The 62,578-nt window shown below is 41.9% G+C and overlaps 1 protein-coding gene across 1 annotated transcript; it reads right to left on the minus strand.

The window, feature by feature from the left end:
• Positions 1–11,756: 11,756 nt before the first annotated feature.
• itgb5 (integrin, beta 5) lies at positions 11,757–52,247 on the minus strand. Its single transcript, XM_085373866.1, has 16 exons — positions 51,673–52,247; positions 50,914–50,999; positions 50,552–50,759; positions 50,183–50,432; positions 49,369–49,537; positions 47,167–47,328; positions 46,258–46,353; positions 46,067–46,156; positions 43,862–43,996; positions 36,562–36,736; positions 34,826–35,080; positions 16,911–17,133; positions 15,754–15,854; positions 13,402–13,521; positions 12,595–12,761; positions 11,757–12,417 (listed from the first exon to the last, which is right to left on the minus strand). The coding sequence occupies exons 1-16, from the start codon at positions 51,749–51,751 to the stop codon at positions 12,322–12,324; spliced, it is 2,412 nt and encodes an 803-aa protein (XP_085229992.1). The 5' UTR covers positions 51,752–52,247; the 3' UTR covers positions 11,757–12,321.
• Between the last annotated feature and the right edge of the window lie 10,331 nt (positions 52,248–62,578).

Raw genomic sequence — 62,578 nt, forward strand, 5'->3', positions numbered from 1 at the left:
CCTACAGAAACTTCTAGTTCTTTGTATTTCCCTTGTTTTCTCCAGTGACCAATTTTGGCTTTCCTGTGCCATAGGCCATCTCTCTTGGATGAAAAACTCAGTTCTGAAATATCTACCAGCTCACTCCCCATTTCCCCCAACCTGACATGTTTTCTGTAATAAAACTCTCATCATTGCCTCTTTCGGAGATTTCCCTATCCCATCAGAACGCTCAGTTACAGACTGCAGATAAGTCAGCTGGCTTTACAGTCCTCTCCCATCTTCATGTGAGGGGATTCTTTTGAGTCCAAAAGGAAAACTTCTTTAGAAAGAGGATGGTCTTGTTTTGAAAGTTTTGAGCTGCACTTTTTCACTTTCAGCAAGATGAGGTCTGGAAAGCAGATGATAGGGTGCAAAGAGAGGAACTGTGCTACTGTATGAGGAAGTCAGGAGTGGCAGAGAAGCATGTTAATATGGTGCAGGACATGTATGAGGACAGTGTTGAGGTGTAGGAGTAACAGATGGTTTTATGGTGGGAGTGAGATTACATCAGAAATTGGCTTCAAGCTCCTTGTTTGCCGTGTGATGAACAGGTTGACTGATGATGTTACGCAGGAGTCTCTGAACTGTGATGTTTGCAGATGACATTGTGATCTGTAGTGTACTGTAGTGAGACCTGCTATGATGCATGGTTTAGAGACGTGGACAGGAATTTAAAAGATCTTCATTGGGAGTGACCAGGCTGGACAGGATTAGAAATGAGGACATCAAAGAGACAGTTCAGCCTGAGAAGTTTGGAGACAAAGTTAAAGACAAGGCTGAGATGTTTGGACATGTGCAGAGGAGGCTTAGTGGATATATTGGACAGAGGATGTTAAATATGGAGCAGCCAGGCAGGAGGAAAAGAGAAAAATCTCAGAGGAGGTTCATGGATGCAACGAAGGAGGCATGCAGAGGATAGGCGTAACAGAAGAGGATGCTAGAGACAAGATGAGATAGAGGCAGACTATCCACTGTGGCAACACCTAAAGACAGCAGCCGAAAGAAGTAGAAGTTGATGAAAGGTGGTCTGGAGGCAGGCAGGGGTGGAAGATGTATTTCAGGTTCAGGTTCAGAACAAACAACAGGGTTGATCAAAGTCCTTAACAATCAGCAAAAAAACAGCAAGAGATTAAAAGTTAACAAACAAACAACAAACACACCAACAAACATCAAAGGTCACAGACATAAAACAGGCCTGATGATAGTTAAAACTAATTTGATCCAAAAGCCAAAGTAAAAAAAATGAGTTTTAAAATAATGTATAGACTCAGAAGTGCGAATAGAAGCGGGGAGACTATTCCAGAGTCTAGGTGATGCAATTGCAAAGGCCCGATCACCTCTGGACTTCAGCCAGGATCTAAGTTGTTCTAAGAGCATCTGACAAAATGATCTTAGTGCCCTCCTGGGGTTATACAAGCGGAGGAGTTCAGTCAGGTAACTGCTAAATTAGTGCAAATTAGCCAATGCAAATTAGCTAGAACTGGGGTGATATGATCATACTTTCTAGTATCTGTCAGAAAGCGTGCAGCAGCATTTTGAACTAACTGCAAGCGGTAGAGGGAGGATTGTTGGAGGCCCAGGTATAGAGAGTTACAATAGTCCAGTCTAGAGGTGACAAATGCATGAATAAGTTTTTCAAGTACTTTTAAAGGAATATAGGGCTTCGCCTTTGATATTGTGGTATTATAATATTATTTTATGCCATGTTAGACCCTTAATTAAAGATTGTGAATTATTATGTAGTTTTGGTTTGCATTATTCTCCTGAATTAGAAGAAGCGGATAACTATTGCATTTGTTAAACTGATTTGCATTACATTAGACTGCTGATTTATTGTGAATGAATGATATTGTTTTATGATGCATTATACTGCTGAGTTATAAGAAATACTGTTCGCAGAAAGTCATCGCCTTATTTGTCTGATTGGAAGAGAACAGAACATACTGGAGTTTTCTGCCCCATCTCAGCAGGAGCAGATAAAGAAGGAGCCAAGGTCGTAGCTTAGGCGCTGTGTGAGAGAAAGCATGTGAATGTTTAGGTTTTTATGATAAGGTGGGGGCCACTAGAGGCTATAAGAGTTTGATCAATGCTCCACCATTTCGAGATCTGATGCTGTCTGCGTACGGTGTCCATCTCCCACGCGTGTGATCATTAAAATCATCGTTTGACTCAACCCGGCCGGACCAGTGTTGTTATTGTGGTTTTTCCTCTTGTATCCATCTCCAATATTTGAATCCGTAACAATATCAAACGCAACTGATAAAAGCTAGTTTTTACCACTGAGGACACTTGCTTCTCCAATTTAAGAGAGCTATCCAAAAACACTCCAAGGTTTCTTACCGTGCGAGAGAGATGGCTGGCAAGAGGACCAAGGGTGTCTGTTAACTGACCCAGAGGGGTATGACTATCAAAGACAATTACTTCAGTTTTATTTTCATTCAAAGTGAGAAAGTTTTGTGATAGCCAAACTTTAACATCATGAAGACAATTGAACAAAGGTTGTAGTGGGTCAGAGACATCCAAGGTCAAGGGGAAGTAAATTTGGATGTCGTCGGCATAGCAGTGGAAGGAGATGTTATATTTGTTGAAAATAGAGCCCAAAGGCAGCATATACAGGGAGAACAAAGTAGGACCAAGAACAGACCCCTGAGGCACACCACAGTGGATAGGGGCAGAAGAAGAAAATTACTGGCCCATAGCAACAGAGAAAGTCCTCTCTGAAAATATGATTTAAACCAAGCTCCAGCCTTGATAATAATATCAAGAATTATTATAGAAGAAGGGAAGAATATCATGCGGGGAGTTCGAAATTCTAAGGTGACCAATTATCTCCTTTAAGGTGGAGAAAGACACTGGCTCAAACTGCTGAAAAACAATCTGAACTTGAGAAGCAGGAACTTGGCCAGCCAATGTCGGCAAATATGGAGCCCTTAGGACTAAGATTTTATCAGTGAAATACCTAGGAAGTTATCACAGAGTGCGGGGGACGCATCTCTATGAGTAATGACATCAGGGTTAATCATAGAGTTTAAAAAGGACTCGAGGCTTGGGACTGTTTTTTGTAATTATACCTGACAGGAAGGCAGACTTGGCAGGAGGGAGGGAGAAGTTCCGAGAAGGAGAAGAACTCACCAGGACGAAGACAGGTTTCCGCCAGGAAAAAGTAATCCAACTCCGATGAGAGAAAAAGGTCGTTTAAGACAAAAGTTTTATTTGCCAGTGATCTTGTGTTTAGCAGGGCCATCCGGAGAGGGGTCGCATTATTGCTGGCTGGAACATATCTCAGTTGACGAAGGTTGCTGTGGTTCACACCGCCTCTGGAAGACCGTACCCAACTCTGAACAGGTGGAGCCTCAGCCGGCAGGTCCACGGGAGCATGAGCTCCAACATGGCGAATCCAGCGATGACAGAACAATCTGTGGCTTGAGTGATCCCAGTGAGCATGGGAAGGTGGCAGGGTATCCATGAAAGCACTGCGAGTAGCCACATTATGAAAATTTAGAAAAGCCTTGATTAACACGGAGACCGCCTCGTTTACCCCGTCTCCTAGATCGCTTCTTGTGTGGAGGAGAAAAAGGTAAGCGGCGTAGGCAGTTAGAAAAGTCCGGCAGAAGCAGGGGAAAATTTTCTGAATTCCACTTCAGAGCAGGTGTTTGGTGATGCAAAGGCCTAAGATTCAGAAGAGTTTGATATGTGAAACCCGCGTACACATCAAGACAACACAAAAAAGAACAAATAACAAACAGCAAACAGAAGTTGAAGAGACGCTCCGCCGTGAACACTGGCGCCATCTTGGAAACACTGTGTGTTTCGTAAGTAAACTGTGTATTTGCTTAAGAAGTCCAGTCACTTTTCTTTCCAAGCTCCCTACATTACCATGACCATGACTGAGAACCTTACAGACGATGTACTTGCTTGTTTTACTTAAAGCCAAAAGCCAATTTAGAGATGTTTTCCAATTTGAAGGAAACCCTGCAGGATCACTCTGGTTTGCCTTCTGCCAATCAGCCTCTCTTCTCTGTGCTTTCCATCCCCGTGCTATTCTGTAGTGAGGTGACGTTCTGTATCGAGGCTTCGAAGCTTGTGTCGAGTAATTGAGGGGCGTTTCCGCGATGCGCATATCGAGGCTTGCTTCATTTATGGGAGCTGCCCGGCTGTACCACGTGACTGGTTCATGAAGTGGTTCGAAATTTGCCACGAGATATGACAGCGATATAAACCCCTCAGACTTCATTCAAAATGTGGGTGTTTGATGGAGAGTTGCGGTTAGTGAGAGTTTGGAGACCGTATGGAGGTTTATGAGAGTGAGGAGAGAAAGTCAGGAGAGAATGGAGGCAGCTAAGAAGAGGAGGATGTCCTCCCCTGTGTGGGAACATTTTGATTTTATTCCTCCCAACAAGGTATGTAAATTTCTACAGAAGATGTATTTTCATAATACTGATGGTGCAATAAAACTTATGTTAAGCAGCTTTTACTTTTGTACAAGGTGAAGTGTTTGCTATGTGCCAGGGAGCTGGGATATAACAACAACACCTCATCCATGATTAGGCACTACAGAGCTTTGCATGAGAATAAGGGGAACGCCGATTGTGGAGCAAGACCAGGTGAGCCATCAAATGCCATGATAATATAGCATGCAGTAATGTTACTAAATGATATAACAATATTATACAACTGTAATAAGTTACGTGTGTGATATTTATATTTGTGCTTTGTTTTTGTTGTCTTTCCTCAGGAGAACAATCTCAAATAGATGAAGACCTGGTTAGCATGGTGATTGAGGACTCACAGCCATTTAGCATTGTGGAGGACAAAGGATTTAAAAGATTTGTTAAATCGTTAAATCCTAGCTATGTTCTCCCCACTAAAAAGGTCATAAAAGCAGTGAAAATTTGGTTTTTACAGAATAAAATGTGAACAGGCAGGACTGAGGCTCAAAGCCTCAGTGTGTAGCTGTCCATACCTCAACGTTACTAAAGCACAACCACTGTCCACACCCCAACCACACCTCACCTCACAGTAAATGATCGTTTCCATTTTAAGCATTTCCAAATGATCATTGTCCATACTGCCAGTGTAAATATACACAGTATACTGCCATCACTACAATATAGATGTTTTACACACTCCTTTTGTTGTTGACATTTACAGGCTGTGTGCAAAAGGCCACACTCTTCAAATTCATGCCAACTAATATTTTTACGTCCAGTAGGTGTCCTGCTAGAGCAAATGAAGCTTCAAGACGCTTTGCGCTGGGGTGAACCAAATGGATGAAAAGCTTCAGTGCTTCATGAAGCTTCATCTGCCCATCACTACTATTCTGTCTCTCAGTCCTTCAGACATGTTTGTGGTGAACCGCTTCCTCACCATTTCCATCTCAACCTGGTCACTCACAAAGCCTCCAATCCAAGTCTCCAGCTGTCAGCTGCATGCGTCACTACCACCAGCAGTGCCCAGAATCAGGGGCTCTTCTATTACAACCATCCATTGTTGGGACACCACACTGTTGCTACATCTGACTCTAATCGCCAAACTGATTATTTCTCAAACTTCAGTACATGTTATGTTCTTTCTTTCAAGTAATCTTTCCTTAGGGAAATGCAGCTGGAAAGTTTAATTATATTATGCTGTGCTTTATTGTGGACTGCAGAGAAAAACAACCACAGCTGTAAAATAACTGTAATGAGCTCAAAAGTATTATATTTTCCTTCCTTGAAATGCAGGGAAAATATAAAGCAGCATCAAAAAAAATTACCCACATCCTTCAAATATGTATTTTAAATGACTTGTTAAAGAAGACTTTGACTTAAATGTGAAAACTGTCAAGAACATCTCATCTGCTAACCTTGTGACAGCCACTAGGTCACCTGTGGCCATTTAGGGTTAGGATTTAACAGGTTTCTGCATGTTTTCAACACATGCATGGAAAATATTTTAATATTCAAAATCCAGAATGTAACTGACAGTATTTGAAGTGTAGTCTTCTGAAAAACGGTCTATTTAGCATGAGGACAAAACGTCTTCTTTCTTTTTTTCCCCAACTGTACTAACATGGTTCTACTCACTAGAGGGCAGCAGAAGTCTGGATATTGGGGACTGAACTGCTGTGACTGTACTATGAGCACAGATACACAGGCACTAATAATCTACATACATGTCAACAGCCCACATTTCTGCTGCTCAGTCTTCTATGTGGACCCAACTTTATTATCTTCAGACAGGAATTTCTGTTGTCCTGCTGCAAACAAGTGATTCTTATATGCTGTAGCAAATTCCTTTAGTGGAAACAAGGAGCCATGCCAAAACCACAAAAAATAAAAACAGCCACAGACCATAAACCATACAAAAACTCTTTTGAGAATGAAAGACGGCAATAGACTTAAAGTTTTAGAGAGAGATGCAACGGCACACTGGGCGTACATTCAGCCTGTAATACATTGAATAAATCATTGAGAGGAAGCACAGCTGACAGTGCAGCGTGTGCGTCATACAGTAGATGAGAAGATGGTGTTACCTTTTGTTTTGCCTGTCACAAGCCTCTTGCTAGTTAAACAGTATACTGTAATGTATGAAAAATATGCAGCTTTGCATCAAAAGCTAAATCTCACCTAAGTCTCAGATTGGCTGACAATGACAGTCTTCAGGAGTGGAGGTCAGAGGTCTCTGATATTTTCCCACTTGGTTCACACAGTTTCACTGAAGCACGTGGACAACAACAAAGAAGAGTGCTGACGAGTGAGCTGCTTACTCCCACTCATACGATCTACCACCCACTGAACTGTCTCAGCATCCAGACACAGATCTAAACTAAACTCAGCAGTTTACACAAAACATTTACATTAGAGACAGATTAACGCTCCAAGGAAGGCACACACAACGCACTTGTTCTTTTTTTAGTGTTAAGGGAAAGATACATTTGTGTGTGCAGAAGGAGAAACCTGTGGCATAACTTAGTCTGGGAATCTCTGACAAGGCTAGCTGTTACCAGCATTACTGAGGCATAAAAAAAAAACCCAACTGATTCAAATATCAATGCAATAGCACTTCAGTGTGAACCGTTATTGCCAAAACATCGAGCACTCAAACATTATCAAGAGAATAAATCCAGTCTGGACCATACCTGCATGAAACATTTGGGTCATTAGTCCTTAAATGGGCCACTTTTCAAGACACGGCTGCTTAAAGGAATACTAGAATTAACTATTTGTGGAGTTGTGAGGTGCTCATGGTTGTTTAAGGATGCAGTCTAGCTGATGATGCCTCTAGTAAGATTGTGCCCAACGGATTTACTTTACCAAATTGACCATCCCAGGCTTGCCGTAATGGTCCATTTGATTCACCTTTTGTTTATTTTATTTTCACTTGCTGAATATGGGACAGACTTGGTACATTCACTTTGTATGTCCAGCTTTACTCTTTATTGTAAGTGTGGGATTTTATTCCCCCCGTTTTTCTTTTTTAAATGACTAAGCATACAACATGAAACAAAAGCAGTTACACTTTTCCAGCTGCAGCAGATCTCCAAGCTGTAGGTGTCAGTCTGAGAAGGACAGTGAAATGATGCAGGGCGAGCACAAACACAATGTTTTGTGGCAATAAAGCAGAAGGAAGCTTGTTTTTCATACAGGAAAGATGGCAAAAAAGGAAGTGAAATATTCAACTATGACCTCGGTTAGCTGTCCATTATATCAGTGCATTAAAGCCATATTAAAGCAAATGCTTCCATAAAGGCCTGTCAGAAAATGCTGGACGGTTTAAAAACCACATGGATCCTGCTTCACAAATATAACCAGTGGGATGCGCCAGGGATCACCATACTTAAAAATGATAAAATGTCAGTTTAACAGAACTGGAGTAAATAGACCATCCCCCCGAGCTGTAGTTCATCAGAACATGAAGTCAGACGTCTGTTCAGCAGTAATTAGCCTCCATTATCATCTTCCAGCTGTTAACACTTTATTTTCCCATGTTTACTCTTTTTGTTATCTACACTAAAGTTCCCCCTCCCTCCGTCCTCTGGCAGCCATGCTGAACCTAAGCTCTGTGACTCCACGAGTGTCTCACAGTGCTGGTGCTACAAACGAGGCAGGAGGGCGAGAAGAGACAAACTCAAAACCACCCAGGGTGGGTGTGGAGATTTATGAGCTCACCTTGAGCAGGGCAACACACAGGACAGAGTTTTTCCTTCCCATTCGAAGAAATCTTAACCACAGGCACGAGTAGGCCGGTCAATGTGTGCTGTGTTATCCTGAACCTTTGCAATGTAAGAAAAAAGCTTTTTGTTTGAGGGTCACTGATGGTGGAACTTTCCCCCTTTTAGAAGAACTCAGACCCCGTATCTGTGGCAAACTGGCCGGACTGGATGGAGCTGAGAAAGACTCACCTACATACAGACAACACTGTATCAACACCGACAACACTACACTGTCCTCTGTATTATCGACAAGGATATCAGCCCTTTGTAAAACTCTGTCCCAGGAGCATGGAGGTAATCGTGAAAATATGAGAAAAAAAAAACCTCAAAAGAAAAAAAGTATTTTCTTTTGTTGCATTTTAAGATTTTTTTCTGGTGTGTGTACATACAGCATATCACAGACACTTCTGGGGACGGGGATAAACTGAGGACAATGCAAAAGCAGTGGAGATTAACAGCTTTGTTAAAGGGGTTCCCCTAAAGTACAAAGTGTCTTCAATCCCTTTGTAAAATTTTTAAACACATTTCACTTTATTGTGAGAGACAAAACTGTCATTTATAAGATCTTTTATAATCATTTATCATTAACATAAAAATAACAAATCAAAAAATACTGACTGTTACATGTGAATGTTCACATCTCTGTATGGATTCTGATGTGTGGACATGTAATTAACTCTGCACAAATGTGTAGTGCAACATTTAGTGACATATTAAACAGAGAGAATGAACTAAATTAGCTGCTGTTCTTTAAAAATGAAAAAAAAAAAAAGTTAATTTGAAGCACATGGAATAAACCTAATTACAGAGTCATTATGATAATGTGTGGGAGGAGTTTAACCAAGTGTAAATTACAGCATCAGAGAAGCAGTCCTGTCTGAGCAATTACACATCAAACATGTAAGAGCAGAGTTAGTGGTGCAAACAGATGTTTTACCAAACTTTGAAGTGTGCACACACGCATGTGCGATGTCCTGGAATAGAACTCGGATTCACAACGTTCGTCCTAAAATAGCCTTTGAGAAAATTCAACAATGGACTGAAGCAAACACAAGAGACTGACGGAGTTTTGACAAAAGCAGATTTATTGTTTTGCTGTGTGTGCGTGCAGTGTTACAGGGAGTGCTGCGAGTCCTGTTTTTCCATGTGTAAATGTTCAGGGCTGTACAAAGAGGAGGAGCTGGAAAAGGTAGTGGTGGGAGAACTTCAGTCAGCTGTGCCAAGAAGCACACCCGAGCCAAGTGAAAACTGCAAGGCACTTTTAGCCTCGCATGCCCACATGTAATATTATTAACATTCATCACTCACTCACGCCAACTCCAAGTTCCTGCCACTTACACTTAAGATTGTTACCAAAAAGCCCACAGAGCACCTTCTTCCCCCAGGCTCACCCCTCCCTACACGTCCTGCTTTCCCTCTGACGGTTCAGACAGAGCTTCTTCCTGTGGGAACGACTGCTGATTTATGACCTTGGACACTTTGCTTCCACCCACTCCCACAGCTGGCAGGGCGAATACAGAGTCATATTATAAGCCAGTCATATTATGTGCCCAAATAACATTAACACAGCACCGCACATGTCACAGTCACACTGATCTGTGTCTCCACTGCACGTGAACGTAACCGTTGAGAACGTCATTACCACAGTGCTGGCTATTTCACACAGCGCAGACCCCTAACCCTGTGTTTGGGAGCTGGTTTTAGAGAATCAGAGGCTGGTGATGTTTGAGATTTTCCTTACTGTCAATACATTTAAAAAGACACTGTTGATTATAATTAATGTTTTTTTTCTGCATATATACATTTTATTCAACTCAGCGGCATATTCATAGACTGAAAAATTAAACAAAAGTGAAAGGACCAAACTAGATAATGGGTGAAAAATGTATCCTATTTAACTTATCTATTTGGATTTTGTTAAGGCTTTTCAGTAAAATTATCTCACAATATTTCCAAGAAGATTGTGCTTCATATTTGGTGAATGGAATTCTAGCACTTTATTAGTTCTGTCACTTTGTAACAGTGACATCATCATATTGCTTGTTTTGTCTAAACAGTCAAAAAGATAATTGTGTAAGAAACACTTTATCCAAATTATCTGCAGGAGGTTGGATTTGGCGGCATGGCTCTGGTACCTCCCACCCTCTCGTTGTCATACATGGAAAGCCTAAATAGAAGGACGTTGCAGAAGCAAGATACTGAACCAGGTATGTCTGTGAAGGTTCTCAGTCATCCAGGTCAGTGTAGACTAAGGAGCTTGGAAAGAAAAGCGTCTGGACTTCTTTAAGCTGCTTGAAGAGGTTTAACCTCTCATCAGAGTAGCTTCTTCAGTTCTAAGAGTCCCAGATTTAAGCCCTATGGGAGTGTCCCCCCCAAGAGGGACAATGGACCCCCTAATGATCCTCTACATGAGCCAAGGTGTGAAAACGGGTGTAGGTCACAATCAGCCAAGGTTTCGGGTGAACTCACTGTGAGACCTAGCCCCACCCTTTCATGCGATGTCCTGAGGTCAAATGGCCCAGGATGTGTGTGGGCGTTAAGGCGTCTGGGAAGGGATCTCAAAACTGGATTATAGATGGCAGACAGTTGGTGTCGTAAGCCACCGCCTCTATTCAAAGATGGCCGCTCACAGTGCACATAGATGGCTTCTTTTACTCCTCTTTCAAACCATCTGTCTTCTCTGTCCAAAATGTGACTGGGTACAAATGACATACATGATAAAGAGGAGCTGAGGTGGGTTGCAAAAACAGCTTTTGCAGTGGCAGCAGCAACTCAGATTGGCCAATAAGATACACAGATGGGTATGAACTGATCTGGACTGGCATTACCGTCAGGCGATAGCTGACTGACCTTGACCTGTGACCTCCCAATACTAAGCTTATTAATTTATTAACACTCATTTATTTTACAACATAAAATAAACTGGGCAGGCTAATGGTGACCAGGGGCCAAATCTGGCCACTCAGCCTCCCCGACACAAGATGAGGTTTAATAGTCGTGTTTAAAAATATTAACACTGGGCTTATATCAATAAACATAACCACATTAAATCCAGTCCTGCCTATATTCAAGGAAGTTAATAAATGAACCCATAATATATACTGTATATAAATATACTAAAGAGCCCATGATTGAATACTTGCTGACCCCTGCTGAATGTGTTTTAACGTATAGAATGTAATGCATGTTATTTATTTAGTTGTACATTTAAAGAAAGCTAAATGTTTGGGAATGGTTTTTTTTAGCAGTGTCTTAGAGGTGGTAAGGAGGCCAGAACAGCTCTAGAAACAGACCAAAATGTTGCCAGATTTGTTCTTTTCTTGTTACAGAGCAACACCAGACTGAAACGTCAGTGTTCAGATGCTGAAGGGTGAGTTTGTACCCTGCAACTGAGTGCAACTGGAGCGCACACACACACACACACACACACACACACACACACACACACACACACACACACACACACACACACTTACTTAAGACATTTAAAAAAAACTATGTAAATCTTTCCAAGACTTGACTCAATAACTTCTGTGCAAAATGAAGGTAAGAAAAGTTGCTTAGTAAAAGTTAGTAGTACCAAACATTTTAATAGCCCCGGCCCCCTCAGAAATATGTGCTTTTTAAGAATCATGTGAATTGGAATCATCTGCAGTTCAGAGTCGTGCTGGGTGCGCAGTCTGTGCTAAAAATGCATCTTCAACACCTACAAAAATATACAAAGAGAAGCCAATATCTTGCCTGATCTGTACAGAATGAGCAGTGCTTGTATGTGGCTGGAGTTATGGTTTCCATAAGTTGGTCTATGATGAATAACTGCAGACGAGCTCACTTCTAACCCTAATCACTCTGTATCCCGATCACGACGAGGGTGGTGTTAATTTGTTCGGTGAAGCACAGACACAGGTGGTTTGAATCTCCCGGGTGAAAATAAAACAAAAAAAGGCCACAGACTTCTCTTTGAACACACTAAGTCATTTCTCTTCTGCCATCGCCGTGGGTGTGCACTGTGCAGACGGGTGAGTGTGCTAAGTCCACCATCCACCTCAGGCACGTCTCCTTGATCTACTTGTTGGACCGGTCCCGCCGCGCCCTGTACTGAGGGATCAGTGGAGCCCTCCATTGTAGGACTTACTGTACATGCTGAAATCTGTTTCCACAAAATGTGTAGAGATGGGGTGCTTGTACAGAGGGTTAGAGGCCTGAGGGGGAGAGAGATGAGACTTTTAATACCTGAAGGGCCCATTTTACTTGACTGGCTTGGTTTATCTCACCTACATAGAAGGTGCTGAGGTTTTTCAGCCTCAAACTATGAGCCTCAGTTTATTGCTAGTATACATGATGGGGCTGTAATACTCATGAGTTAGGCTCATCCTTACCATTTCATATCGGGCACGCGAGCGGGCGCTCTGGAAGCGGGCAAACTCACGCCGGTCGTGGATAGTGATGACCAGCTTCCAGGCAGCGAGCAGCAACAGTCCTACCAACAAGATGCTCCCAACCACTGCCACCAGCACCATCAGGGCATCTGGTCCCCTGACGCACTCTGAAGCAGGCACAGGAAACAACATTTAACACAAGCTCACTTAACTTAAGTCACAGCTAAGGCGGCACTGAAAACACAGCAAGAGGGCCAGGGTGTCACTCTGCCCACTTAAAAATAGACGTGTGGACTTCCTGGAGCCAGTGTGTAAATGGAGACAGCGAACTCAGGTAACATGAAACAGTTGACATCCCCCACTGCAGTCAGTCTTTTATTTTGAGTAACAGTAATGTTAACAAATGTTTGTATTGAATATGACCGTTTTAATCCACCTGTACAGCCTGAAAATTTCTAGTTATTTTTGGTCCAATTTGTAAAAACAAATTGGACCAAAAATAATAAATTCGACACCCCTGACTCTGGACATAGAATGACAGTCACTCAGTACTACACTCTTAAGCTTCCTTTGTAGTGACAGGTTCATTGTCTGTAACCACTGAGGGGGAATAATGTGAGGTAAGGTTGGGAGCAATGAACCCAGAATCTTTAAAGATGGTGGTGAAAATCAAGCAGCTGATACCTACGTACAATCCAAAAGCACCTGATCATTACCAGCTGTCAAATTTACCAACAAGTGCTGCTAAAAAACAAAACAAAAAACCCAGGAAAGACAACATTATGTATTGTTGTTTGTAGCACTGACCTGGCTCTTTAAGAGCTGAGAGTATAGATTGTCCGCTGGCGTGCTCAGAATATGTGAACTTCATGACACAATCGTCGTCTGTCTTGTACAAACAAAGCACAGCGCCGGGCTCGTCAGTTTCTAAGCACGACAGAGAGAGATGGGAGGTGGGAGAAAACACAGACACATTTTTCAATAAATGCAAGTTTCTCACTTTCTACTGCTGTTCTAACAAAGCGAGACTTTGATATTATAAAAAACTATTAAGGTTTGGCTTCAGATACTGGAACAAAAGACATCCAAGAGGAATCTCACGCTCAGGGGCAAACGGAACCACTTATGAATGTTTAACACATCGGTCAATGTCTCTGCTGTGAAGTCACAATTTAAAAACAACAACAACAAAAAAGACAGCCTTGACTGAAATGCTGACATTCTGTTTGCCATTGTTTGCATTCGATCATCATTATCTGACCAGATTCAAAACCTCACAAGGGAGGATGAGGTCACTCCGTCCTGGTCCACCCCTCCCATCAGCCCCTGCTCCTCTAGTTCATGCACAAAGTATCTGGAATGTACATGTGGAGACCATTAAGGGCAGTCAGATGGCTGAACTAGTAGAGAATGCTATGAAACACATCAGACCTGGGCCAGGGCCATGCTGGGCCAATATGGAATGCTAATATAATAGTCTCTATGGCTAAACACAGACTCAGGCCATGCAGTGTCACAGTGCCACTTAAAACATTTCACATTTCCCCCGAGTGTTCAGCACCAGGCTGTGAGGAAAAAAAAAAGATGCACTGCCAAACATTTTGGATGGTGTCCCCTGGCTTTTTACAATGAACCACGAGACAGGCAGTGCACTGCAGGTTTGGTTTGTTTAGCGGGTGGATTCTCCCTGTAGAGAAGGTAGGTGTCAGCGGAGGATTGGATTCTAAAATAGACTGAACTCTGAACCAAATGAGGGGTTGTAGACGAGATGGTGTAGCTGCCTGCTGTGTGGAGCTGCGACAGGTCCAGACCGCCGTCTTCCACATAATAACATGAACATGAGGCCAAGCCTGACCGCTGAGCACTGGGTGTACTTTCATTAGCAATCACAGAGGTGTGAAAAAAGAAAGGGTGCAAGCAGCAAAGCCTCAAACAACCACAGAGAGTGGAACAGAGGTGACAGCCATACTAGAAAAGAAACTCAGAGGCTGTAGCACCTGTAGATGCTAACAGGGGATTTCTGTGTTAAGCTACTGGAACCAGAAAGCTCCAAAACCCTGCCACATAATATGATGTAAGCTGACGTGGAAAAGTAACTACACTGTTTTTAAATTTATCAGTAAAAGAATAACGGCTATCGTCCTAGTACAGGAAGAACAATCACAGCCTCGATAAAAGAATTCCCAGTGGTCGGCATATTCCTCGAGGGAGATTGCTGAAACGATCAGAATGCACCTGAGGGAAGTACAAATGTGTCTGTCTCTGAAAATGAAAAAGAGCCAAACCAAAACAACAACAAAGAGTGGGAACCAAACATTTTATTTGTTTCTTATCGAGGCTGCACCACACATGAAACAACACGCACAAGCATGAATGCTGGTAACAAAGTTGGCTACTTTTACAGGTTATTGCATAGAGTCAGAGACTCACAGCACAAATCTAAATCAGCTGTGACATGTCACATGTCCATCCAAAGTACCTGGAACTAAAAACGTTACTTTAGACAATCCCGTAAACACCTGTCAGGACTCGACATGTACTATACTTCATCTGTCCATGCCGAATGCACTCTTGGCTGAAATAAAATACTGTAGGTCCAATCAAACAGTCCAGTCCCCCCATTTGCTAAAATGGTCACTTCTGTTGCCAAAATACAAACTTGAATTTTCCTATAATTTGTTTTTAAAATAGACTGTATATAAAAGATGGCCAACTATTTCACTTTCAGCTAATCAGTTAAGCCGCTTCAAGCTCTGCTGCTTCAGTCGTTTCTGTCTGGTGTATGTATCCTGCTTCTCATGAAAGCTTAAAGGTAGAAGATCACTTCGAGCTGTTCTTCTATGTATTGATATTTAAAATATCGTTTTTCCTGGAATGGAAAAGTCCTTGCGCGTGCATTCAGGCTGTTGAGCATCTGAATGTACTTTATTACATCAGGTGTTAATAGTGCCTCATTAGTGGGAGTCAGACAATTACTTTAGCAAAGTCCCACAGTAACAACAATAAACGGTATGCAGAATGTGAAAAATGAAACTTTTGCAGATGCTACAGATGTGAATACTTTTCTCTGACAGCAAGTTGGTCTCTGTGTTAGCGTGTGTGTGTGTGTGTGTGTGTGTGTGTGTGTGTGTGTGTGTGTGTGTATTTGTGTTTACTCACTGAGAGTCTCCACAGGGATGATGTGATCCTTGCACTGTCGCTGGCAAGTCTCATTGTCCGCAAGCCTTCCAGAATTGAAAAGCCGGCACTCAATGCACTCCCTGAATCAGAGAAGGGCAAAGACACGCTAAACATATGCATACATTTTTATATCTACATTCAGGAGGCAGAGATCACTCAACCCAAAAGCCAATCATATGACATTGTTACTGTGCTGTCGAAAGTGCCCCACTGTGCTCTGCTAAAACACTGGAACTGTCTCTACTACAAACTGCGACTAAACAGCAAGTGAGCCGTGCAGCACACAGAACAAAGAACCTGATGAGTGCATGAACTGTTGCTGGTGCAGGTTACAGGAACCTTTCACAGATGCTTCAAGTTTGTTAAACGCCGCTTTTAAACTTGATTTGGTTCTTAAAAGAAATGGTTTTCTATTCTGAGAGCTCAAAGCGCTTTCTTACTACAAGACACCCATTCACAAAGAGATCGATACAACACTATTCTTATATGCCTCTAAGCATTATGCCCAGCAGGCTCCAGTGGATGGATTAGGCAAAACTTGTTCTATGTATCATGTCAGAAGATGCTTCGACACAGAGGTTGAAAGAAGCAGGGATTGGACCACTGATTGTCCAGTTATAGAAATGTCATCAATTCTCTGGCACAGCAAATGCACAGTGATGCCTTTGACTTCCACTATGGAAGCAAAAATCCTGTTTTTAAATCAGTTCTGACCAGCACTTGCGCTTTTGCACAATAAAAACAACATTAGTTTGTCAACTAAACTTTATCTCTCACAGGAAGCCTGTTGAGAGGAAACTGTAGTTCCATCAAAAGCTCGAGCTGCTACACGGAGTGATCCGAGTTCAAACAGCAGACAAATGGTTTCATGTCTTCAGGTCACAAATGACAAGAGAGTTAGCTTTGAAGGCATGGGAAGAGTTTTCTGATCAGTCTTCAAGTGAGAGAGGTATGTGAGGTCTTGGTTTTAGACTACTTAGAGCTTTTCCTGGAGCTTACAGTTGCAGACAGCCTGAAGGTTTCAATTTTCCACCTTATTTCTCATCTATCAGCGGATATTAGCAACCCAAACAAGCAGGTAAAGCTCCAACTTGGACTGTGTAAACCACAGGTATAAACCGCAGCACGGCACTTACCTCTTTGTGCCGCAGGCATCGGGGCAAGTGGGGCATTTTTCGCAGGTTTCTCCAAAGGCTCCGGGCTCAGTGCACTGACAGCGGCCGCACACACAGCTGCCTCGCCCGCTGCACATCTGCCCGTCATCTGAAATGCAGCCCGATGTCTCCGTCGAGCAGTTGCAGTTGTCGCCAATGTAACCGGCATGGCATTTACACTCCCCACAGTGACACTCACCATGACCTGCCGTGAGAGGAACACACAGCAGGTCAGCAGAGAAACAATGTTACAGCGAGGCAGCTCGGACACTGTATGTGATAAGAGATATTTTTAGCAGATGCTCTGAGTTTGAAACACCTAGGTCACATTCAATTTTGGGCGTCCATACCACCTGAACGCCCAGCAGGGTGATGACAACACCCCATTGGCCTCTTAGAGCTGTGGGGTAAAAGGTTTTCTGGACATAGATCCCTATAATTAGCAACCCTCATAAAAAGCAAAAATTGGAGTTTTATGCGATTCATTTCATGGCTTTGGAAATATATTGAGATGCTTTTGTTGGCAAACTTGAATATCATTGAAGAGTGGATTACTGGCTAAGTCTAAGAACTGAAGGACTTAGATTTAGCTAGAGGAACAAAAACTACACTAGAAGCCGCTGGCTAAACTTCACGTGTGACATGAGATTGAGCAACATATACAGAGTCTAGCTGACAGTTCATAGAGGTGGTTTTGCTTCTCCTTTGCAACAGTGGGAAACTGAAACATCTGGAGTATTGCAGTGTTGATCATGCTCTTCTCCTACCAGCACTGAGCAAACTGCCCTGTTTGTACTGCACTCATTGACTTATCAACACTGGAATGAGTCCGAGAACGGGCTCTAGCTCTTGCTATAACTCTGATTTGGTTTGGTTGTCTAAGAACAGCCTGTGGTAAAGAGAGAGCAGTCAGAGACAAGAAGACTCCTTGATATAAGGAGGACAGCAGCTGCAATCAAAGAAGCCTTACTGACAAGCTGATTTCACACCCGCTGTTCCAAGACCCTCCACAAAGACCAAATTCATGAATCTGCTCCCAGAGAATGATAAGAAAGAGGAAGGACATACTGTAGGCAAACTATACCAATACAGACTTTATCAACAGAAAAGGAATGGACTGGTTCTTATGTAGCACGTTAATCGAGTAGGCTGGTACATTAAACACTTGACTTTTCCAGTCCTCCTATTTCAAAGCCGTTAAAATGGAAAAAACACTGAAGACAGTTATTTGTGGAGACTAAGAAATAACTGGGTCACTAACAAATGAAATCACTGTAGGAGTGGTTCCTACTTCTGTCAAAGGGGCTCTCCTGGCAGTCAAGAAAGACAATCGCAGTATACTGCCAGTCAACATCAGACACAACTAGGAGGAAAAACTGAGCCTCTGATTGCAGCCAGATCCTGAAAGAGGTCACAGAGACTTCTCAAAACCAAGAGGAAACATTTTTTCTAATCATCAAGCAAGTGGTCAGGGTTGTGCAACACACTGTCTGGAATCACAGACATGCAGTAAATTCTTCCTATTCTTGTCTAAACACTTCCTAATTATTCAGTGCATGCTGCAGAACTGTGCATGTTTTTTTCTCTCAAGGTTGAAAACCTGAGACCAGTCAAATGAAATTTGTTTAGAGCACCACTCCTAGCCCTCAGTCACTGGAGGCTACCACGATGAGTGGCATGTGGCTGACTCACAGTACCAACACTGGGAACGTGTCCTTAGATGACTGCGCTGCTTTGTGGGCATTCAGAGGGCACGAACTGGGATCTTTTCCTGACAGTATGGGGAGGATAAAAGAAGTGTAGCTGTGTTCTCATTCAACATGTCCTGGCGAGCTGCTAATAGATCTGCTGTGTGCAAATACTCCTCTAATATTTATGTGAAATATTCATGTCTGTGCTCTTTCCCAGCGCTTATGACTGAGCTTTTGGAATTTCCTGTTGTATACAAATGTTGTTTTCTGCATCACACTGCATGGCTGCAATTTTTTTCTTTAAATAAATAAAGAAAAGAAGAAGATCAGCTATGTGGGGATCTTTTTATAAAAGTCTATGCAACAAGACAAATTCATGCTAGGAGATGTTCATGCTCAACTTAAACAAGCTTAAAATTGGCCAAACTCCAAGTTAAAGATGTCTTTGTTTCGTCATATGTTAGGCACCGCTTCTTTTCCTAGATGCTGACAGTCTTTAAACCACTGCACCAATCGTGAAATGAACTGGCGTGCCGACAGAAGAAAATACCAGCGATCAACACTTCACGAGTCTACAACAGCTAACCGTCACCATATGCCTTGAACCAGATGTTTGGAGCAAGTGCGCATGCTCTTTATCCTGCCATTCCGTCTTGTGATGTAGCTGGTAAGTTGTTTCACTTCTTCTTCTCTGCTGTGAGATTAAGCAGTACTCACAATAAACACAGCTGTAGCGGAGGAGGGAACATGGAAAGTGTTCAGATCCTTCAGAGCTGTGACCTTCCCCTTTAGCTTGCAACTTTTCCATGACGTTTCTCGAGACATTCTGTCAGCCTGGAACAGCAGCCAAGATGAGTTAAAATGAGGAAGAGGAAGGAGTTGTTCTGGAGACATCCAAGACTTTTCATTTCTGACATTAGGCTGCTTTCTGTTTCGTTACCACCATCTCAGGCCGTCAAATACTTATTACTTATACTCCCTCATGTTGCTCGATTCCCATAAGAAGATTAGAGGAAATTCAAAATGGAAAGGAAAAACAAAAAATGGAAAGAATAGTGTTCTAGTCTTCACACTACTGACTATGAATACCACATGAATGAATGAAGCATGAACGCATACTACATATGTCTATATCTTGCTCACTGTAATGCACTAGCCTAAAATCTGCCATACATCTTTATTTTCACAATTTTACCCATCTTTGCAGTCAACTGCTGCAGTAAAATCAGCGAAAGCGTCTGCTTTTCAACATTTCTCAGGTCCAGCTCTAACCAGTGGTTAGTGAAGGCATATTACAAAGGATCTAAGTTTTTTTCTCTTTTTGTGAACTGACAGGAAAGCTGGGGAAGCTGCAGATTGGCACCTGGGCCTTATTTCTGTCTACATCTAGGTGTGTTTTGTCTTCTAACATTCAGTCTCTGACGAATGTGTAGCCCAGCTAGAAAAAAAGAGCAGTGGAAAGTAGTTTTTTTTCATGTATAATGTAAACAATTTAGTCATTTCTTTTTTTCTTTTATGTTTAAAGGAAGATGTGGACCAATAAGATTATCTGTTGTCATTTAACTTGGCCAATCAGCAATGAGCTCCCAGTGACCCTTGCTGTTGACCTTGATCACATGATTTCCTGTGTTGCCATTTTCGTTCCTGTTCATATAATGCCATGTGCCAGAGAAACTAATGTTCCCGAAGTCGAATCGCTAGGAGTTAAAAGCAAGTCTGCTGCAGTTGTTTTTGGTTGTTCAGAGTTTCACCCTGTCAACGGATGACTCGACAGACGGACCCAGTCTGAAGCAAGCCCCATCGAGGAGCAGTGATTCCACAGTTCCAGTTAACTGGATGGCGAGCCAACCCGAAATTGAAAAGGATTTGCCAAGGTTTTATTGAAGCCAAAGTTTCGTTCCCATTGAAGCTTCAGATACCTGCAGGACTACGAACTTTCTTCCTTCATCGGAGTGTGGTAGGACAAACGTTAAACAAACTGAACGGGCCCCAACGATCCATCAGTTACCAGACATTGTCCATTCATACAATTGACTCAGAGAAAGCTGTATGCGCGCACTTTTATTTAGTTTGTTATTTTGGGGGAAATATTTTGTATTTTATTTTATTGTTTTTTCATTACATTGTTGCAGCTGCTGTGTGTCAAATATAATAAATTTGTGAACAGTCTATTGTGGTGTGGTCTCTCCTTATTGGTGTTTATACCTTGGGCTCCTGCCGATCCTAGATCTTCTGCTACTGGCTAGTGGAGTTCGGTCATTCTTAATGATAAGTCGTAAGTCCGGTTACAAATGCATTGGGAGCAACTCAGGCTTCATTATCTTGCCCAATGATACTTTGGTCTCCAAGCTTTGGATTAGTACAGGACGCACTCTACCTCCTGATCCACAGCCATTTAAAAAAAAAAAAAAAAAAAGGAATGTGTTGATTTGTGTTCTATTCTGCAAGACTTGAAACTGGTGATTGAGACTATAAACTCATCAGAAAAGTGTTCACTGAGCTCAGAAATCAAGGGCTGTTCTCCAATATTTCCCATGTTTTCCTATATTTCTATACAACAGTGAGTCACCTCCTTCTGGCCTTTTGCTTCAGCCTCACCAAAGCAAACCAACAACGTAAGTTCATCTTTTATGTAAATGCAAAGTGTTTGAGGTCTGAACAGATCCGCATAGCATGGTAATAACACTGCCATCTAGTATTGTATAGATATACTTGCAGAGTGGTGCAGAGACATAAGCTAATGTAGCATGGCCTAAGACTCACTCGAATTTATACAAAAATGCTATTACAGTTCTTAGTAAAATATTAGACAGGTAAGAAAGAAAAAAAAAAAGCGCACCTATAATTATTCTTTAGAAATCCTCAAAAACAGGAGTATACGATCATCTCACACCACAATACGCTGCATTACATATTCTCATAACACTGGAGCATATAATATGTAGTATAAACATCAGGGGGATATCTTTGGAAGGATTACAAAGGCTGAAAACAAGCAAATAAAATAAATAATTAGTCCCTTCTGTCAGACTGGTGGCTTTTATAGGCATGACAGGATCAAGAGTAGATCCTAACATTGCATGTAGCCTGTGAGGGCCTGTCCATATTATTTTTGCTGTGAGAGAGAGACATCACATTGTAAACGAGCTTAAATAAATATTTGGAGATTATATAAACGGAAATGAGCTTCTGGGGTATTTTTAGAAGGATAATTCTTCCATCATATCATACAGACAACAGGAGCTTTGGGCTTTAAACGGGAGCTCAACTAATGTTTCTCAATAAAAGCATCACAGACAAATAAAAAGTCCACAGAGTGAATTGTTTGGCCATCTGGAGAACTGTTGTGCATGTCTGTGCAAACCAGAGTGTACAAAGAAGGATTTGACACATCAGCCTCTCCCTCCCTCTGCGTGTTTTGTGGGTGGAAAACAGGAGAGAGAGAGAAAACGATGGACTCGACACAGATGTACAATTCATGAGATGGTTGCAGTTGTGGTTCCAGTTGTTTTTGAACAGCTGGACATTATTTCTAGATCTGTGAGCTGGAATTACTCAATACTCTGACACTTTGAACATTTGGCTCAAAATGAAAGCCTTCAAATGATGCCATAAGCTCTGAAGATGAAACCAAACAGTTTATGACAGCAGCAGCAACATCAAGCAGCAATTAGCTGTCCCATTAAGTGGAAAGCATCAGCTTTACATCGAGCCAAGATTCTTTTTCTAGTCTGGAGGTCAACAAACTGAACTCAGTAACCCTCGGCAGGAATGCAGTGAATGTGTGATATGGTGTGGCAGCCTACAGCAGGAGTGGAGGAAGACTGAAACACTCCCTCTGGTTCCCACTGCAGAGAGAGAAACAGTCACTTCCTGCAGCGGTGGCCAAAGAGGAGCCTGTGTCCCAGAGGCTGTGATGTTTGGAAGGAAAACGAAGCCGGCAACCTCCAACGTCTCCAGTTGCAGTCTGAATCTATATTGTGGTCTTGTGCAAAGGCTTCACCAAATATCGGAAATGTTTGTGGTAGAAAGCTATTTTGCCTTGAAAAAGAAAAGTGGAGGTAAAAAGTGTCCTTCTGGAGAGGCTCCATTTCCTGTGGGATATCCTGCAGTACATAATTGGCATAGTTGAGTTCAAATGTTCTAAATAAAGTTGATACAAAAATATGAATGAAAGTAAAGATAGAACCAAAAAATCCACAGTGTGAAACATCTTTTCAAAGCATGTTATCCATTCATGTGCTATAAATCTGCACAGTACAGGATGTCAAAAAAATAGCCTCCTCTGGCACTATTTCTTGACTTTAAATACAGACGTAGACACTTCCTTTTTGTTAAACAACAAAAACAGAAGAAGCATGCTGCTAAAGAGGATATGTACCAGTGAAGCGCTTATTGTTGTGAGATGAGATACTGTCCAAAAAAGACGAACACAGAAAGCCAAAGGAGACAAAAGCTAGTAAGAAATCTTTGTAAAAACAGAACTCATTCATATCCCAGCAACATCTCCACCAGGTAAAGCTGCCACAACCAGTCAACGGAGGGTAATTTGGGCCCAGTTCCCAGTGTCGGCATGCACTCCGCTCACCGCTGAGTTCAGCGCAGTGTTTTAGGATACTGCAGGGGACAGCGCAGAAGAGTTTTAAAAACTGCATGCTGGAGAGAGGAGAAGGTTAATGTTTGACATACCTATTCGTCATTTTTGGAAAAAAAATGGTGACCCACACACGTCCTTTCCTTCAAAAACATCAGTCAAATTCCAGCATTAGGTTTTCCCCATCTTCCCAAATGACCTTCAAATCACCCACGAGCCCACAATTAGATCTGATGGGTGATGATGAGTACTGCCACGAGCAGGTAGTGCCAGTCATTTTTCTTTAATTTCTCCAATCATGACTCAGCCACTCATTCTTAGGTGGAAACCCTGGCAGCGATTCACGGCTGCTCCGCACAGAACTTCCAGTGCTCCTCACTCAGGATCCCCAAAGCTGGATACCAGAATAGTACTGTCCCCAAAGATTCATCCACCTACACTATATCTAGTCGTTACCACGCAGGATCCTACCCCTTTATCCCCAACAGCACCTGATAGGTGACTGTCCAAAAAACACCTGATCCTGCTGGGAGGTGTCAGACCTTGAAGGACTGCTCTGCTAGTTATCTGCCAGTATACTGGCATTGGTATTTTTAATGGCAGATCATTGAAAAATAAAAAATAAAAAGTAAAGAAGACCCTAAAGAAACACCCTTCAAACATGTGTTGATATTGTATAGTTTGCAGACTGGACGCCACTCGAAAACAACAAAACACACATAAAATAAACTGGATATGTAGGATTTTGAATGACCAAATATCAGTCTGGGTGTAGTCCTGTCTTCCACGTTTGATCTAAAGTATTATTTATTCTAAAACCAGAGGACCCACAAAAGTAGTTCTGGGTCAATTTTTTTCGGCTTACAGTGAATACAAAGTACTAAAAGAAATACAATCTATGCATAACAACATTTAAGTTGATAACTATCTTACATGATGCCTGTGGTGGCACTTCTTTTGTTTGACATCATTTGAAGAAGCAAATGACAGAGTGCTCTGTACACTCATTTCAGAGACGAGACAAATCCATCACAGCAAGGCAGCACCTCCCTGACCCTGGGAAGGAACCTCAAAATATGAGTGTACCACTTTAAATGAGTGCTCTGACAGGAGAACAATATCTCTGTAAACCATTCATCTTAATGACACAGTAGGCTGTAGGATAAGATTACTGTTTAGTCACAGGCTCAGACTGGCCTCGGAATGTGTCTTATTTTAAACAGAAGCTGCTCGTGTTGTGAGTTCAAGGTTTCAATGTGCTGAAAGGAATATTCCCAAGGGTTCTTTGACTGTACTCTAAAACGGGCTTACAAGAACACACGGTTATTGTTTAGAGGATGGGCCTGGTAGACGTTTCTCCCCATTTATGGTTCATTGAAACCAAGCCACATCAATTACACGTCAGCAAATGTCGCCCTGCCAGACACAAAATGGCAGTAGTGATGATTTCATGACAGTAACAAAAACTGTAAAGTATCACCAGCAGACAAATCCTCTAAGAGGGTCCTGCGAAACATCTGGAGTGACTGCAGGGAGTCGGTGAGCAGCAAAAGTGCCGACGAGGCTTCAGTTTGTGTCCCCAGTGAGTAGAAATGAAAACATGTTATCACTTATCACTGCTGTCACGGTTTAAACACCCTCAGTGACATTTTTAATCCTCTGTCATGGCTAGGATCTGGGAGACACACTGTTCTCACAAGATAAGAGGAAAAGATCAAACACACCAAGTTACTTCTGTCTATATGTGGAAATTTGGAGCAGGAGGAATGAAATACTTCCAGAGACCAACAAATATTAAAGGCTGAAACTGTCAGTGGGTTCCATGAATTTAAGTCATATGCAGTGACATGAAAGAACTGTTAAACTCAAGAGTACTTGATGATTTATAAGCCTAAACAGTGACAACCTCAGCCTTGTGCAGTGTGACTGCAGCAGCAAAACACAAGAGCAGGTGGGATATGACGTTATTTTTGTGCCACTATTCTGAGCACACGTAAAAAGAATTTACAGGTGAAACTGTTGTATTTTGAGGAGAAATTTATTTTGAGCGAAGAAAAGCTAAATTTGAGTGAACAAAATTAATTTCTGCGTGCAAAATATGTATTTCAGTGTTTGCTATTATCCATACACACACACACACACACACACACACTAGCAGCCCCTCTCACTCAGTTTTTGCGCTTGCCCGCAATGTGTTGCTCGCGCTCTCAACATTTGTGCCCGTGCGCGTTCTACTCTTTCTGTACACCGTTATATTTGTGCCACAAAACCAGCCAAACACAGACTTGGATGCAAAAAAACCATCTGATTGGCTGTTTTGGTCTTCAATCAGCTCGAAATGACGAAATGCAATATCCCAGAATCCATTTCGTTCAAAACTCAAACGAGGCAGTGGCGGAGGAACATAGAGTGGCGGAGTTTGAAATATTACTCTTTATGGGTCACAAAATAAACTTTTAAGATATTTTCATACGAGAATGGTGCTGTGTTAACTTCAAATATCTGCTCGATTTATCAAGACATCACATATTTGCAAAAGTGCTCTAACGTTTTCGGAGATGCCTGTTACCCACCAGCTGGTCACTCGGGTTAAACATAATATATAAGGCTGAACTGACGACAAAAAAAAAAAAAAGACAAAAAAAAAAATCTGCCGGCTACACCACCAGGTAATACAGGAAAAACCATAAAGCCTTTGAACTAAAATAAATGCTGTTGTCACAGTGATGTACACTGTCTTGTTGTTCTTGACGAAATGGATTCTGGGATATTGCATTTCGTCATTTCGAGCTGATTGAAGACCAAAACAGCCAATCAGATTTTTCTTTTTGCATCCAAGTCTGTGATTGGCTGGTTTTGTGGCACAAACATAACGGTGTACAGAAAGAGTTGAACGCGCACGGGCAGAAATGTTGAGAGCGCGAGCAACACATTGTGAGCAAGCGCAAATGCAAAAACTGAGCGAGATGGGCTGCTACTGTGTGTGGATAATAGCAAACACTGAAATACATTTTTTGCACGCAGCAATGAATTTTGTTCACTCAAATTTAGCTTTTCTTTGCTCAAAATACATTTCTCCTCAAAATGCAACACTTGCACCTGCAATTTTTTTTTTAAGTCCGCTCAATTTTTTTTTTACGTGCGCTCAGAATAGTGGCACAAAAATAACGCCATAGTGGGAGACATGAAACTATCCTGAGAGAACAGGCGTCTTCCCGTGGCAGACCAACGCACAGACCGACCAACTGACAGTCTGACTATCCATCCCTGTTTTTCCCCTTGTCTCTCTCTGCTCTCTTCAATATCACCTCACCTCCAACTGGTTGTGACTGCCTGGGTTTTTCCTTCACACTTTCACTAAGTGCTTCCTCACAAGGGATTGTGCAATTCTTTCTAAAATTATAGGGTGAGTGTTATTCAGAACTGTTGCTGTATAAATAAAATTGAATTGAATTCAAGGAACACTTTGTGTGCATACGGAATAAGGATACAAGTACTGCACTTTATCTGGGCAGCATGTCTGCTGCTGGCTTGTCACAATCACTGTGAAAAAGGCAGTTTAAACAATGTTGCTAGCGTATCTTTGTGTGAGTGTTTGAGTGAGCGGGTCAAACAGCTAAAATATGTATGCTATTAAAATGTGCAGGCCAAGACAAGCTCTCTCATGTATGCTGAGCTAAGCAAAGTTCATCAACAGGAATAAACAGAGTATTTGGTCTCTATGAGATGTGGGGGAGTAAAAACCTTAGGAGACCAAACTTCCTCTTTCGTGAGGCTGTTTTAAGAGTTCCAGTAAAAGAAGAATAAAGGTAACGTAAGACATGCAGCCTGTTGCAGAGCTCGCTAAAACTATCAGAGCATGCAGCAATTACAGGTAGCTGGGATTATTATGTGAATAACAGCACACAGATGACAACAATCATTATCAACCATGAAAACAGTCTTTACTTTTCTTCTCCTCAGACTGCAAGTCATAGAATGACTCTGCATCGATCAACATTACTCACACTAAGACACAACATAGACACGGAAAGAAAAAGACAGACCGACTTCTTCTTTTTCTTATTATCAGTCACGTATATGTGGCTCCAGTGTAGGAAGATCATGAGAAAAGGTATACACATCTCTCATCACACACACCTAAAAAATGTGATGCTTTTAAACAGTGAATAAAATACTACATGAACTTTAAAAGTTGGGCCGTTATGCATGAGAAAATGCATTATTTAAAAAACAAAAACAAACCAAAAAAACCCCATTAGCACATTTTAAATTTGATGGTAGCAACATGTCATGTTTGCCACTGTGCAGCATTTAAAAACAACAGCACCCAGGCTCTTCAAAAACTATTTCAAGATTTGAATTCAGCTGATCTTTGCACGGTAGAACTTTAAGCTGGATTTGAAGATAACACAGTAAGTGGTGTGAGTCAGTGCACTGACTTCCATGACAGAATCACGGCTGATTTCACGTATAGTGCCGTATGAGGTTCCGGAGCTCAGGGGAGATTGAGCTCTGTCCTCTCTCCAAAATCTCTGAATCTTGATATCTCATGTACTGTTGGTGATGAGATATTCAGAGTTGTATTTTTATATTGAGGAACATTATTTTGAAATTGTTCCACAACTCGTGAATGTATTTTTTGTAGAATCATTGCATTCTGTTTTTATTTACTTTCACTTGGCATACTCTAGCACTGCCTCCAGCCCTGGAGGTCCTCCTGTCATTCATTTGTCGTGTGTGAGAATACATATCAGCAACAGATCACCTTCTAATCAGCATCAGAAGGCTCCAGTTACTGGAATCTGCCGGACACAAATCTGAATTCAGAAGCTGCTCTGTGGTTATTTTCTCCTCCGCCCAGCACTGTGTGGATGGCACAGCATGCACCCAGCAACAACCAAGCTGATTTCTTGTATTCATCCCACACTCAGCTGTTTAGCTTAACCCTCTGTAGAACCTGGGACCATTTCGTGGCCTTTGCGTTTTTTAATTCCACGCCATTTCCACTGTGTTTAATGGAGTATAGCCAAATTTTCAAACATGTATTTTTTTCCCATTTTATTTTAAAATTTCAGTCTGAGTTTTTTAAGGATATTAACCCAGGGGCTGAAGCAGTGACCTCTAACTGACAAACCACCCAAGAGGCTGAGCTAGCTTTACCCCTGCCAGACTTCAGAGTGAGCCCCAAACACAGCTGGAAAATCTTCCTCTGTGTTTGTGTGTTATTTTCCCACATGATCACTCAAAATGAAAAATAACACAGATCCAGTGCTGTCATACGTAAGAAAATTTTTGCTAGTGACTTTTACTCTGGTTTTATCTGGGGTTTTTTGGACTAGTATTTAACACGTGAAGAGCATATAAATCTGAAAACTGCACTTCAATAAAAGCTTTTTTTTTTTTACCTTTTAGTTAATAACCTTTTAGTTATTGCACACAGATCATTTTGGATATCAACACTTGGTTAAAGGACTTAATCTATAAGTCCATCCTGTAGCTGTGTTCTTCCAGCTACAGCCACAGAGTGTGTGATCCTGTGCATCTGTGTTATAGTAGTTCAGAGCAGAAATCTGAGGTCTTCGTCTGCAGCGGTCAAGTTCAGTCAAGTCTCAAAGAAGAGGGAGGAGTCGTCCGGTGTTTGTTTTACCTCAGAGTGTGAGAAATGAGAGCAGGTTCCCAGGTGCAGGGTATGTAGCTTTGATCAGTCAGACACAGAACAGTTCACAGAGAATTAACTCAAATGTTGGCATAAATTCAGCGCATGATAAAAATGTTGCTCCTAGTCAATAGTCGAATGGATACTAGCATTCCGCTAACACTCAAACTGACATCAAAGTGTCAGAAATATGTACAGTAGCATTACTTTTAATCATTTCTTTGTAGCCATGAGACTGGTGTTGCTTGTGACCCTTTAACTGGTGGTATGGCTGCTGGCCCAGCTTTAATGAACACCAGGCACACTAATTGCAGCATGTTCAAGTACTGACACATAAAACATTAATGAGAAACACAGCCACTGAATTAAACTGTCTTTGCAGGACAGATATTAGTCATCCTCCTGTTATTTTTTTTTCTTTCACGTCCACATTTGCATTCTTATACTCTGCTATAGCTACAGACTAAAACTCTGATTACATGTCCAAAATAATCCTGATTTATCTGGTGGCAGAACTTCAGTTCATCTTTTGTCTGAAACAAAGTGTTTCAATTAGAATCAGCATACTTTATTAATCTCTAAGGAAATTATGTGGGTTACAGTTGCTACAGTATAAATAACAGTAACAGACTAAACTATTTAGCAACACAACATGTTACAAATTTAAGAAATTTAAGAAATAGCACAATTCACTTGTGTCCCTTTAATACCACTGTCACTGCCTATTCAGAAATCAGTTCGTTCTATGCCTTTCACAATAAAAAAGGCATATGCACTGCTGTTGAAATGATGTTGAAAATATGCAAAAGGAATTACGAATTGGACTCTAAATAAAATCTTACAAAATAAAAGATAAAAAAGGGAGAAACATATCTAATATATGGCAGAAATTAAATACATGACTGAATGTATCGGTTTTTCCATTTTAGTAACAAATATAAGTTAATTATCCATGAAAAAACTTATTTAAAAGCCTTCATCATCCATTACATTATGAAGAAACAATATGATGAATGAATACAATGTACTACATATAACATTTATATTATGTTGGTTGCGTTGTTAAAGTCTCACTAAACTTGTTTTTAGGTATTTAGCATATTTAATTCTAGTGTTCCTTTTCTCTATTCTGTATTTAAGCAGAAACATGTGCACAAACAGAGCGAGTGAGAGAGAACAGAACATTTTCTAATACAAAGCTCAGGTCATCAACTTCACCATTAGCTCAGTTACATTAAAGTAAAAGCACCAACCTCTCTGCAAATTGGAAAAGTCCATCTTTCCCCAGTGATTGTGCTCATTTTTTCCCTTTTCTTTGGCAGTTGGAGACTGACTGCAAGTCGTTGCCCAGAGGCTGAGCATGAAACACCCTCAACAACACTTTGATCACAGGGTGATGGCTCAGGTTATCTGATGGCAAGCTACTGCTCTCAAAACAATAGCTGTCAGACTCAGACCGACTGTAATCACTCTCAGACAGATTGATGGAATTTTGCAAATAACTGCCATCTAATTTATGAATGATGACAGATGGCCAACACGTTACAGTCGATCTAAATGATTAGAGAAAATCCAAAATAAATTAATGTGCGTCCAGTTCTTGTGTTTGTCAGGCATTAACGACGTGTGCTGTACAATCTGTACAAAAAAAAAACAGTTCAAAGAAATCATTAAAAGACCAAAATTACCGTGATATCCACGCCCATGATGAGTACACAAACTTCTGATCACAACTGTAGCTGACAGAAGATAAGTCCAATAGTTCGTTTTAGAGCCACAGCTGCATGCTTCTGCTCCACAGATGGTGTTTGAGACAAGCTACTGGTTTTGATGAGCTACTCTGATCCATCACTGATCAGAGGAAAAATATATCATAACAGGATCTGAGGATTTTATCTTTGACACAGCTGACCTGGGACAAGGCTTTTCTTATTACAACAACATGTAATTAGTATCAAATATTTTTGGCCACTGTGCATATTTTAGCAAGGTGTTCCAGGACTGTTAGAGCCGTTTCAACATGTATTTTCTGCAGCTGGGACAACATCAATCACACTTGCAGTCCTATTGTGTCAAACTGGTCTGTTTTCAGCGCAGCACAAAGAAAAGTCAATCTCTTGCTTTTAACCAAACGGCTCTGTGACAAAACAAATAGACCAATTAAGGCTGAAGAGAACTGTTTTCTATATTCAAGCACAGTTCCAGTAATGCTCTGCACGAGAGTGAATAAACACACATGTTTCCGTTTACTCCTTAAGGAGACACAGTCCTCCGAGTGAATACACATGGTGTGTATGCACGCTTTTATTTATGAGGTAAAAGATGGCCTGTCCAAGTCTGGAAAAAAGACCCACGCTATTTCTGGCTCCTGCAGCCTGCTGAGTGCTGAGATCATTATTTAGAACCAGCTGCAGAGTCGGCAGAGGAGATGTGGGTCAGAGGGGCAGGAGGACGACCAAGTCTTCATGAATCCCTGTTACCTTGGAACAGAGGCGGAGCAGCACAGGCGCTCTAGGATGTATAATGATGTCACTGTTCCAGTGGTTTTGACTGCCTCGTGCCACCACAGCACATACACGCCCACACAACACACAATTACAGCTCAACCAAACAGCCGGTCTGCCCAGCAGGTGTGAACTCCAGCTGGATGTACAGTGCAGCCCGATTCTGTGTCCTCACGTTCAGCTGTGAGAGGATTAGCAGCAGCTTTCCAAGAGTGACCAAACCACTGGTATTAACTGAAAACTTTGTTTCACTGGAAAAAAATGGTGGTTAAAAACAGTCCAGAGCATGATTACCATTGATTGTGTCGACACTGGGTCACCAGGCCATATTTCCTATTACATTCCTAAACAAATCGTTAACAATGTTTTATCATTTCCTGGAGTAAACGTGTTCAGATTTAAACTTGGCTCATCTCAAAATCTCACACATGTCCAGCACTACTGCAGTTTTGCTTTTGCAGAGGATGTAATCCAGCTTGACACATTTCTTCTTTAACGAACTGGATTATTTTGTATAAAGATCAAGGAAACATACTGACAGTACAAAGTAACACGGAAGTGCTGACTGCAGGTCTCTGGAGAATCAGCCATCATAATACTAAAGTGGAAGCAGCTCTGTGGGTGTGACTCTTACCCAGGGACGTTTCACTGTCGAGCATGTCTGAGTGAGAGAGAGCTGCCACTTTAACCTGCTGACGAAGCCACTTGACGTGATGTTAGTGGCTTCATCAGCATGGCTGCAATGACAGCAACATTAACACACTTGTCTGGTCAATATTTCAATCCCAACATTCACATGCTGACACAGCCCAACAGCACAACTGTAAAATCAATAATAAGTGATAAAAACTTTACAGCAATATAGTGAATAAGACGCCACAAACACAATCTGGTTGCCTTTGACTGAAGTTAAATACTGATGGTAACCAAGAACACAGGCTGACTATAAGATAGACCGGTCGGGATTATAGCCTCCACACTGCAGAGCAGCAATAATCTAATAAACATCGCAAGTTATATCAACTGAAATCAAACCTCTATCACCACATTCTTCAAACTACATGTCAGATTAACTCGCTGATAGCTCCAGCTCTCTCAAATGTGGATCTAATATGCAAATTTTCTTGCAGCCTCACTTGCAGGAATAACTGTTCCAAATAAATATTTTTTTAATCTTGTACCGGGTCTCACTGAAGCCATTCAACTAATCTTCTCCGAAACAAACCGTTTCAGCTCCCTTCACCCTTCACTGGAGCCAGATTTCTTCTGAATGGCTGTCCCTTACAAACAAAGTTTGTACAGCAAGTGGATGGGTCTTCTGTGCTCACGACCAGAGCTGTGTGTCTAAGAAGACCTTGAAGACCTTCCACTTGTCAGTGACATCACACAGAGGCAAAACGTTCTGAAATTGAGTATTTAAAGCAGTCTGAAGCCTGAGCTTTAGACTCACAGAGATTACTTTTAAATAAACTGACTTCATTATTCAAAATGGTCAAAAACTTTGATATGAGCATCCACAGAAAAAATGAGCTATCAGCCTGATTTTCCCAGGTGTCAGACTGAGCAGCTCACTCTCTGTGATGAATCTCAGTGAAACAAGAGCTGAGGGGCTCAAAGCACCCCTTAGCAGTATTCCAGTGGTCACCTAATGGTGTTATATTAACATTGTTATTATTATTGTAATTCTTGTGTCTTACACAAGGTCCACAATAATTAACTGACACATTTAGAGGAGTGCAAGGAGCAAAGCATGGAGGAGGTATCCTGTTTAGAATCATTAGGACCTCATTACAGTTTAACACAGGGAGAAAGGCAGGAGAGAGGAGGAGAGGGACAGAAGGTAGTGGACTGTTAACATTTAATGACTGCTTATGGACGATCAGTACAAACAAACAGCCATTATGCATCTGTGTATTGAGCGTGTCCAGCCTCGCCACTGACTGAACGAAAGACTTCTGTTTCTACTGACTGTAGACAAATAGAGGCAGGCATTGTGTAACAGGATCGCGCCAAAGCCGGCCCCACTGGCACAAAGCGCTCTCTGTGGTTTCACAGGAACAGCCGTTGGCTTGGGGATGAGCCAGTGGGTCTCCTTCAGCCAGGAGGTCTCACATCAGAACTCAAAGTCTTGGACCGAGTGTTTTGGGAACACAACGGCAGATACACCCTGAGCCAAACCTGGATTTTCATACCAAGTCTTGGTTCTCTCTGGGCATCAGATTACAGCTGGGACAGTCAATGAGAGGACAAGAGATCTTTCTTATATAGTCTGAATACTTAGCTAAGATTTGATTGCAACTAAATGATGTCACAGTGCATTGGTTTCTGGATACCACATTTAACTCTTTACCCCTTGGACACCTACCAGAGGACCACTGGTCCTCTTTTCTAAACTCAGATGTTTCTGTCATATTTCAGGCCTGCGGCCAGAATAAGCATCAGATGTTAGTGAGGGTGATCTCTGTCTACACAGTTTAATAGGGCTTGGAAAAAGCCTGGAACTTATTCTATTTAATGATGTATACAGAGGTTTCAAAACTTCCTATTATGGCTACAGGTGAGATGATCACCAAATGGGAGCAAGAGTAATTTTTCTGGGGTCAAAAGTAACTATATCTGGACAAAAGCATGGTTACCAAATTATCAGCTAAGGATAGCAAGGCTGGTTAGTAGGCTGTAGTCATTAACTGTTAGGTAGGTAGATATAGAAAATTCACATGGCCATCGTAACATCACCAATATCCCCCTTTTTGAATGGTTTGTACCACAAAGTGGTCACCCCAGATAATTACATTAAAAATGCTCCAAAAGGCACCAACACTGGAAATCAATGAGAGGTCCAGGTTCACTCACGTCAATAATGGTGGCCCAAGTTGGGCATTTTAACAAAGTAGTCTACGGTAGTTGACTTGGTTTCCTTTATGTGGCTACTACAGGAACTGCTGTTTTGTTGCACGCATTGGTTTCCTTTTTCCACACCAACAGAAAACATGTACTGAATCTTTTCAACAGACACGCCCCCAGAGGCAGACGGCAAAGAAAACAGGAGATGAACATTAGACCCATTACTTTTGCAGCTGCTCCTTTGATCTAGTTTGGTGAGTAAAGAGAGCAGCTCTGCAGGTGACTGTTTGAGTTTACCCAGAAAAGCTGGGTTGGTTTCAATGCAGTCAGGACAAGGTCAAATTACCAAGACACACCCAGAGCAGGCATGGGACGTGACTCACTATTGTTAATGTGGATTACCCAACCCACAACAAGCATCTCAGATCTAAAGAGTCTTGATGTGTTCCTGTTCAGTGCCCTCTGAGGTGTGGTCTCTCGCCAGCTTTAGCTCAAACTACTCCTTCATGACAAGTACAGAAACTCCACAGAATCACATACAAGAATTACCCTAACATCACCCTGCAAGCACGATCCTCGAAGGAATATGTCGGAGGTCTTCCTACCTGAGCAGAGGATGCCTTTGTGTCGAGCACAGGAGAAGTCGTCGCACTCGCAGAAGCTGCCGTAGATCTTTCCGAACTCCGATTCATAGCACAGGCACTGGTTGCAGCTGCACTCGCCTCGTCCACTGCAGATCTGTTTGCCCTCGGATTCCCGGCAGGCGCTGAGAAACATGTTGCTTGTCTCACCCTCCTGGCATTCACAGCGGGCACCCAGGTAGCCGGGCTCACATTGGCAAGTCCCACAGTTATAAGTACCTGCAAGGAAAAGGTTTCTTTAACTTCACTTTTCCTTCATTTCTGTTACACACACACACACAGTTACAGTCATGACTGCTCATATTAAACATAGTCAGATTCAAATAATGAGGTCAGCATATGTACAACCAAAAGCTAAGATGGCTCCACACACTGAGACTCCGAGTTCTTTTCTACTCTTGCTCTGTATAAGGTCAGTGAGAGCAGAAGTTTTTAATGGTGTACCCCATGGTCATCTCAGGCACACGGCTTTGGCTGTGAGAGCAGAAGCGCCACCGACCTGCTGTTGAAATGCACTGTGTGCGAGGAGCTACTGCTAATCAGAGAAAGGTTAAAATTAAAGGAAAGTTTAAAAGCTAAAACAGCTTGTTTCAGAAAAAGAATGAACAGAACAAGATATCTTAGGTATTACTTATATTAGTGAATGCAAAGCTACTAAAAATATGGAGCTGGAAATGAGCTTAAAGGGTCTACTTTTAAGTTATACTGAGGAATTATTTTGTCACATTTGAATGTTCGCTTAGATTTCCATTGATGTTCTTTGTTAGCTTACAGGCATTAGCATAAAGCAAACAATATATCAGAAACAACCAATTGGTCCCTGTGTTTTAACACCTGACATGCCTGACATCTGGGACCATCTTTACTGGTGTAACTGTCATAACAATAACCAGTTACTCCCAAACATGCTAATGACAACTCACAATGTGTATAAACCAGGCTAGCCAAATCTGGTTTGGCCAAGCTAGCCACTGTAACTGTGTTCTCCAAAATCCTCAACTCACCTTCAGTTGCAAAGATTTGAGACTTCAGGAAGAATTGCTGCATCTAATGGGGACCGTAATAATTGTTTTTAAAATTATTAACAAGCTTTTCAAAAAACTGCTTCATTCTCTGGATTTTCATAGCCCAGTTTGATTGGCTAATGACAGAAGTTAGCACATTCAAATAAACTTTATTTGCCTCATGCTTGTGATTGAAATGTTGAACATTTCTCACCTTCTCACCTATTTTTTGTGTTGTTCTGCAGATTATACGGGTTGGAGCAGGCAGTTCTGTAAGATGTATGCCAGATTAAGTTTGAGAGCCATTTGGATGAATGGCTTTAACCTCCTAACAGTGTTTCAGAAAGCAGCGCAGCAGTGGTTTCTCTGCATTTCGTGTTTTTTAATCTAACTAAAGAAAAGGCAGGACTGAATGTAAAAAGGGGTCATGTCATTTTGGACTGATTCCCACATGTTCCTTCAAGCTTTAGTTTCCTGCAGCACGAATATGTTGGCCTGTACACTTTAGTTTACAGTAAACAACACTATCAGTCAAATTTCCAAGTGGAGTAAGGGGAAGAAAAGATGAGCAGTTATTCTTCTTGGAAGTTCGGGAAAAAAAACAAAAAAAACATGAAAACTCTTACATGATCATAAATGAAGATTATAAATGAAGATTTAAAAGTAGTAAATAAATATGAATTGTTAAAGTTATACCTATGGAGCTGCAGATGACGCTATTGTTTTGTGCATTCCGGCTGCAGCCGCAGTCACACTCGTAATCCACGGCCACTTCCAGGCGGTCTTTAAAGCCCACCGGCTTGATTGTGAATCTGCGGTCAGTCCCACGGGGAGGACAGCTCCTCGCCTCCACACTGACGTTGAACGAGACCTTAAAAAACAGAGTGATGTTCTCAGAAAGGAAAGATACCAATACTGACAAACTGACCTCCTGTTCACTCGCTGGAAGTTCATGTCAGGTTCAAATGGTCAAATGTGCTTTTTTTTTAAAAAGTAGCAGCCTCATGAGGCCTTATTTATCTCTGATATCTCTGCTCAGCTTTTGTTTCCTTACTCCCAAATGACCTGATCCCACCCTGCATCAAACACAGTGAGTTGCCAGCCAGCCAGCACATGACCCCGTGGTGTCATATTTACATCAGTGGGCTTGTTTCACTCCAGAGACTAATTTACATAGCTCAGTTGCAGAGAAACTGGGACAGGAGATCTACACCCATTTGATTGCTCTGAGGAAGGAAGTTATGACAAGAGAAACCAAACCCCAGGCATGCCTTTATCATCAAACATAAGTCTGTTTTTCTGGCACTCTCCTGACAGTCGGCTCAGTGTAAAGTTCAATTTTCTCTGCGATTAAAATTGTCCTGTTGACAAGAGTTTTTTTGGACTTAAATGATCCAGAGACTGTACAAGTGTATGACAGAGTCTCATAAAGAGAAGCACAAAGTGGACAGTGATACGTGTTCCAGTGGTTTGGCTCTGTCCTTGAGTTCTGTGGAGCAGAAATAAAAACAAAAGTTATGAAGTTAAACAGCCAGAGGAGCTTGCAAAGAAAAGAGTCTGGACTTCTTTAGGTTACTTGAAGACGTTTCACCTCTCATCCGAGAAGCTTCTTCAGTTCTAAGGTCAAATGGTGGAGAGTCCCAGATATAAACCTACGTCTTCAAGTAACTTAAAGAAGTCCAGACGCTTTTCTTTGCAAGCTCCTTTGACTACGATGACCTGGATAACTGAGAACCTTCACAGACTTAAACAGCCAGAGTTCAACAGTAATTGGCAGGTGTTCACATCCATATCTGATAAACACACCCTGCTGACTTTTACACTGATAGGCTAAGAGATTAGTGAGTCTGAAGTGCACGCAGCTGGCAAAGAGAGAAGAGGGTTGGAAATTCTTAACTATTTTGTTTTTAAGATGAAAACTGACCAGAGGGGATGCAACATTTTCTGCTTCAAAGCTCTAACTAGAAGCACCTGAAAATTTGATGTCTCGCACAAAGAGAAATGCACCAATCCTTTGCTCTGTCAGGCATGGGGGGAGCAAAGCGGTTGGGAGACTTAGGGAGGCATTCAAGGCATGCTACACCAGCAAGTGCTGTTTGCTTGCAGCAGCTTTGAGCAAACTGTGGTCAAGTGAGATGATGTCACGCTTGATGTTGCCTCGAAAGAATGATTCCTCTTCCTCAAAAGGGACAAATCTGTATCATGATATTAGTATCATGACTCAATAAGTTGGATCATCTCATCCTGAGACCTATCCTGTTGCATATGTGCTAGAGAAACTGAGACATGATGGTGGTGGTTGTTGGTGTTGTTTTGGTGTGAAGGGATGAGGCTTGGGGGGGGGGTACAACCATCTTTAGCAACCACAAATCAAGCAGTCCAGGGCTATGTAAACTTGCAATCAATGTAAAGTTTCTCATCTCGTCTGTATAATAAGCTACAAGCTAATCTTTGGGTTAGCATCTTGCCCAAGGCCTAAAGCTTTAAACATCAACAAATTCCAAATGGATGTGATGAAAAAACAAAACAGACTCTTCATAGAGTTGTTATGAAGGCATAAACCATTTACAGAGGCAACCAATGTATGTGATAACCATACAGTTTTGGTTTTGTTTTGTTTTTTAAATGTACACTTTTTATTATTATTTAGTATTATGTTGCGTTTTAGCGAGCAAATAATTAGTGTAGAAAGAAACAAGTGAAAACAGCTCTTCATATTAGAGGCAGCAAACTAGATTCTGTCCAGAGTTGGCAAACGTTAGTTTTGGTAGTATCATGATGTTGAACGAAAAAGGATGACATTAGTGACATCTGCTACAGATAGCTACATAGCCAGTTCTGTGTGTTCCTTCACTTGTTTATGATGCTTGATAAAAAAGACGATATGACGCAGTACCATTGGGGAATGCACCAGAGGAACGCTTGTCACATTAGTCCAGCATACAGGAAGAGAATACATCACATGTTGCCCAAAAAGCCCCTCTACTCTAACATTAACAAGTTAATGAGGAACACAATTAAATTTACTGTAAATGTGAGTCGCGAGGAGGCCAGTTCACCCAGTCATGTGGCTTGTTAGGAGAACTATGAAGCTGAAATGGAAATGGGCAAAAATGTGAGAGGAAGTCGTAGTAGGGCACTTTAGGAGAGATGGGTGCAGAAAGACCGAGCTCACTGAGAAAACTATGTAGTTGATCGTTTAATCCAATTCAAGGAGAGATGCAGGGAGTCAGAATGGGGAAGTGACAAAATTGTATCCAACAGTTTCACCAAGAATTTCTTCCTGGCAGAAAAACACAGCAGCGTTGCTGTGGATAGCTCTGTTTTGATGATGGAATTCTTATGACTGCCTGAATTCAGTTAAGTGGGATAAAAACAGTGGTTATGGTCAAACAAAACCACACATAACCAGGTTCAAATGCTTCTGCCTCATTTGGAAATAAATCTTTAAAGAACCCGTGGTATGTTAGCACAGACTTTCATTCATATGCATGAGCCCTTTCAGTCCTGCAGTTGTGTGAATGAAACAGTGAAAACCATGCTCCTTTAACTATACTCCAGCTAGCATTTCTCCTGCTGCCAGCTTCGCTCTTTCATGCTGTGCAGTTTCACAGGCCTCCTCATGCCTACTTTTGTGCAAAGTCATTGAGATGCGACGACAAGCTCCGTCACAGACTCACAGGGTCCCAGTGACTGACACCTGGGCACTGCAATGGCCCATTCCCTCAGTAAAGACTGGGAAACGTAGCCCCAAGCAGAATAAGCTGCTACCCTTCATCTCCTTTCACTGCAAAGGACAAAAGACATGAGCAAGCCCCATCACCCAAGAGCTCCCTTACATTCACTGTTTTGAGTTTTTTTTTCCCCTGACACAATGACCCTAAACTGCTCATTCCCATCCCAAAACCTTCCCAGGAAAATAAAGTGGCCAAGAGAAGAGCACAGGGGGTTTTCAGAGAAGCATTCTACCCTGCTGAAGTCTCGCTGTGTGACGCATGTATCAAACTACCCCTCGCTAACATTTTCAAAAGATTCAGATCTCAATTGAGGCCTGTACAGAATACAAAGTGACTGCCACGAAGAGCCCAGTGCAAAACTCAAAACAATTAAGATGTACTGTAACCACCTGTCACCTGAAAAGACCCCCCAACTGCTAAAGGCAAGGCTGTGAAAAACACATAAGTAACACAAAATGTTAAAGTGTAAGTCCATTAAAATTACTCTGTATGTTGTCACCAAACATACAAAAAAAAACTCACCTTGGTTAACTCAGAATAAAAGATGGATGTAAATACTATAATGTCACAAACTGGTTCGTGGACTAACACAATGAAGTATTGAGGTTGGCATAACCAGATAGCTAAGTTTCAGCTAACCCAGAAGGACTGCTCAACAACAACAACAACAATCTTTATTTATAGAGCACATTTAAAAACCAGCGGTATACCAAAGTGCTTAACATAAGAGACAACCTCTCATAGACTATAAAAGGTTAAACATACACCAGCTAAAAAAATGCAAAAAATATAGCAATAAATTACTGGAATTTCAAGCCAGGCCTGCTCATGTCTTTTGTCCTTTGCAGTGAAAGGAGATGAAGGGTAGCAGCTTGAAGTGGATCTGACATTGTACTCTGATACTTGGTGAATAAACTCCTGTGCGACGTGAGAACGTAATCAAACTGTTTAACTGAGGGAAAGTATGATTTTTAGGACCCTTGTGCCTAACATTAGCAAGCTTAATGTAAACTTATAACCAGCTGTTATTGTTGTTTAGCTGGTTCTTGTCAGCTGTCCAGAAACCAACAGTTGCATGTTTAATCTGCAGGTAATCATGACATTGTTGGGAATATATGAGCATGTCTGAGGGCACTGAGCACTCGAGTATAAAAGCTCTATATAAAAACCTTCCCTGCCACTGTATTTAAATATATATAATAATATAAATATATAGGGAAACTGTTTGCAGTTTCCACAAACCAGTGCTCAAAGGCATTGATTTATGAGTATGCATGAGTTTGTTGGAAGATTTAATTACACTCTATTCTTTGTATATTTATCAATATAATATCTTCTTTTTATATTAAATAATCTTAAAATTGCTGAAAGTCTTAACTTTAAGATGAGTTAAGACTGAAAATAAAACTTCTCAATCTTAACAAACTTTTCAGTCTAGTACCTGCTACAGGGCATGCTGCAGCAGGTACTACTAGCAGGTAGGAAGAAAATCCAGAAAGTCCAGTTTGAGTAAGGGACTGGTGAGCTGGGTTTTTGTTTCAGTACTACTGTTGGTCTGAACACAGGATAGAGACGGGGATGAACCATAATGTGTTTCCCACAGCTATATCCACTGTGAACTGAATCCAGTCTCAATTCCAACTCACAGGAAGTCACCCCAAGAGGGTCCCACTGTGCGTTTTCTTGTTTGCTTAGGTGTTGACAGGAATTATTAATATCACTTTGGCCAGAATAGAATACGTTTGCCATAACTTGGCATTGCTGTGTACTCAGATTTATTATTATTTCAGCAAGTAACCGTCAACAATCACCTGATATCACTAACTGAACTGCAGTGCACCTGCTGAAGTTTAAACTAAAGGCAGAGGCCGTAGGTGTTAAGACGTCTGCAGTGGAACCTGAGAAGGAACTACCAGGTAGGACGCAAAGAGTGTGCAGATGCTGCCTCTGGCTGAACGCATTCAGGCAGGAACTCAGTGCAAGTATGACCCATCAAGTATTAAATATGATGATTTTAGGGTGACTGGGTCCTCTATTTTGAAAAGAATTCGATTTTTTAATTGACAAAAAACATAAAAATACAATACTGGCACTTGAAACCTTAACATAACATCCACTATTTTGTTTCAGGCTGAGTACCAAAAACCATTAAGAACCAAAACATGCACACGATCCTAGACAGCCTCCTAGATACTATACCACACACTGGAAATGATATACTTCAACAAACAAACAAACAAACAAATTTGCCAGCAGTGACCTTTTCCAATACATGAACCAAAATGAATGTTTTCCATTCCATCAGAGCTGCATGTTGCTGCACATAATTCGATCCCTGGCAGAAGCAGTCAGGGACTTTTTTTAGGTTGTGTTTAACTTTGTGAACTGTGTCACATTAAGCTGAAGTGTGCTGAAAAGAAGTATACTTTCGTAGATGGCATTTTTAATGTAGTTGTTTGCGGTTTGTCGATTTTATTTTGGAAAATCTTAAATTGGGCTATGACCTACTTTCAACAAAAATAACAGTACTCAGTCATTTTAAGTGGCTCGGGACAGTTAACTACATGCTGTAGCTCAGGAGCGAGAGCAGGTCATCTACTGATCTGGTGGTTCAATCCCTGGCTCCACCTAGTCTGCATGCCAAATATCCTTGCATCCATTGGAGTATGAGAGTGTGTGAATGGGTTAGTTAGAAAGCACTTTGAAAAAAGAAAAGAAAAGCATAGAAGATAGTGCTTGTGTGAATGTGGCGTGCTGTATAAGAATCAGTCCATTTACCTGTCCATGCAGATAAATACCAGTCAAAACTGAACAAAACAAAAAAAATAAGAAATATAAAGTTTATTAACTTTGACCCTAAAATATGTTTTGCAAGCTTTTTCCCCTCTTGAACCTCCATCTTTGCCGTTGCTGAACTCTCCCATTGATTTCAGTTCAGGACTGACTGATGTGTCTCTCTCTATAATACTCTGACACCAGCAACTTTAAATACTTTGAAAATCATTATTTTTTGTGCAATGTCTTACATTCTCAAACACTGTTTCCATCTATCCTGCCTTTTGCTACAAGCTCCACAGATTAGGAATCACGTTTGTGCACAAATATGGACATTCTTGCAGTTTTTTCATGTGGACGATATTAACCTCCCAAGACCCGAACTCTTTCATGGCATGCATTTTTAATTTCTCTTTGCTATTTGGTCTGACTGGGACCAGATGAATGTAAAAATTATCTTTTTACCTGATTTTGCTCTACAAGGGTCTGATATCTACATATGAGGACATTTGTTTAAAATTTCAATAGAACAGTGGCAGTATAATGTCCTCGTAAGAGATATCAGGCCCTTGTAGAGCAAAATTTTGTATTGTAGTCTAGACAACCCAAAATGTGATGTCCACATATGCTGACGCCAGGTCCTAGGAGGTTAAAGTTCATTTGCCATATGATATGCACAATCAATGTCAATAACATCGCTGTTTAAACTCTCCTCCTCCCTACTTTTGTCATTTGCTTTCAAGTAATTTTGGTGCTGTAAACATCACTTTCCCAGCTGAGATAGTAATCGGCACTTCCCGACTGAACTTCCAGAATAAAACAAAAATGAAAACAGGATGTGAGTCGTGAGTTTGTGCCTGTGCCTAGACTGAAAGATATAGATTAGGTGTGCCATGATATGTACACCCAATCATGTGACCGCAACTTCTAGATGTTTACGCCCAACAGCAGCAGAGATGCTTTAAAAACCAAACAAACAAACAAACAAACAAAAAACAAATTCAGATAGAGCAAAAGCAGCTCAGAGATCTAAATCAAAACCTTCATTTGTTTGACAATCCGCTATATTCAGAGCACCACTCAGTATGTACACTGATCTAAAGACCTGGCTGAATTGTGAAGGGCCGACACAACAGCAAGCAAGTGGTGAAACACTTATCTGCAACTTCACCTTCAAAATAAGACTAAGGGCTTTGCAGTTTTTTTGGTTCCCATAGATGGAAAAAATAAAAAGACTTGAAATGTCTGAATGATTTGCGTTATTGTTGTAACTGTGCAGCTCTGCCCAAGTAACATCTACACATTGGGAAATCTTCAAAAACAGGCATCCAATGGAGAAAAAGCAATCGCTTCTCTCTTTAAACTCAGACTGAATTTCATAATCCAAGAGAATAAAAGCGTGTGAGCGAGCACTCAGACGTTTTCTGGGCCAGCAGGACACATGAAACATTTATAACATGAGGTAAGCGTGGAGAAGAACTCACAGTGTCTCCTATCTTCAGGTCAGCACACTTCCTGAGGCCTGGCAGTGGGTTTCCATCCTGACAGGTGGCAGTGAAGGAAAGGCTGAGGTCCTCTGGGTGGTCCCACACTGACAGTTCTACTTTAGAACGGATGTTCTAAGGAGAACACAGCCAGGAGAGTTCAGTCATATGTGGTAATAAACCCAGGGTTTAAAACAGAAACGTTTAAGGTCAAGTAAAATACGCCATCAACAGCAGGACTTTTTGCACTTTTAACAGTAGTTGAGCATCTAAGTGGAAAACCGAGTGAAACAGGAGGAAAGCATTTCTCTGGTTAGACACTGTTTTATAGCCAATCTCACCACAACCTCAAGTGCTGTGCATGGATGCAGGTGGCTTGTGTGGGGACAAGAAATACCACAGCTGCCTGCTCAGTTTGCAGTTGTTCATTCAGCGCTGCAATGCAAAAGTGCCAGGAACAAATCAGGAGAGTTCTTTGGTGCACATGGATAAGCATGACTTCATTCGACCCTTCGCTTTCTCTCTTTCTCGCACACTTGCACTTTCATCACCCTTAACACAATCACAGCATGAAGCAGCTTTGTCCCTCAGTCAGACCTGAGGAGGAACCTCACGGTGCTTGGGAAAGCCCGTCCATCGATCAAACCTCAGAGGTGGATATAACGTGGCAGCTGGAATGTTAACAGGCCCCGAGTTAAAAGCGCTTCATTCAGCATTGCTTCTACACACTGAGCATGTCAAGTGTGCATTTGACACAACTTTCTGCCACTCAGAATGCACCGACTCAGCCAAGAGAAAAGAAAAATCTGTCTCGCCCACACATAAAAATATTTAGGGAAAGCTTCCCAGCATGAGGTGCAGTTTCCTGGTTTCAGAAAGCTGTTTGTTTAATAAGAAGCAATCAGATGGCTGTGGCTCCAGTTTAGCAGCGAGGCACAGGGAGACATGATTGGCTTTAAATAAAAAGGCCACGGAGGAAGCACGATGTGCATTTCTGTATCAGTGTAGCCCTCGCTGCCATCACAACTCCACAACGCAGTTTTTATCCAGATTCGTACGTCAGCCAAACCAAGTTTAAACTAAGTAATAGAATGATGTTATATGAATCTCGTTTTTGTTTTTTGTGGTTTTCTTTTTACTGGTCAGATCAAATTTGGCCCATGAATTAGAACAATTCTGAGAAGCCTGCATTAAGATAACTCTACCTGCGACTGAAGAGAACAAAATGATTTTTTGTACCACACTGTTAGCATGGCTTTTAATGTTGTAAACTGGGCCAATTTAAAATGGGAGTCTATGGAAACTGTCTTGGTTTTTGAGCCTGCCTCGAGTGGCTGCTAAAGGAACTACAACTTTCTGCAATTTAGGTTGGTTTCACTCGTCTGCCTCAGAGGTCGCTGCTTACTCGACACTTGATGTAGATCTAAGGCTGACTAACTTTCATTAGAGGAGAGGGGAGACTGAACTGTCACGTAATTCACAAAAAATAATTCAAAGACTAGAGGAAAGTATTAAACATATAAGCAGAGATGGGCAGCAAAGGATCATCCAACTACTTTTTTCAAGTAACGAGTAAAGTAAGGGATTACTATTGCAAAAAAGTAATTGGATTACTGTTACTTTTCCGAAACACACTGCGTTACTAAACCGTGATTTTGTTCGTGAGAGTGTCTAATGACAATGACGCAAGTGCGTGTGATGTCCATGGTAACAGATGTGTGCAGATCAACAATGGATAAGATGGAGTGGGGGAGAGAGTACGACCATGCAGCGTTTAAAGCATGGAAGTACCATAAATCCCGGAATACAGAGCACACCTGATTAAAAGCCGCATGCTCTAATTTTAGAAAGAAAATCAATTTTGTACTTTTACAGGCTGCACCGGATTTTAAGCCGTATGCGTTTCACTTGTAATATGAGATATTTACACAGAAACATTACACGTGAGGATTTTTAACGTTTAATTTAATCCGTAAGGTAACATAAACATGGTAACATAAACGTTATGGTAACATACAAAAATACATACTGCAAAAGCTTTTTCCCCCTCGAACAGCGCCTGTAACACGGCTACCTTTAAGTATACGTACGTATCGGTAACACACAAATTACGTTGCTTATGGTTTTTTTACGGTATGGTTTATGGTTTCTCACTCCCACCAGCGGGAAAGCAGATGCTCAGCTGCACAGATTTGCATTACTCACATTGTAGGCTGCGATAATCAGCTGGATGACATTCTTGGAATCCTGATCAAGGATTTCTACTGTGGTCCCTGGGATGAGTGCAGTAAAATTCTTTGGGGAAAAAAAAACAGGAGGCACCACTGATGGTTTAAGATTTTAAATACTGTTAGAATGTGTGATCTTTAGCTTGTATAGACAAACATTCAGAGTACCTTGTAGATCACGTACAGCCTTTTTGTCACAGCAAAGTTGAGGAAGATGTTGTTTTCTGCCAGTTTCTCCCCGAGAAGCGCCAGAGAAGGATAGTCCTGGAATAAGAGAGAAGGATTTGGAGTGTGCAAGGCAACTCTATATGTACAGAGTATAGTTCACCATGAAACAGCATCAAAAAGTCTTAAGGGGTCAATAAACCAGAGCTACAAATAAATGATTTCCACTTTAAATGGAAGCGAGTGCCTTTCACATGATTTTGATCCATGTTTACATCATTAGTCTTCTGGCATCTACAGAAATCCTTAATGAACTTGTGTCTGAAAGCCTGTCTTTGTGCAGTTTTACCGAATATAAGAAACGAATCCACTGATGTCAGAAGGATAACGCATCTCATACCAATACTGCTCTTCATCAGCTGTTATTTGAACAAGGATGCTTAAAATCCAACAAACAAAAACAACAACAACAACACACATCTCTGCATGCTCCTGTAAAACCTTCCAGGTTTGTTTGTGTATTTGGACCATTCACGGGCTCTTGTCATTAATAAGCATTTTATTGTGATTACCTGCTTACCTGAGAACTTAGTGAATTACTTATTTACTGAATTAGTTAGAAAAAAAAGAAGTACTCAAATCTAGTAATGTAGTGTGGCTAAAAGCTGGGTGGAGACAGAAGGCCATGAAAAGGGAAGCAAACTATCCTAAAAGCCTTGAAAGTATGCAGGATGTTCATCATGTCATATTTTTTTTGCCTTTCAGTGACCAAATGCTGCAAATTCCAGCATCTGTTCACGGGTGGGCTTTGCAGTGAAAAGCACCTGACGTTTACTGAACACCAGCAATATGAACCACAGTACAGAAAATTCCTGAACCCTGAATACTACTTTGCATTTTCAGTCTTCTTACCATCTTTGTGGAAGCGCTGTACTCGTTGTTGTCATTGAGGTGACACTGTCCATCGTGGGGATGGACAAGTCCACCGAGCCTGCCGTCCAGAGCGAGGTGAGGTACATCGTCTGTGGCGAACACCAGCAGGTGAAGGGCCTCTTTCCTCCAGCCTATTTTTTCCTGTAAATGGGAGGAGTAAGTTAATGGAGCTAATTCTAGCTACAAAAAACAAATACCAGCATCCAAATCGCCAACATCATTAGAACCAAGCAGCAGCTTCCAAGGCTGAAAAAGAAACCAACCCAGAAATGTTGAAAAGTGCCGTTCCACTAATGGGACTGAGTCCAATGATCCCCACAGACCCCCACGTTAAAATGTGCATCTTTACAGAGAGGTACAACATGGTTTTAGCTTTTGTGGCTATTTTCCTACTTAATAATAACTGCTTTTTGAGACTACACAGCCCTGAGGAGGCTTCAGCAGACAGTGTTTTTCCTATTTCTTAAAAACATGATTTTCAGATAGTGCTCATTTGCTCTAGATTGTTTTGACCTTCAGTCAGCTTCTTTTGCTTCTTTTTTTTTTTTAAAGGACACATTGCAAAACATGCCGAGATATACCAAGCTGCCAATTGCAGCCATAATATGGTCATTATGCCTCTAAGCTACAGCTGAAAAGGGCCTCCCTTGAGTTAGATGCCTTTTTATGCTTCAGTGATTCTTATTTAAGTGTTGGTGCAGAGAAATTAGAAAAACGTCAGAGGAGTTTTGAGCTGGATGTCAGTTTTCACTCCGCATCTTCCAACTCCATTGTCACGAAGAACAAGTGACCCACGTCTGAATCACATGATGCTGACTCTTTGATAGACTGGTAAAGCTTAGCAATGATACACAGCTCATGTGCTCCCAAGTCCACTACTGTACAACAAGCCAGACTTTTCTCTGCTTTTATCAACAGGAAACAACAGGCGGGGGCACCGAGAACGCTGACAGAGTGCTGACTGATGCGTGACAACAGCTTTTCAGCCAATGACAAAAGAGGGCTCGGCATTTTTTTGCCCTGTGCAGTGCACAATAGAACCGTGGATGCACCTATCAGAGGCCTCTCTGAAGATGAACCACAGCTGTGTCATAAGACTGATATCTACATCTAGGTGTGTGATGGGTGGCCTTTCCTGTTATTGTGGATGTACTGTAGAAGAGGAAGCATTTATGCTGCTTGTAAATAAAAACCTAAATAAAAAACTGCCTCAGTTCCTCATGTTTAACCAGCTGCACCAGACTGTACTTCCTGTCATCTCCACCCCCGATGTTTTTAATTAACAAGCACATAGGCAGGATGCCTGTCACAGGGGCTGCTCTCACAGGAGCTGTCCCTCAGACCTGTTACCAACTGTGAACAAATAAATCTTCAAAGGGTGCAATAGAAGACTACACAAACATACTTTATGAAACTTTTTTCTATGTATTGAACACTGAGCTGGTTGTAGTGCAACTCCGCAACATTTGACCTCCCTGACTCTCAGTAGCATCTAAACGCCTGTGGACTAATGTGTGAAGGACAACTTTTTCTTCCCCTCAGAATACAAACAATGTGATGTTTATGCTAACTCACAAGTGCATAGCCTACATGTGTTTCTTTCACTGCCAAAGTCAACAATTGCAAGACTAGCTACAGTAAAACAGAAACTGAGTTCACTAATATCACTAACATCAGGATTGACTCCCAGCCAAGCTCAGAGACTTCTCTGCGCGGAGAGAGCCCACACAGGCATGCTCTCCCCATGCCTGTGTGGGCTCTCTCCAGGTACATCAGCTTCACACAGAACAAAGACACGGTTGGATTTTGCTACTAAAAAAGGGCCCCATTCACAAACAGTACACATGCAATCTTAGCGTAAACAGTTCACACATGTGGGGTTCATTAATTATTTCATATTCTACAAACAACCTCTGAGCACATGTACAAAAGAAATGATGAAGTCCTGGATAAATCTCCTAATACTGCTCAATAATAATAATAATAATAATAATAATCCTCTCTTCCTTCAGGTTATTGCATACAGTTTACACCATAAGCCAAATGAATACAAGCAAATCATTTAACTGCATGTAAAGGAAAGCTTACGTGTAAGCTAGGCCAATAATAAAAGTATGAAGTCATAAATGAACAGAAGGGGTGGGCGAATGGAAACATCTACAAGAAAAAAAAGATCATCACCTTACAAACAGCAGCCTGAAGGATGGCGTCAAAGCCGCCCTCCGGTGCGTCTCTATTGCGAGATACCATCTGCTTCTGCACCTCCTCGTTAAAACGGTCCACTTTGTCAGTCAGCGAGAGGATGTGGCGGAAACCAAAGCTGGGGACACAGTTGGGAAACAGCTTGTACCTGTGCAGGGTGACAGACACACTGCATGTTAAGATTTTATTTACATTTTTGGAAATTAAAAAACACAATAAGTGTCTTTAAAGGCATAAATCCTGGCTCTGACGGTTTGTTTGTGTTGAAGAGAAGCTTAAATGTTAAATATGGCGTATCTTATGATTCACTTCATATACAGTACTTGTAGACTCTTTCTAATGTAGTGAATGGGATAGCTATGAAAGAAGGGAGATCTTTTAGCAGGAATCGCTTTAGTTTTTCCCTAAAGTGCCTTATTGTTTTGTGACTGATGCACAAACACACACTCACAAAAATATCTAAACATGGCACACACACACAGCCCAGGCCATAACCTAAATGGGAAGTGATGCGCACAGAGTTAGCCGCACCTCCAGGGCAAACATTGTGTACCACAGCTTTCTCTACTCTTTCACTTCTGCTCCCTTTCAGTTTGCCTGCATCACCAGCCCCAGGGGACCGTGGGAGTACTAGGGCCATTTTTAAGAACTACATTATTCCATCTGCCTTCTAAATATGAAGAAAAAAGATGCAGAGTACAGGATTCAGAAAGGTGCAAAAACAGAGTGTGGCCACAGAGTAAATCTCTTTCACCTACAGCTATAGAGCTCGATTCCTTTTGCCACCACTTACCCATTGCATGGGTTCTCCTGGTACTTTGGTGCCATGTAGGAGAACGGGGACATGTTTTTGTCCACAAATGAGCCGAAGCCTAGCCTGAAATTGCTGGTGAGCTTGCCCATCTCGTGGGCTAGCTTAGTGCCCAGGTTGCGAATGGTGTCCAGATCATCTTTCATTGAAAGAGAGAGGTCCATCAGGTAGTAGAGATCCACCGGGTAGTCCTCCACCTGCCGCACCTGCAGGCTGAACCACGTCTGGTCTCCTGCATGAAAAAAATCAGTGAGCTTTGCATTATTTATAAGAGATGCTTTTATTACTTTTTTTTTTTTAATGTTCCAAGGTTATCTCGTATCCTAAATATGAAATGTTTATGATTCTTACCGGGTCGCAGGCTGAGAGAGATCTTCTGTGGCATAATCTGGACCACATCATACTGGGTTGACCCAGACCCTTTTGAACTTAGGGGTATGTTCTGCAGGACGTTGATGCTGCTGGTTGGGTATTCAATGAAGTGTTCGTCACAGCCTCTCTTCAACAGGTTTTGACTAAAGTCACACCGTGATGTCAGACTGCGCCCCCTTCCAAAATCCTGCATATAGAAAGCAACAAATCTCAGATTCCTGATTACTCATACTGCTTCCAAAAGGTCAAAAAAAAAAAAAAGTGCTGAATGCATCCCACACTTCACTGGACCTGTACAAGTAAATGTACATGATGAAAATAATCGATCAACTAAGCCATACCTCTTGTGCGCACCAGGCGCAACTGGGGTGAATCAGGAGGCATTCTTCACAGGAAGTAGCACTGCCACTCATGCACATGTTGAGACCTGAGGGGGGACGGGAACAGAGCAGAGGCTAGATTTCTACTTTCATCCCTATCACGGTTGCACTTCTATTTCAAATTAATGACCAAGGAAACAGACCCTCAACAGATGCTCATTTCCATCTTTTCCGTATTTATTAGAATAACTCTGAGTACAGAATTTGGAGGCTGATGCAAACATTGATTTTTGGGGATGTAACAAAAAAAAAAAAAGAACTGATATGAAAATCTCAGCCAATATTCTTAACATGCTGCTTGTTCATATGAAATCATGGAGGCTCTGATTTAGCAGCTGAACATCAGTTGGAGTGATCATGGCCTTTGTGAGCTCTTAATTAAATTTATCAATAGTTTCAAACATTTGTCTGACTGACTGTGTGGCCATTTAAAGGTAAGCGTGACATAAGGTTGATTTCCTTGGCACTGAATGGGGAATAAATAACAAAAAATCTTATCTTGCTCCAATCTTATTTCCACAATAGCTTTGCATGATTCACAGTTAAAAATAATCCTTATCTATCCGAGGGCCTGTAGTCCTTTCATTTATCACTGTCAGAGGCTTCGAAGTGTTTTTTCGAGGAGCTCCAGCTCCGCGTGTGTGATCCAAACACAACCCAACGGCCGCTGCAAAAACAGGCAGTGATTTGTGCTGAGAAGAAGACAGTCCTGCGTCCTACCTCTGGCACTGGGCAGCACTGTTTGCAGAAGCACGCAGCACAGAGCCGCCTGCAACATCCACGTCCCGAGGCTCCACATGGTGTCCCTGTGGGTGTTTTTAAAGGCTTAGGGAAACACCGGCTTCGTATCTCTTCGGGAACCGATGGCACCGTGTTACTCTCCCATCAGCGCGCTCACCAGAATAAGTCCAGCTGATCCGTGCAAATCAAAACAGTGTGGCGTGTTTAGACCATTTCACATCCACAGACACGCGGGTTTGGGGCTCATCACAGTGAATGATCCGTGTGAGGTGAGGGACAGCAGTTCCATTGTCTTCAAGTGTGAGAGTCAGCGCTCTGCACCGTCCTGTTGATCTGCTCTCTTAACTCAGGCTTCGGTGTCTGACGCCTCTGGAGCCTTCCACGTCTACTCTACCCTCAGCTGACAACTGCTCTCACACTTCAGCTTCATAGCACCTCTCGTTTCAAATCCACTCAAAGATCGCTAAAAGAGGAAAAAATCCCGTCCCAAATTACATGAACAAAAACTGCGCTCAACTGTGATTTTCCTTTCCAGATTTGAGCGTTGCTTTCTCGGTTTGCTTCCAGCTGGAATCTCCGCCCACTTGCTTTAACCCGTTCACTGCCTTATGGAGTTGTCGGCACCACATTATGTCGACCACGTGGGGACATCTAGCGGTGAATGCACAGAAAGCCTCAGCTGGGAGGCATGGACAAGGAAAGGCTGCTCTTGTCATAATCCTCTTCTCACGTATGTGAGAATGCTGTTTGTAGATTACAGCTCAGCATTCAATACCATCGTTCCCTCGAAGTTGGACAGGAAACTGCAGGATCTAGGACTGAGCAGCTCCCTCTGCAGCTGGATCCTTAGCTTCCTGTCTGACAGACGCCAAGTGGTCAGACTGGGCAGCATCACCTCATCCCCCGTCACACTGAACACTGGTGCTCCACAGGGGTGTGTACTGAGCCCTCTCCTATACTCACTCTACACCTACGACTGCACAGCCACTAACAGCTCCAACATCATTGTGAAGTTTGCGGACGACACTACAGTGGTGGGTCTTATCACCAATGGTGATGAGACGGCTTACAGGGAGGAGGTCAGCGCCCTGACCCACTGGTGTCAAGACAACCATCTCACCCTCAACGTCGCAAAGACAAAGGAGTTGATAGTGGACTTCTGGAGGTGCAGAGAAGTACACACCCCCATCACCATCAACGGCGCTGCTGTGGAGAGAGTGAGCAGCTTCCGGTTCCTTGGTGTACACCTGGCTGAGGATCTTACGTGGTCAGTACACACAAACAAAACAGTGAAGAAGGCGCAGCAGCGCCTCTTCTTTCTCAGGAGACTGAAAAGATTCGGCATGAGCCCCCGCATCCTCAGGACCTTCTATCACTGTGCCATTGAGAGCATCCTCACTGGATGCATCACCACCTGGTATGGCAACAGCACCGCCTACAACTGCAAAGCTCTCCAGCGAGTAGTGCGGTGCTCTGAACGGATAATTGGAGGTGAGCTTCCCTCCCTCCAAGACATCTACAGGAAGCGGTGCCTGAGGAAAGCGGGGAGGATCATCAAGGACTCCAGTCACCCCAGCCATAAACTGTTCAGACTGCTTCCATCAGGAAGGAGGTTCTGCAGCATCCGGTCCCGTACCAGCAGACTGAGAGACAGCTTCTTCCATCAGGCCATCAGACTGCTGAACACGTCATAGACACCTCAGCTTCACTACTGGAACTTCAACATTATGCACTCCACACTGTATATAAATGCCACTTGTTTTGCACATATTCAACTCTGTATATTTTATATATTTTATTATTATTATTTTTTTTTTTTACTATTTAATTTGTAAAAATGTGTATACACACACACACACACACACGTAGGAAAATATTTAGTATACACATCCAGAAATGCATACACTATTATATATTGTACATATATTTATTAGTTTCAGGTTGGCCATTCTTGTATTTTGCTTGTTTGTGTTGTTGTGTTTGCACATCTCTGTTGCTTGTGGGGCTCGCACACAAGAATTTCACTCGCATGTGCTGTGCCAGTGTGCCTGCACATGTGATGTGACAATAAAAGTGATTTGATTGATTTGATTCTTCCAGGGGTTCCCAAAGTGTGGGGCGCGCTCCCTAGGCGAGCGCAGAGCAATTAATGAATTAAAAACAAACAAACAAACAAAACGCTTGGACACTGCTACCATAAAGGACAGGTTTTTGATGGGGCTCCCACACAAACTCAAAGCAGAAGATAAAGCATCGTCAAATATGTTTCCAAACCAACTTCCTTCCAAGCCAAATACTAGAAAATATGGTGAAGCATATCTTTCCTTTGGCTTCACCTGCACAAGTGCCAAGGTAGGTCTCCCCGGCAGAATTGGTTTTCCCCTGTGTCGGGAGCACGCGCTGGGCTGTCCAAATCCTGACAAACAGTATGCCACATTCTGGATTTTTTGTTCACAAACACTTTTTAGTTCTTGACTAACTACTCCTGACATTTTCAAGATGTTAGCTCTTTATACAGTAAGGTTACAGCGGGATACAAATAATATCAGGCTGATCCTGCCACAATTTGTTCCCCCGGTTCAAATCACGGACAAACAGTATCCCACAATTCTTTATGTTTTTAAACCCATTTTTCACAGAGAGGCATTTTTTGAAAAATGTATCGATAGCAATGTTGAATATTATTACACAGGAAAAAAACAACTACACGTAAAATAATTGCACCGTGACGCCTCTGCCTTTTTAAATAGAGGGACATTAATGTAGTATGTAAGCGTGTAAACCTGCAGTTAGAGACAAAATACTGTTAATCTGAATATCTGCCATTCTGCAATTCATCTCATGTAAACAATAACGTGGCGCACAGCGTGACATGGCACATACCTTTCACGTTGAGTGACCAACTCTGTATTCCTGGTCCACACGTTAACGCAAAAAAGGAGTTTTAAAAAATGTCAGTTTTCGGTGATTCGAAAAGCCGTTTACATGTGGACAAAAGGTCCAAACACACAGAAACAGCTGCGTCCGTCAGATACACACCAAAGCACATTTTTTGGTAACGCATGCAAGCGGGCCATTGTTATTACCAAACTGATTTTATGTGGTACACGGCGCTCAAAAATCTGTCAAAAAATGTTTTAGTATGACTTTGCTAAGCTATGAAGCTGCACCGCTTGATGGATTGTCGGAGCATTACAGCTAGGGATGGGTACCAACGGTACCTGTCATAAACTGTAGTAACCAGACCGAAAAGCAGCGCACATTTGCTTTTTTTTTTTTCCTGAGCTGTGATACACTTTAGATTCTAGCCAATCATTTTACGTTTCCGAGGATAGTAGGCGGGGCCAGGTACTTGCGTTCTTTTAGAGCAGAGCTACAGATTAAAAACTCCCAAGCCGAAGCGGTCAAAAGTCTGGCTGTACTTCACAGCAAAATATGCAAACTCAGCAGCAACAAGTGCTTTAAGCTGATACTGTGATACTGTCAAAGGAGGTAACACCTCAAATCCGATGAAACACCTGGCAACGCATAGCGTTTTTTTTTTTAAAAGCCGAGAAATGTGCCGTATTTGATAGCTTGCTGTGAGACCTCACACCGAGCGCATCTACTGCGGGTGTGGTGCCTGTTATCGGACCCGGAGTTAGCAACATCCCCCAAAAACCCGAAGAGGAGAGTCCTGGCCCCTAGCCCTGCCAGTGCAGCAGAAATGATGACGGATGATGAAGGCAGCAGCAGCCGTTCTTCTCTGCGTGAGTAGCTTAATGTTGTTCGTGTGTAATTTCCGTTGAGTAGGCTAACCACATTATTACATTAATGCATGTAAGGTGAACTAGCAAACATCATCATAGCTACATGATGCTGTCTTCTTGTTTGATGGCAGATACTCCCTTCACCCTGGCCAAAAAGGCTAAAATGACCAAAGAAAAAGTGGAAAACAGTTAAACATGAGAGGGTTTAAGTTTGTGTTTTTTCCATTGTTTAAGCACTGCTTCCAGCCAAGAGTGATACCATATATGCCCCATAGCTGCAGAAAAGGCTAACATTGTTATCTTTTTACAAAAAACCAGCTGAACATGAGGTTTTTGGACCAATTTTGTGTTCTCCATTCTTTAAGCACCGGTTTGAGCACCGTTTAAGCACCGGCACCGTTTCAAAAGTACCGATTTGGCACCGGTATCGGATAAAACCTAAACGATACCCATCCCTAATTACAGCTACTGTAGTCAGGAGCCTCGCGGAGTGATATGTACTGTGCTTCAACATAATACTACCGCATTGTGTGTATAACCTCTTTTTAAGTTCTGTGGATATTATACATGGTTATGCTCAGGATATGTCGGCCAATATCCACTGGAAATTCCAAACTGTCATCAAGGAATTTGCATTTGCACTGTTAGATTGTTATATAACTTTAATGCACATAAAAAAAACAGCAGCTTGTTTGAGTGAAAATAGATTGATGGATTTTTTCCCCCCACTAATAAAGTTGTGGAGTTGTAAAGTATTTTGTCTCCCGTCAATTATATCGTTATCGCACATTTTCAAATATATATCGTGATAAATATTTTTGGCCATATTGCCCTGCCCTACCAATAAGTATAAAATCCAGAAAGCAACCCAACATGGGGCAGTTGATTTACAAACACAGGTCTAACTTAAGTTTCACTTTTTTGTTAGAAAAAAATCAGATTGGTACATGCTTGAATTCACACAAATTTACACTGTCATGAACAAAAATGAAAACCTTATTTTTCACGATTTGTTGGGATTATATTTTGGACTCTGAAGTGCAAAATATAATTGGCCATTTTTGACTACTTTTGATTTTACATTTGTATTTCACCTTCAAATGGTTTTATTTGATTTGATTTTTTACCTTGCCTTGCTTGGTATCATTCTTTTCAGCACAACCTCATGTGTCTGAATCTACAGTAATTTTTTCATTGACATTCTGTATTAACACAACTGATCTGAAATCACACAAAAAACATGAAATCCTAGTACCGTAGTATTTTTTTTTACTGTGAAACCCACAGACATATTTAGTAAATTACTTTCAGAACTTGAAATGGAAATATAAATAGTAATTTTTGTAAAGTTATGCATACATTTTGTAAACAAAGTTATATGCAACTATTTATCTAGTAATTCAGCCCACGCATCTCATGGGTTTTTTTTTTTGTTGTTGTTTTTTTAAATTTTGTACAACAACTGAAAAATACTACTATAACTATAACAATCAGGTGTCACAATAAGATGTCCCACAAATTATTTGTGCCAATAAAAACACAATACAGAAGAGACCACCACAGGGATAAACCCTGCAGGCCTGACAACAGGAGGTGTATCACTCTTCTGGTTTTCCACCTGGAGACAGCGTTTACATTGCAATCTGCCTTTGTGACATTCATTAGTGCCCTCACTGCTACGCAAAACAAAAAAACAACGACTACACAAGACAACACAGTGCACTAACTATACGCTAAACGTCACAAATCTCTCACATCTCAAAACTTGCTGTCTCTCTCTTTCTAGTGATGTGTCGGTCGCGAGTGAACGACGCAAGCCTGCTCCTTATTGGGAGCCATGGGTTTTTTTTGTTTTGTTTTTTCCTTTCTCTCAGTATGGAAGAAATATAGTATCATCAGAATTCAAGTATTTTTAGACATTGAATTTATGACACTGAATTTTTATCCTCCAAATTTCCCTGCAAAAATATTCACCTGCAAAAATTCACCTGCAAAAAATTCACCTGCAAAAATTCACCTGAAAAAAATTCACCTGCAAAAATTCAACTGCAAAAGTGATGAACTTTAATGACCCAAGCCAGAGCAATCAGCACCAGATCGAGTCGAGTGGCTCTCAGCCAATTAAATTACGCTGTTTGATCACATGACACCGTTAGCCAGCAGTGTGTCTCCTAAAAGAGAGCTGTTTAAAGGTGAGTGATTAAGTTTTTCTCCTAAATAGAGATCATTACAGAACGCCTAGTCCTACTTAAAATCCCATTTATTATTATTATTTTTTTTTATCATCTACTCGAACTAAGGAAAACGTTTGACTAACTCAAAGACAATTTCCACACCTCCCATGCCTGACTGCAGAGGCAGTTTTGAATTTAGGAGCGCCAAGATGGCAGCGGCAAACCCTGGCGGCTCTCCGGTGAGTATATATATTTTTTTATCTTCAAGTTTGTCTTTTGAAACCTTAATTTTATTTAAATCCGTTGCTCACGTATAAAGTACACAGACGGGGTCTTTGCTCAACTCGTCTGAGGCGTGTCTCACTAAGCGCTACATGCTAGCATCCTGCTAACCGAGCTACCCTTTACATGCTGTGCTTTAGAAAATAGGATACTCGTTAAAAAAAAATACTCCGCAGATATTGATAGATAGACGAACACTGCAAATATAATGTTGGAAACGAGAACGGCCTTTGGTGAAGGGGTAAAATACACCATGAATAAAGCCATAGAGTGAATGGCTGCCATGGTTGCAGAACAGCCTGATTTAATGACAAGAATGGGGAAGAGTGAGGTGAAGTGAACCACAGCCACAAAACACGGTCAGACAAGGCGGCAAAAGGGCAGGGATCTGTCCGTCAGTATGAAGTTGGTGTGTGCTTTGGTGAACAAAAACTCCAGACTGGTAGCAGGAAGATGGGAGACTCGTGTTTCACTGGAATAGTGGTGAATTAAAACATCCTTTGTTGGGGACATTTCGGTGTAAATGCATCCATAAAGGTGAGACAGAGGCAGACCAGACAGTGAAGAAAACAAGGCAAACATTAGAAATATAAAAACGGAAATATAGGATGAGTCGGGGATGAGTTCCTGCCCCAAGTGGAGGAGTTCAAGTATCTCGGGGTCTTGTTCTCAAGTGATGGGAGAAGGGAGCCGGAGATCGACAGACGGATTGGGGCTGCAGTAATGCAGACGCTGCACCGGTCCGTCGTGGTGAAGAGGGAGCTGAGTGTAAAAGTGAAGCTCTCAATTTACCTGTCGATCTACGTCCCTACCCTCACCTATGGCCACGAGCTGTGGGTAGTGACCGAAAGAACGAGATCGCGGATACAAGCGGCAGAAATGAGCTTCCTCCGAAGGGTGGCTGGCCTCTCCCTTAGAGATAGGGTGAGAAGGTCGGCCATCCGGGAGGGGCTCAGAGTAGAGCTGCTGCTGCTCCACATCGAAAGGAGCCAGCTGAGGTGGTTCGGGCATCTGACAAGGATGCCCCCTGGGCGCCTCCTGGGTGAGGTGTTCCAGGCATGTCCCACCGGGAGGAGGCCCCGGGGCAGACCCAGGACACGCTGGAGAGATTATATCTCTCGGCTGGCCTGGGAACTCCTTGGTATTCCCCCGGATAAGCTGGAGGAGGTGGCTGGGGAGAGGGAGGTCTGGGCCTCTTTGCTTAGGCTGCTGCCCCCGCGACCCGGCCCCGGATAAAATCATATGGAGACAATATTGGACACAAAAAATATATAACAATTTAGTTAAATGTAGCATTAACTCATAAGTCTGCGGGGGCAGCAGCCTAAGCAAAGAGGCCCAGACCTCCCTCTCCCCAGCCACCTCCTCCAGCTTATCCGGGGGAATACCAAGGCGTTCCCAGGCCAGCCGAGAGATATAATCTCTCCAGCGTGTCCTGGGTCTGCCCCGGGGCCTCCTCCCGGTGGGACATGCCTGGAACACCTCACCCAGGAGGCGCTCAGGGGGCATCCTTGTCAGATGCCCGAACCACCTCAGCTGGCTCCTTTCGATGTGGAGCAGCAGCTGCTCTACTCTGAGCCCCTCCCGGATGGCCGACCTTCTCACCCTATCTCTAAGGGAGAGGCCAGCCACCCTTCGGAGGAAGCTCATTTCTGCCGCTTGTATCCGCAATCTCGTTCTTTCGGTCACTACCCACAGCTCGTGGCCATAGGTGAGGGTAGGGACGTAGATCGACCGGTAAATTGAGAGCTTCGCTTTTACACTCAGCTCCCTCTTCACCACGACGGACCGGTGCAGCGTCCGCATTACTGCAGCTGCAGCCCCAATCCGTCTGTCGATCTCCGGCTCCCTTCTCCCATCACTCGAGAACAAGACCCCGAGATACTTGAACTCCTCCACTTGGGGCAGGAACTCATCCCCGACTCATCCTATATTTCCGTTTTTATATTTCTAATGTTTGCCTTGTTTTCTTCACTGTCTAGTCTGCCTCTGTCTTGCCTGTATGGATGCATTTACACCGAAATGTCCCCAACAAAGGATGTTTTAATTCACCACTATTCCAGTGAAACACGAGTCTCCCATCTTCCTGCTACCAGTCTGGAGTTTTTGTTCACCAAAGCACACACCAACTTCATACTGACGGACAGATCACTGCCCTTTTGCCGCCTTGTCTGACCGTGTTTTGTGGCTGTGGTTCACTTCACCTCACTCTTCCCCATTCTTGTCATTAAATCAGGCTGTTCTGCAACCATGGCAGCCATTCACTCTATGGCTTTATTCATGGTGTATTTTACCCCTTCACCAAAGGTGAGACACGCCTCAGACGAGTTGAGCAAAGACCCCATCTGTGTACTTTATACGTGAGCAACGGATTTAACTTGAAGATAAAAATATATATATACTCACCGGAGAGCCGCCAGGGTTTTCCGCTGCCATCTTGGCGCTCCTAAATTCAAAACTGCCTCTGCAGTCAGGCAGGGGAGGCGTGGAAATTGTCTTTGAGTTAGTCAAACGTTTTCCTTAGTTCGAGTAGATGATAAAAAAAATAATAATAATAAATGGGATTTTAAGTAGGACTAGGCGTTCTGTAATGATCTCTATTTAGGAGAAAAACTTAATCACTCACCTTCATCCTGCAGCATCTGGACTCCCCAGGAACCTACGCCAGGATCCTGTTTGTGGACTTCAGCTCTGCCTTCAACACCATCCTTCCAGACCATCTCCGAGACAAGCTTTCCCAGATGAATGTGCCTGATCCCATCTGCCGGTGGATCACTGACTTCATGACGGACAGGAAGCAGCATGTGAGGCTGGGAAAGAATGTCTCGGACTCCCGGACCATCAGCACCGGCTCCCCTTAGGGCTGTGTTCTTTCTCCTCTACCCGCCACTAACACATGACCCTACGCTGTGTCACTGCATCATTCTATGTTTGGCACTGATCACCACCTGCACTCATGTATATATCTTTCTACGTAGCACTCTTAATTCTTATTCTCATGTATATATCTCATGTATATCTCATGCACATATCTTTCCACGTAGCACTTTTAATTCTTATCCCTACTTTTATTTTTTCATGTCTATTTAAGTGCTATTTATGACAGCATGTTTGCACTGAAGCACCGCAGCAATTTCCTAATGTTGTAAACCTGCTCAACATTTGGCAATAAACCCCATTCTGATTCTGATTCTTTAAACAGCTCTCTTTTAGGAGACACACTGCTGGCTAACGGTGTCATGTGATCAAACAGCGTAATTTAATTGGCTGAGAGCCACTCGACCCGATCTGGTGCTGATTGCTCTGGCTTGGGTCATTAAAGTTCATCACTTTTGCAGGTGAATTTTTTCAGGTGAATATTTTTGCAGGGAAATTTGGAGGATAAAAATTCAGTGTCATAAATTCAATGTCTAAAAATACTTGAATTCTGATGATACTATATTTCTTCCATATCTGTCGCACTTTTTTCCCGCTTCACTCCGCACGCCAGCCTTGTGCTTTGCGCTGGGAAGGGGGGGAGGGGCGGTAGTTACACTCGCAGTAGCACAGGAACATTTTTTTTTTTTTTTACCATGACGATATTTAGAAAAAGATCATAGCTCAGATATATATATTTTTAATCATAACTGTGGACTTAGTGGTCTGTCATTAACATTTTTAAATTTGTGTATACTTTGAACTCCGAACTTTCAACACAAGCTGCAGCTTATGTCAGCTTAAATCACTCGTGATTTGGAGGTGCTGCGTGTCCGTGTACCCCAGAAGGTTAAAAACAGACACCTTCATTCCATTTCCAGAGCGTAACAACCAACCACCTGTGTGAAATGCCCAAGGTTTTGATTCAAAATGTGCTCTGACACAATCATAAGCATCGGTTGCTACTGGAAAAAAGAAAAAGAAAGCGGTCAGCGCTATGGGCGGAACCATTTAATAGTGGAGGGGGGGGGGGGGGTAACACTATGTAATATATTCAGTTTTAGAATTTATATTCACTGTTAACTTTAGCTAAGTCTTGAGGTCTGCAGTTCACTTGGCTGTCAAGGCAGCTGTTATCAGCTGATAAAAGACCTGGAGTGGAAATTTACGGGTCAACACCAGAAGACAGTCTTAGAAAAAGAACTTCCAGAATTAAAAAGCTGTTTGTTTTTTTTTAGGACAGTCACCTTTTCCATTTGTTAAAAATAAATCAAATTTAAAGTTTGCATATATACATACATATACATACATATACATACATACATACATACATACATACACATACATATATATATATATACATATATATATATATATATATATATATATATATATATATATATATATATATATATATATATATATATATACATACACACACACACATACACATACATACATACATATACACACACACACACACACACACACACACACACACACACACACACATACATATACATACACACACACTAGACAGTCTTTCAGTTCTGGTGACAGCGGACATTAAAGCTAGTTTAGATACTACTTCAGAATAAGTGCCTTAGTTACAGCCCTTCACATCTACAAAGACGACTGCACAGTGTTGAGCCTCGACATTAGGACTCTGCTAATACTTGGTTAAAGAAAGGCAAAACAAAGAGGATAAGACATTTTTCAAAGGATGCTTTTTTTTTTTTAATGACAGAAAACAAACGAATTCAC

The sequence above is a fragment of the Diplotaxodon limnothrissa genome, linkage group LG16, assembly GCF_057381915.1.
Source record: "Diplotaxodon limnothrissa isolate DT_005_m linkage group LG16, D_limnothrissa_male_GT1.1, whole genome shotgun sequence".
Taxonomy (NCBI): Eukaryota; Metazoa; Chordata; class Actinopteri; order Cichliformes; family Cichlidae; genus Diplotaxodon; species Diplotaxodon limnothrissa.

Bases quoted from the DNA above. Each gene is read 5' to 3' on its own strand.
- itgb5 (XM_085373866.1), bottom strand. From the start codon at position 51,751: ATGTGGAGCCTCGGGACGTGGATGTTGCAGGCGGCTCTGTGCTGCGTG. The intron at 47,329-49,368 runs GTGATGATCTTT...TCCCATTTACAG, and splicing joins TTCAGGCTGCTGTTTGTAAG to GAAAAAATAGGCTGGAGGAA. The intron at 12,762-13,401 runs GTCAGTGCTACA...TGCCTGCTTCAG, and splicing joins CTCAGCTCTTAAAGAGCCAG to AGTGCGTCAGGGGACCAGAT.